General features: G+C 30.3%; 8 protein-coding genes and 1 non-coding gene across 10 annotated transcripts in view; 5 read left to right on the forward strand and 4 right to left on the reverse strand.

The window, feature by feature from the left end:
• Window positions 1-322, forward strand: part of LOC106761395 — a 1,668-nt gene extending 1,346 nt beyond the window's left edge. The window contains exon 4 of the mRNA XM_014644947.2: window positions 1-322. This exon is cut by the window's left edge and continues 304 nt beyond it. Within this exon, the coding sequence (XP_014500433.1) occupies window positions 1-50 (50 nt within the window). The 3' untranslated portion in view covers window positions 51-322.
• A 2,453-nt stretch (window positions 323-2,775) lies between these two features.
• Window positions 2,776-6,094, reverse strand: LOC106761971 (tubulin beta chain). Its single transcript, XM_014645612.2, has 3 exons — window positions 5,551-6,094; window positions 3,790-4,059; window positions 2,776-3,702 (listed from the first exon to the last, which is right to left on the reverse strand). Exons 1-3 carry the CDS (start codon window positions 5,948-5,950, stop codon window positions 3,020-3,022), a joined length of 1,353 nt encoding a protein of 450 aa, XP_014501098.1. The 5' UTR covers window positions 5,951-6,094; the 3' UTR covers window positions 2,776-3,019.
• An 11,017-nt stretch (window positions 6,095-17,111) lies between these two features.
• LOC106759861 lies at window positions 17,112-21,707 on the forward strand. Its single transcript, XM_014643223.2, has 13 exons — window positions 17,112-17,282; window positions 17,407-17,639; window positions 17,962-18,275; window positions 18,370-18,462; window positions 18,580-18,670; window positions 18,908-19,001; window positions 19,192-19,289; window positions 19,442-19,511; window positions 20,233-20,330; window positions 20,410-20,526; window positions 20,676-20,752; window positions 20,899-20,943; window positions 21,042-21,707. The coding sequence occupies exons 2-13, from the start codon at window positions 17,412-17,414 to the stop codon at window positions 21,532-21,534; spliced, it is 1,818 nt and encodes a 605-aa protein (XP_014498709.1). The 5' UTR covers window positions 17,112-17,282; window positions 17,407-17,411; the 3' UTR covers window positions 21,535-21,707.
• An 8,439-nt stretch (window positions 21,708-30,146) lies between these two features.
• On the forward strand, window positions 30,147-33,193 carry LOC106762850 (thaumatin-like protein 1b). The gene is made up of 3 exons (XM_014646940.2): window positions 30,147-30,288; window positions 30,368-31,073; window positions 32,455-33,193. The coding sequence occupies exons 1-3, from the start codon at window positions 30,231-30,233 to the stop codon at window positions 32,705-32,707; spliced, it is 1,017 nt and encodes a 338-aa protein (XP_014502426.1). The 5' UTR covers window positions 30,147-30,230; the 3' UTR covers window positions 32,708-33,193.
• Window positions 33,194-36,289: 3,096 nt separating this feature from the next.
• On the reverse strand, window positions 36,290-36,373 carry TRNAL-CAA. The gene has a single exon. It is a non-coding gene; the product is annotated as a tRNA-Leu (tRNA).
• Window positions 36,374-41,726: 5,353 nt separating this feature from the next.
• LOC106761716 lies at window positions 41,727-42,053 on the forward strand. The gene has a single exon (XM_014645285.2). It carries the CDS (start codon window positions 41,727-41,729, stop codon window positions 42,051-42,053), a length of 327 nt encoding a protein of 108 aa, XP_014500771.1.
• A 3,959-nt stretch (window positions 42,054-46,012) lies between these two features.
• LOC106762277 lies at window positions 46,013-51,432 on the reverse strand. Its single transcript, XM_014646091.2, has 3 exons — window positions 51,023-51,432; window positions 50,542-50,625; window positions 46,013-49,647 (listed from the first exon to the last, which is right to left on the reverse strand). The coding sequence occupies exon 3, from the start codon at window positions 49,528-49,530 to the stop codon at window positions 46,570-46,572; it is 2,961 nt and encodes a 986-aa protein (XP_014501577.1). The 5' UTR covers window positions 49,531-49,647; window positions 50,542-50,625; window positions 51,023-51,432; the 3' UTR covers window positions 46,013-46,569.
• A 6,866-nt stretch (window positions 51,433-58,298) lies between these two features.
• LOC106761039 (kinesin-like protein KIN-6) lies at window positions 58,299-68,179 on the reverse strand. 2 transcript variants are annotated; one of them, XM_022781029.1, is made up of 23 exons: window positions 67,615-68,179; window positions 67,318-67,517; window positions 66,490-66,613; window positions 66,308-66,402; window positions 65,349-65,484; window positions 64,711-64,776; window positions 64,482-64,544; window positions 64,265-64,315; window positions 64,010-64,092; window positions 63,781-63,919; window positions 62,930-62,972; window positions 62,489-62,643; window positions 62,170-62,358; window positions 61,434-61,543; window positions 61,245-61,317; window positions 60,662-60,759; window positions 60,483-60,558; window positions 60,264-60,370; window positions 60,100-60,175; window positions 59,065-59,216; window positions 58,866-58,944; window positions 58,629-58,709; window positions 58,299-58,531 (listed from the first exon to the last, which is right to left on the reverse strand). In XM_022781029.1, exons 1-23 carry the CDS (start codon window positions 68,080-68,082, stop codon window positions 58,427-58,429), a joined length of 2,769 nt encoding a protein of 922 aa, XP_022636750.1. In that variant the 5' UTR covers window positions 68,083-68,179; the 3' UTR covers window positions 58,299-58,426. The 2 variants fall into 2 exon arrangements, with proteins under 2 accessions (XP_022636750.1, XP_022636749.1); XM_022781028.1 differs by having other exon boundaries at window positions 60,653-60,759; window positions 67,615-68,178.
• Window positions 68,180-70,978: 2,799 nt separating this feature from the next.
• LOC106760956 overlaps window positions 70,979-72,089 on the forward strand; it is a 1,272-nt gene continuing 161 nt past the window's right edge. The window contains exon 1 of the mRNA XM_014644409.2: window positions 70,979-72,089. This exon is cut by the window's right edge and continues 161 nt beyond it. Coding sequence (XP_014499895.1) covers window positions 71,245-71,847 — 603 coding nt within the window. The 5' untranslated portion in view covers window positions 70,979-71,244 and the 3' untranslated portion in view covers window positions 71,848-72,089.

Below are 72,089 nucleotides of genomic sequence, written 5' to 3' on the forward strand. Positions count from 1 at the left end.
GGTTCAAGAATTCAATAGGAATTAGTAAACCCCGTTACTCTTGTAGATGATGATATAATTATTATAATATTAATGATAATAATAATAATAATATTACTATCATTATATTAGCCAAATCCTATATTTTCATACACACGGAATTTTTCTTTCACTCTTCCTTTTAAGTTCTTACCTTAAATAATATTCAGCATTAGTGTTGCTATTATTCGTAAGGATGGTACTGTTCACAGACCAGAATGTATATATCACGGAAACTCTTACACAGATTTTGTCGGATTTTTGTTTCTTGAATCATGATAATGATAATAACGTTTCTGATTCAGAGTTTAAGGCAATGGTGTATTAGCATTACCTTCTCACTGCTCACTCTGTCTTATAATTATTTTTTCAAACTATCTACTTTTAAATGTAAATAATTTTAAACCTTTTATTTACTTGTCATAAATGAATGCATGACAATGCCGTGTTTTTAAATTTATTTTGCTTTTGATTGGCTTCAATCTCTCGTAAATGGGACTTGTAAAAAATGAACTAAATATTAGCTTGAGCAGAAAGAAATTGGTGTATGTTTAACTATATTTTTTTATTCAAAGACTATGAGTATCAATGCACGTGGGATAAGGTTGATGCACTTTAGTAACTCTCTAGCCTCTTGAGTAAAATAAGATTCAATTCAAATTTTTTAAAAAATAAATAAAAATCTAAGTCACGCGCCGCCTTGTTGTGTTTTGAGTTAGGGTTTGTTTCAGCCTTCTACCTGTTCTAGATTGGGCCTGTGTTGGGCTTATGCATTGATCCCATTGTTTTTTTTTTTCCTTTTTAAACCAAAAACGCCCAAATCTATTTGTAGATTTTGTTGTTTTCTTTTTTAAGGCTATGCACCTTATTTTTGGTGACTCACATTTCAAATAACCCAGAATCCTCTAGGAAATAGAAAACAGAATAAGAAAATGTTTGGAATTATTTACGATAAAATTGTTCTTTGGGTAATTTTATTAGAATAAATTAAGATGTTAAAAATTCATCAGATTAATTCAATTATTTAGAAATGCTGAAATTCTCTTCAACGAACTAACATTTTTAATTTTCCAATTCTGAAAATGTTTCAAATATTATTTAAAACACACTGAATTTTGACTATTGTGAAAGGAAAACCTCAGATTGAGGAGGGGATTGTTAGATGTCATTTGTAAATTTAGATGATCTTATTAATGTATATCTTTATTGATGTATATCCTTTTTTTATGTTATATGACTTGTATGATTACAGTAAAATTAATTTATATTATTAAATTCATTTAAATAAAAATAGATTAAATTAAAATTCAATGTTATAAAGTGTATATCATTTAAAATGAATTAATAATAGCTATTAGTATAGTGGTTTAGCATGTTTTTAATATTTAAGGAGTTGTGGATTTAAATCTTAATAAAAGCTTACCATATGTTACTTTTGACACGATTTTTTTTTTAACTAATATTCACAGACCATTAGCTTTAGGCTATTCCTTAATATTTTGTGATGGTAAATGAATTAATATGATATTTTATGTTGACTTTTTATTGTTCTGTAATTAGTATTATTTTTGTAGACCAGTAGATAAATTTTGAATGAAAAGTGGACAAATGACTGAGTGTTTTTTTGGTATAAAAACTTGGTACGTGAGCTGTTATGTTTACCTTTGTACTCACATGACATGATTCTGATGCACAAACATAATTAAAACTATGCCAATCTAAATTGATTTGGGATTGAAAATATTTTATTCTTGTGATGATAGTCTCAATCCAACAACTTTCATTTTTTTCAAAATCAAATTTTCAAAAGCAAATTGTACGTAGGGAGTTTATCAATAGAAGGGGTTTAGTTTAAATAAAACCTGATTTAAAAGAATATTTGTTTATAATTTTTTATTTAGTTTAAATATTATAAAAGTAGAAAAACCTATATTCTTTAATATTTACAAGATGATATAAATTTGTCATAATTTCTTTTGTTGTAAAACATCATTTATTCCTGTATAAATTTTATGTCTTACTTTTATATAATTTTAAACTTATATTATTTTATTACTTTCTATTTTTTTAAGTATTTTTTTCTTATAATAGAAATTATTTCTATTTAATGATTAACAAAATTATTATAATTTATATTTTTATACCTTTTGTTGTTAAAAGTCAAATATAATAATCTTACAGAGTCCAAAAAACAAACCCATTAGTATGCCACATTGCTCACTTGTATGTGTGAAAGCATTCAAATATAGAGTGAATGACAACAGTTGGCTTTATCATAGTTTAAATTGAGTTCCACTCATGTTTAAAGTCATTCTCTCAAGTCAACACTTTTTTGATGAATACAGTACCGACTTAGAAGTCTAAAAGGAAGAGGTTACTTTCTAAACAATAATAACTGATGATGATTGAAAAATGATTAATGAAGTAAATGATAGACTAGAATATTACCCCTTTTCTGCACCAAATACTTTTGGGAAGAACAAAAAGACAAAAATACAATTGATAGAAGAAAAGTTAACTTGGGATTTTGCTACTCTTTAGAGCTAAAACAGACAAAATAATTATTTCACCACCATGGCTAAAATTTAATCAACTAATCAAATTAATATTCTACTTCAAATTAAAAATTTATATTAGTTATGATTAGACTGTTCTAAATATTTTTTTAAAAAAAAATCAAACATGTACTGTTTTTCAAAATAAGTTGTTAAAATATCATGATACTTCTAGTAAATTAAGTAGAAATACACTGAAATAAAAATAATAATAATAATTAATAGTGACTTGAAGCTTTTGGATAAACAGATAGAATAATCGACTATTGTCCCACCGCGCACATTCCAAACAATTCAAAAGCAGTACATTTAACAACGAAATTGGCAAAATGTAACAGATAAATGGGAATGAAAGTGAAAGTTCATAGGTTGTAGATACACGAATAGCAGCAAAGGTAGATCATGCATTGGTAGTTACCATTAGGCATAGCCTAAGTTTGATCCAGCTAATGCTCAGCATACTGGTCATCCTCATGTTCTTCATCAAAATCTTCTTCCTCATCTGCAGTTGCATCTTGGTACTGCTGGTACTCTGCCACCAAATCATTCATATTGCTCTCTGCCTCTGTGAACTCCATCTCGTCCATTCCTTCCCCAGTGTACCAGTGCAAAAAGGCCTTGCGCCTGTACATAGCAGTGAACTGCTCACTCACCCTCCTAAACATCTCCTGAATTGATGTTGAGTTCCCAATAAAAGTAGATGACATCTTTAAATTCTTGGGAGGAATATCACACACACTCGACTTCACATTGTTGGGAATCCATTCAACAAAGTACGATGAGTTCTTGTTCTGAACATTGATCATCTGTTCATCAACCTCTTTGGTGCTCATCTTTCCCCTGAACATAGCAGATGCAGTCAAGTATCGGCCATGCCTAGGATCAGCAGCACACATCATATTTTTGGCATCCCACATCTGCTGAGTCAGCTCTGGGACCGTAAGGGAGACATATTGCTGAGACCCACGAGAAGTGAGAGGTGCAAACCCCACCATAAAGAAGTGAAGACGGGGAAATGGAATCAGATTGACAGCCAGCTTCCTGAGGTCAGAGTTCAGTTGTCCAGGAAACCTCAGACAACATGTAACCCCACTCATGGTTGCAGAAATAAGATGGTTGAGATCGCCAACTGCAATACACCATGGGGAGATAAATAAGAAAAATTATTTGTATGCCTAATCTTAGAAGAAATGTGTCACTACAAGACAATACTTACAGCTAGGTGTGCTGAGTTTCAATGTCCTAAAGCAAATGTCATAAAGAGCTTCATTATCAAGAACCATGCACTCGTCTGCATTTTCAACCAGTTGGTGTACAGATAAAGTGGCATTGTACGGCTCCACAACTGTGTCAGAAACCTTGGGAGATGGGAAAACAGAGAAAGTGAGCATCATTCGGTCTGGGTATTCCTCCCTAATCTTTGATATCAACAGTGTTCCCATGCCGGAACCTGTGCCTCCTCCAAGAGAGTGGCACACTTGAAAACCTGAGGAAATTAAATTAGCCTTATAGCATTAGTGGAACGAACTCTGATTCCCGGCAGCAGATACCAAGTATGAGACAAATGACATTCGACATTTAATCATTTTGATCCCCGTTACAGACAATGAAAACATACCAACCACATTCTGTTGTGGGTCATGCTCATGAAAACAGTTGCATCATTGGCACAACCCTATCCAAGACTATTGTGTGTGTGTGTTTTTTTTTTTTTTTTCTGAAAACAACTTCAAGATTCTTGCCTCCTAGATTAAGATTATGAGTTGGCTATGTAATAACTCATAGCTGAACATAAATAAACAAAACTTTTCCAATTGAATCTATGAATTCAGATGCAAGGGTTAATATACTGCAGTAACTTGCTCTCAGATTTAAAGATCCAATTTGAATACATAGTTTCATGTAGTCCATGCAGTGTCTGAGCAGCAAAAGAAAATGAGAAAAAATACATTTATACACCAAAATAACAATTTAGACAGTTGCTTAATTGAGAGAAGGTACAGATAGAGAGTATTAATGTTGGATTATCATCAATGTTACTATTATTATTAAGAAATAGTCAAATATCATCACACCTAGAATGTAAGTAGAAATATAACCAGATTTCAAAAAGTTCTATCTGATTAATTATTAAAAAAAAATAAAAAGTTAAGATGGTCCCACCTGTCATCATTGTAGACGACAGGGGTCACATTTAACAGCTCAGCCCAAGTCATATTCTCCCAAAAACAAGCAATACAATTGCATAATGTCAGCAAGAAAGATAAAATAAAATAAATAATTAAGATTTGAGAAAACAATTATTGCAGTAGAAATATGGCATAAAAAAATCCTGATTCCTGATACAACTCCAGATCTACTATATTAATCTTTGATTACGATATATTCAAAAAACAATTGAACATTATGCAAGGAGAGTGAATGAAGTACTATTATTTCCCTTTCCCTCGCATCCAAGTAACAGGGGAGGGGAAGAAATGAAGCGAAAACTAACAGCAGCTTTTTATGCAGGTTGAGTCCTACTTGTACATTGGATCTCAGAGAACCAAATAGATAATCAATTTCGGTAAATTCATTATTCCATTAGGATTTAACAGGAACATGCTGGATCTTATGCTCCAGTTACCATTAAGTTCAAAATTGGTTATCATTCAGATCTAAATCTTCAACATCCATAAGACAGAGAGAGACACACAGATCCGGTCCATAACAGTCTACTCTGAATGGAAAACAAATAACCAAACAATACAGTTTTTGAAAACAGGAATCAAGGAAGTTGAAAACAATTGCAATACACGATATTAAAAGACAGAGAGAAGCCTAATAGTCAACACAAAAACTATACAGATCTGAAGATCTATCCTTGTTCGGTATTAAGGCATTCTAAAATAGAGAGACATAAAATGACAAATGCGGGTGGACATTACATGTGAAGGTTTGAAATGGAAAGTGAATAAATATGTGCATAAAAGCATACCTTGCAAGCAATCACAGTTCTCAGCCTCTTTACGAACAACATCGAGAACGGAGTCTATCAATTCAGCGCCTTCGGTATAATGACCTTTCGCCCAATTGTTACCGGCACCGGACTGTCCGAAGACAAAGTTATCGGGACGGAAGATCTTGCCGTAGGGGCCAGATCTGATGCTGTCCATGGTTCCAGGTTCAAGATCCATAAGCACAGCTCTAGGAACGTACCTTCCTCCAGAGGCCTCGTTGTAATAGACATTGATCCTCTCGAGTTGGATGTCAGAGTTTCCAAGACCGTTGTACTTTCCGGTTGGATCTATGCCGTGCTCGTCACATATAACCTCCCAGAATTTGGAACCGATTTGGTTGCCGCATTGGCCTCCCTGAACGTGCAAGATCTCTCTCATGGTTCCGATGAAGGAAGGGAGGAAGAGAGAAATTTAGGGTTTGGAGTTTTGTTTGACAATGGGAGGGAAAGGGAACCAAATGCAGTGCTATGCGTTCAGGAGAGTGCAGTCATTTATGGAATTGGGGAGAGAGGAGAGAGGGATATTCGGAGGTTAAGATGGTAATAATGGAGGGCGGGATATTTTGTTTTCGAGTGAGGTATCCTGTGCCGTTCATTCTTCAAGGGTGACAGCCATGTTACCGCTACCAACCATACCAGCGCATAACTTCGTTCACGTTATCCCTCAGACCCCACTTCTTCATTCCTCATTTACATTCTTACCCATCCATCATTGCCTATATTCGGTGCATTTTCTATTCAGATCAAATCCATTGCAGCACCCAATCATAATTTTCTGTCTATTTTTTTTTTCTTTAAAACAATACAAACTTAAATTCATCCTTACCCATAATTCTATTCTAATGTTAACTTTTGTGGATAAAAAAATTAATTTTACTCTTTTAGGTCCAATTAGGTTTTATGTAAGAACTTGGTTATTTTTATATTTTGTGTTTTGACATTATCTAACTTAACTGATTCACTGTTCTTACCTTTTAAAAGATAACTCTTTTCTAAAATTTCAAAATTAAGATGTGATTTAAGATTTATAATGGATTATAGGAAGTATCCAAACATACACTTAGCTACTTATTAACATATTGTTTAATAATAAATTATAACACGTGTAAATTAATGTACAATTCATATCTTTTTATACTTACATTTAACACCTGTTTTTATACATACATAATATATTAAAAATACAATATTTATGTAAGTATTATTAAGGGTATTGTTCAAATAAATCTGTAATTATTATATTTGAATAAATAAAATACAGTTAATTTATAAATTATGAAAAAAGCTAAACAAAATCTAAAGTAAAATAATGATACTATATTAATCTCAGAGCAAAATAAATTGGTTTTAAAAATGTGATAATAAATTGTTATAAGAATTACAATTGAAGATATGTTATACTCTGATGTGAGTATAATTTTATTATATATTTCTGAGTATCTAAATTTTTATTATAATAAATAAATATTTTATCATAGTTATTAAAAGAAAGGAGGTATAAAATAAATTACATTTACAATTTTACTATAACTTATAAGTTAAATTTAAAAATATAAAAAAAAATTAAAAAAAAAATATATATAATAATTTTAATTATCACACAAAATATACAAATAAATTAATACACTTAAATAGATATAAAAACATATACATCAATATATCAACCTAAGATTTATTTACATCACAATTTCTTTCAATATTATTTTTACTTCTCATCATTACATATGAGATCTTTTATTCAAGTATAACATATAATCATTCTAGATGATATCATAATACCACAAAAATAAATGATAAATGAAAATTTAACAATACTCATCTACTCATCTAAAATAATATAACTAGCATTTCAAAACATCAATTCACATCTAAAATAAAACATGTATCATACAACACAAACATCTTGACTTAAATAAAACATGGACATTTGAATATAGTTTTGCAAAATTAGTATATTGAACAAACACAAAAGATTTACATCCATCATGATTCATTATGCATTTCAAGAAATATAACTAAATATATAGGATGTAAGATTCGTATTGAGTATGACAAGATTAAATTTCTTATATCTGTGAGGTCTAATCATTTTTCAAACTTCATTTAGTTTGTAAAAACTTATTTTGACTCTTACAACTATATATCTTCCTCTAGACAAGTCTGATATTAACATAGTCATGATAACCTAATTACAATTTATTTTTTCAATGTACTACCAACATCATCTTAATGCAGTACCCCTTATAAGTCATTAAATTTACAATATTTACACACACATCAAAACATAACACATCCCAAGACACAATAAAAGTAATTTGGAATATACAATATTTTTTCAAACAATTGTTCAGATGTTTATATATGCATTCAAAAGTAACAAAAACATTTTTTAAATTTTTGAAACATTATTTGGCTCAACCAAAGATCATGTTTGCTAAGCTAAAGGTTTTGTTTGCCTAACAAACATTTTCTCAAACACAACTCGCATACAAAAATAAAGTGAAAGCTCCCTTGAATTTAAGTCATAGTTTATGCTTAACGACAGAAAGTTCACACTCAACATCTAATTCACATCCAACTTTCTCAACATCTAATTCACATCCAACGACAGAAAGTTTATTATTATTTGACACCCAATGACAGGTCCCTTCAGAAGAATGAACTTTCACTTCTACAAGGTTTCACCCAACAATGTTGCAAAACTTTAGAGTTTTATATGCATATTAGATTAGCCTGTTAGACCGTAGTCCTCGTTTTACATTTTTCTTATACAAAAATGAGTATAAATTAGTTAATGATATACTTTACAGTATCAAGTAATCAATTTCATACTGTATACTCAAATTAAGACTTTTAGTCTCATTTTTATAAGAAAACAATTCAATATTATTATAAACAAGCACTGCATTAACATGATTTAATATTACATGTATCATCGACGTCATAAATTTGAAACAACAATATTTTATATTTTTTAGTCTCTATTACCTTAAAATACTCCTAAAGTTAAATTCAAAAATTTAATAAATCAAATCACTCTCAATTAGAAATTTGATTCAAAATAATTAACAAGACAAAAATTTAATATAAGATATATTAAGTTAAGATCATATTTTCTCTCAATTGTCTTTATTAATATTAGTTTCTTAAAGAAAATTATAAAATAAACAAAAACTTGTTGTATTTTGAATTCAAAATAAGAATCGGAGGGTGTAAGGAAGAGGAGAGTATTGGAGAAGGAAGACGAGATGTTTCACTTTTTCTTCTTACATGTTTTTTTCTTTATTATTATAATAACTACTTCACACAATCTCATTTTATAAATATACTAAATCATTTAAAGTTAATAGTTGGTAAAAGAATAATATATGTAATGTAAACTCTTTCAAAAAGTAAAATAAAACAAAACAAATGCATGTGGGGGAAAACTAATTTAAGCTCTCATGTCATAAATTAGCTTGAATTATAAGTGTTTGATAAAGCTAAATGTTAAAAGGTAAAATGTTAAAAATAATATAGTTGCAAAGTTTTGATTATGTAAATAAAATTTACAAATTTAGACCAAAACAATGTATTATTATGTAATTATGATATATATTTAATTGTTTTGATTGTTGAAGTTTTTAACTAAAAAATCGCATATAGAATATAATTGTAATTTTTAAATTAATGGTAAATGCTCAATCTAATAATTAATATAAAACTTTCAAAGTCAACACAACTTTTCACGATTAAGGAGAAAAATATTATTATAGGTGACAATAAATATCTCATCATTAGAGGTGTTATTTGAGTTTCTAATTCATGAGTTAATTTTGATCCTTTTAAAATTAAGTTTCATTTTTCTAGGGTATTTTTAAAAGTCTTAATCCAAAACCCTACATAATGTGGATTGCAATAAGGTTAGGATGAGCTAGTCCCTAAACTAACTTAAATCATTTTTAATGCATTTTTAGTTATTTTTTTATTTACTTTGCAAGTTTAATAGCTTTCAAAATTTCATGATATTTTACTAATATTTTTTTTAATTAAATACAAATATACAAATATTGATTTTATAAAAAAATATTTAAAATAATATTTTAATTATAATTATATTTTAAATATATAATTTCATTATTTTGAAAATTTTAACGAGGAAATATTTATTACCTTTTCATTTAAAAAAAGGAAAAAAATCAAAAAAGAAATTATAAAAATAACACAGTTCAAAATTAAATTCTTCAACGATCGAATTCTGATATGAAAAAAATGTTATTTGTGTAAATATTTGTCATGCTAACTATGGATAGACTTTAAATTCAGGTCTACCGCCTGGGTGAATAAATCATGTCATTTGATGATAGAGGGTTAGAGTGTAAATGTGAGTGTGAATTCCCGTATTAAAAAGAAATCAGCAAATTCGACAAGTGAAAAAGATTCATAAATATAATATTTTAAAGTTTTTGAAATCGAGTATGGTGTGTTCTATTTTTGTAATTTGATTGTTGTATATGAATGAAAATAATTGTTTTTTAGGTTGATTAATGATTCATTCAGAGATTAAAATTTAAATTTTGTATGGTGTCTTAGCCACCGGAAATCAAACTCTAAAATAAATCAAATAAATAAAATAATTTAATGTCTTAATACATGTTCTAATTTAAGATGTTTAATGTAATTATTAATGATGTAAGTATAATTATATTTGACAATTCTATAAAGGAAAACCTATGAGTTGACTCTGATGTATAGGATTTTCGAAATATTTGACCATCGAAGTTTTCTTAAATTTATTTTTTATTTTTTTGTAAATTCTTTTGGACACAACTCACAAGGATTAGAGTCAAATCCTATGATATAAACTTATTTGAGAAATTTGTCCAATATCAAAGCAAATTACAATATTTGTACTTTACATTTTTAAATAAAAGTAATTATAATTTTTATTATTAATTATAATTTATAATTTAATAATTTTTTAATTTTAATAGTAACCGACCGAAACATTGATTAGAAAAAGTAGTTTTTCACCTGAAAAGGTGAAAAGAGATTGGATGAAGAAGGGATGAGATTAAATTAACTTCTTAAATTTAAATATAACTTGTAAACCAATATGCATATAAATGTCTTGTGTATAAATCGAAATTTTGAGTGATATATAAACACTAATTTAGTTTATTTATTAAATTGAGTAGTTAAATCGCCTGATCTAAACTTTATTTTAGCTAGAGAACTAATTTTGAATTAAAGTAGATTAGAAATGGATTATAAATGATAAAGGTGTAGTTAATGATAGAAATAAATAAAATATTGAATACACCGACAAACCGAGAAACAGGAGAGATATAGTTCCAAGAAAGAGGGAAAAAAATGACCCCCCACCCTCCACAGACATTTATCCATGCCAAAAATATTATTGTTTTCTTATTTTACTAAGGGTATTTTGTAGTTATGAAATTATAGACTAATTTGGTTTCTTGATGTTACGTGTATTGTAACGTGATACGGGATATTTTTAATGTAAACTCAATATGTCATGTTTTGGGTGTTTATTTTATGGGATCTTATTTTTATGATTAACAGAGTTTTCTTTTTTTTTGTAATAATATGAATTAAAACCTACACAATTTCTCCTTCTTGATCAATCTGCTGTCAAACTTCACCCGCGTGCTCCTATGTTCTAAACGTCCGAAGGGTACCTGCCAAAGGTGTTCCAATGCTTAAGTTAGTTTTATTATCCGATGAGGTATTTTAGCTCAAAATTAAATGCGTAATCAATGAACTTCTCTACCTGGGACATTTGACTTGTATTTACAGTGGTGGACATGGGCCTGGTATTAAGGTTACCTTAATTAAGGCCCAATTATGGCCCAATCACCTAAAACATGTGATTATACAAATCATTCTGAACTTACCTTAATCCTAACGACTGTGACCGTCTGGCCTCGCTACCTACCGACCGCCTTACCCCTTAATTGTAACCTACAGGCGAATCCTGTAACCGACCGTCCGGCTATAGTGTCACCGGACAGCGGTTCTTATTTGTCAGTAGTGGCGAAAAGTGGAATGATGTGAAAGCTGAGCTGTGCTATTAAATACTGGATCTGTTTCGGATTGAAACCGAGCCATGTTGTCCTTTTTCTACTGCCGACTCTCCCTTACCGAATGGCGATGCCCGCTCGGTCCTCGCGTTTGTTGTTCTCATCACGCCTGGACCTCTAATGCACTGCCCGTCCGGTGATACCTGGTACCTGCGACCGGACGGTGGTCCCTAGTACAGTTATATATATATATATATATATATATATATATATATATATATATATATATATATATATATATATATATGTATGTATGCATTTTGCAGATAGTTATAATGATTTAGTTTTACTAATAAAAAGTCTACTTTTTTTTCTTTTTTTCTTATTGTTTTCTTTGAGATTTTGAAGCAATTCATAAAATTTTCTTTTATTAAAATTTGCAATCTAAAGGATAATCATTTTTATAAGTTTAAGTCTAGTTGTTCAAGAATTTGAAACATCTAAAACAAATTTAAGAACATTTTTATTTACTAATAAAATAATTTATATTATATATATATATATATATATATATATATATATATATATATATATCATAATTTTATTTAAAATTTATTTTTTTGAGTTTTTTGAGGCTCCATTGTCGTTTATCCTACAATGTTGCCAATTCTGTAGAAGTCATAAATCGAGACCTTAAATCGCGAGACGCCACTGTTGCCACCTCCACGAAAAGGACCGTCACACTGTAGAGACGAAATCACGCCGACCGCCCCTCCCTAGGTGAATCCGCGTCTGAACCCGAAAAGAAAGAAGGGAAGAAGAGAGTCTTCCCTCTCTTGCCAAAGATGAACCCAAAAACGGAAAAGAAGAAGAAGAAGGACCTATGCACCACCAGAAGAGCAATGGAGGCAGAGGCACCAACACGCTACGGACCTTGGACAACCAGCGAGAGAAAAGCTTCGCCGTTGTAGATAAGGTTGCGCAAGGGAAGAAGCGCTGTAGAGAAGGTTGCGCTAGAAAGATGCAAGAATGCGAGGAAGAAGAACACAAACGTAAAATTTTTAACCCTGGGACAAAGTGATACTACCTCGGTTCTGTCATTACCCGAGACAGTGGACTACTATATGCCTCGGCTAACAAGGCAATTCATGCCTATATGCCTAAAAAAAATTTTGAAATGCCTATACGCCTCGGTTCTACCAAGACTTGAGGCATACATTGGTTCTGAATGAACCGAAGTCGTAGGGTTTGAACATATCACAGAAATGTTACTGTATTCATATAGGTTCCGGTTTCTCTTAAATTAATGTCTATTGTGTGAGTTTAAATACTGTTTTTTTACTGGTGCATGAATGAAACGAATGCACTGGAAGACTGCAAGTGAGAGAGATTGCGAGAGAAGGAGAGTTCTTTAAGTGAGTTTATTGTTTAATAAAAAATATTCAAAGACGGTATAATGTATTATTTTTATGTTTTTAAAATCTTAAATAATTTTTTTTTCATTTATCCATTGATGTTACATATGAATCTATCTTTGACAAATTCTTACTCTAACCCACGAATATTACGTAAGAATATTACATATAAAAGATCCGTAGATAAATTTTGTTGATATTATATAAAAAAAGTCAGTGTGTAATGTTATTTTTAAAATCTGTATATAACATATTATTTACTTACATATCAGAATCCATGTAATAATCAATAAATAATTAACATTTTTATTGTAATGCTTATAAATTAATATTACGGGAAAAACAAAATTTAAACCATATTTTGATATAATAGAAATGTACCATTTTGAAATAAAATAGTTGAAAAGTTAATTTATAATATTTTTAATAAGTTAAGTGTTAATTTTAGTATAACATAAATAATAGGGTTAAATATGTTTTTAGTCCCCTACTTTAGGGCGATTTTGGTTTTAGTTCCTTTTTTAAATTAAGGTATAATTTAGTCCTTCAACTTTAGAAAAATCTGGTTTTAGTATTTTTTATCAATTTTTTTTAACTTTATTTGTTGTTTCAAGCACGTTTCATTATAGCATTTGGATTGTTTATACTGCTTGACACATTTTTGCTTCAATGTTAACATAGAAATTAAAAAAATTTGGTGAAAATGACTAAAACCAGAGTTTTCTAAAATTGAAGGACTAAATTGTATCTTAGTTTGAAAGAGAGACTAAAACCAAAATTGTCCCAAAATATAAGAAATAAAAACATATTTAACCCTACATAATATAAATGTTCTATAACATTGAATGTAAGAAAAAATATGAATGAGTAAATAATGAATATATTTGTGGATTAAATTATATATATATTGAGATGTTGAATCTTATAACATTAGTGTCTTTGATATAAATGTGTATTATTTCTTTAATTTTTAAAATAAATTATTTATTTATTAAATTACAATTATGCTATAAGTTGTAGAATCTCCTGCGTTCCACATATATTACAAGGATGTATTGACAAAGTAAAAAAAAACTCTTATATTGGTATTTTTAGTTTTATGTGTTTTTATATTATTTGAAAACTTTAATTCAAATATTTTGTAAATCTTTCGACTATTGGTTGGGCACACAAATTGATCATGAACTCTTTTTCATTATCATTTATAGTTCAATGTAATTTTGTTACATATTATTTTAGAAACTTTAGTTCAATATTAATATAAACTTGTACAAATTAAGTTGCTACCGTGATACATGTACATCAAAGTGTGGAAACTTTTTACCATGCATGCGTAATCTTACATTTATTGTAAAGAGCATAACACATTTATTAAAATTAATGATACATTAATGCCTTCCTTGTTCATTGAGGTAATGTCAGTAGACTCAACACAAGCAACAACCTTATTTATATTTTAATTACCATCTTGTTGTTAATTTTTACCAATTATGTTATTGGTTTTAAAATTTGGGATAAATTTATTTTTTATTTTAGCATCTCTTACTAAAAAAACAAAAAAGAAACAATTTATAGATATTTAAAAATATTGTCTCATATTAATTAGCTTTGACTGAAACAGATATTTTATTCCACAAAGAAGGATACGACATGGGTCCACATGGTCACATTATTGTTTTTTTTTTATTATTCATTTTAGCTAATACCATGTGAGTCTATAAATTAAAGTTTTAGAAAAATGGAGATTCATTTCCTGTTTTTATTTATTTTGTAGATCAAGATCATGTGCATGGTTGCCTCCATGAATGGCATTTAGTGTGACTTTACCTATTATTCTAAAAAAAGACAATGCAAGACTGAATTCACCAGAACCATATCCAGTTAAGGTTAAAAGAAGATGATAGATTCTTTCTGCATTTCTTGACATCTTAATCCCAACTCTTGTAAATGCGTGAAATTATCTATTTATTGTTATTTTTTCACCATCTCTTTTTTCTACAGGGATTTTTTATTTTTTTTATGTTTCATTTTTTTCTTCTTATACAAATGTACATTTTAGACTATACAATTCAAATTATAAAACTTTGGTTTTAAAATTATATTTTAAATTGTGTACTATAGAAATTTCTAAAGTTACGAAATTTTGAATTGAGCTAAATAAATTTCAGTTTGAATTGTTTAATGTATAATTTTTATAAATTTAAGTTAATCTATACACTAATGGGTCCAACCCTTTTTAAAATAATAAGTATTTTTACAAAAAACTAAAAGATATTATGATTTTATTAGTATATTTTAATTTTAATTACAAACTATATATATCTATCAAAATCTCGCATGTTCTCTCCAAAAATTATTTGACTTATAGAGCTAAATACTACCAGTTAACATGTTTTTTTTTTTTTTTTTTTAAATATACAAGATCTTAATTCTGAGAAAGGGTGAAAAGTTTGATTCACTGCTTAACTTTTTTGTCGGTGGAAAACTAAGTTCCAATTTTCATGAAAAATAGATGTCTTCTTCTGATTGTTTTGTTTATATGTCGACACATTATTAATCATCATATATTTATTTGAAAAAAAAAATATTTTTTTCTTGTCAAATTTCAAAGATTTGTCTTTTGGAGAAAGGTGGAAAATTCTATTTGTTATTTTATCTCATAAGATTTATTTTTTCTTATCTGGATATATATTAATGAATAACATATTTAAAAATGAAAAATAAAAAAATTATTTTTGTTGTGCAAATTAAAGAAAATGTATTTGATTTAAGAAAAAAAAAAGGGTAATAAAATGAGATCGATTATTTCATTAGATTAAGAGATTAGAGCATATACTCTCTGGATTTATTTTGATTATTTGAATATATATGATCAATAAACACGTGTTTATTTTTGAAAAGTAAAAAGAAACCCAGTGTTCAAATTTCTCAAATTTGTCTTGTTTTGAGAAAGGCGAGAAATTTCGTTTTTTATGTCATTAAATTTCTGCTTATTTAATATGATGTTTTTTTTTCATCAATAAAGATAATTTGATTTTAAAATTACAAAATGGTGCAATTGTTTTAAAAAAAAAAATCGAAATTTGATATATATATATATATATATATATATATATATATATATATATATATATATATATATATATATATATATATATATATCAACTTCAAAATAAAGAAATCGTTAGTTTAAAATTATTTTATTAGATTTAACTTTAAGTCGTAACATTGATCTGTTTTCATAATTTTTTTGTTGTTGTGAATTATATGATGTTAGAATGAGGGAGATTAAATTTTATTTGGGTGAATGAGAACATGATTAAATTTAAACTATTTTTTCATCTTAAAAATCTTTTAATTGAAGGAAAAAAAATAATTTTTAACTTAAGTAAACAAGTTATGTATTGAAAATTTAAAATGAGTCAGAAAGTTTTACATTTAATAAACGTGAGTAAAATAAATAAATATAAAAAAAATTATAAGTTTGTTATATATAAATATCTTGATATTTTATATTAGACGCAAATAATGATTTGTAGTTGATGTCAGTATATCTACACTTATTCATTGCTATTATATGTAATGTAAATAGTAGGGAAATCAAAGACTTCATAGAACAAGTATTGTTTGTGAATATGAAAATCGTTAGTTTAATTAATATTTAAAAATAAAAAGTTTAAAAATTTGTTAAGATAAATGGTAAGATAAGTATGATGTATTCACGTATGTGGAGAGTCTCAAATTTAAATATCCTTAAAAATTCCGACGTTAGTGAGTAAATATAAGAAAGTTGAGTAATATATAAGAAAAATATAATTGAGTAATTGATAGTGTATTTTGAATTAATCTAAAAATAAAGTGTTGTTGAGACACGGGAGTGTAAATTTAGCACCGTGGTGGGCGCGACTTGGATTTGCTGTGTTTTCACGTTTAAGTGTTTGATGGGAAGAAACGTGGCTGGCATTGATTGTGGGAGTGCCACGTCGCCTCCTTTTCCCTAGAGTCAAACACTTCATTCCATTTGCGCGTTTCCTCTTTTCATTAATTGCTTACTTTTACTATTTTATTTATTATTCATTCAAATATTTCAACCATATGAATAAATGAATGAATGACACCAACAAGAACGTAATGTCTTCATTCATCTCTATCTTTCGAGGTTTTAGTCAAACTCCAGAGTCGTAAATTCGCAGCCACTTTCCCCTTTTTACACCTTCTCGCCATTCCCAATCCCAATCTTCTTCTCCATTCTCAGCACTCTCTCTGTAAATAGGTACGCTCCCCCTTCTAAAGCTACCAATCCAACAATCCTCCTTTCTTTAACTTCACTTACGCTCTTTATTTTTCATTTCCTCTGTTCTGTTTCATTTTTTTTTCTTGGTCATTGTGGAGGACAGCAATAATGGGAGCAGTTTGTTCGGCTGGCATGGTGGAGAGAAATGCTGAACTTGGAGGGAAGAGTTTCGGCTTTTCTGGGAAGCTTAAGAAGGAAAATAGCTTTGTGAATCGTGGAGATGCTATTTCAGATTCCATGTCTGATAGTGGTCAAGGTAGAAAGCAAAAGAGACACGACTCTGGGTTTTCCTTTGAACTTGGGTTATCGACTCCTACGTCAACTGGAGGAAAACAGGTCTGCTTTTGCTCCGCTTGCATCTTTTTTCTATGTTCTTATTGAGAAGCTTTGAAAATATGCGTATCATTAGGGATGTTTCTGTGGAAATTCATTGGTTGGAATGAGGGCTTTCGTGTTATTCTAGAATTGGATGTTGAGGGGTGTTACATTAGTGCCTGCAATCTCTGATTGGCCGCCAGTTGTGAATAGTTTAATATATTAGTGGTACGCCTCTATAGTTAGTGTGTGAAATAGTGTTTCGGGATGCATTTCATGGTATGTTAGGGATCTTCTAAATTGGAATCTTAATGGTTCATGATTGACGTCATTTTTTTGATAGGTGAGCCAAAGGGGTTCTTTCCTGGGAAAAGCTGGCGAGAGGGCAGTGGGAGTTTTGGACACAATTGGAAGTGGCATGCCAAAGTTAAATACTAATAGTGGGTTTGTCTCTGGCGTGTCTTCCAGAGGGAAAACAATATCAATACTAGCATTTGAAGTAGCTAATACAATAACTAAAGGAGCAATTTTGTTTCAATCACTTTCTGAAGAAAATATCCAGATTCTTAAAAAGGATGTTTTACAATCGGAGGGGGTTCAACTCTTAGTCTCTACTGACATGAAGGAGTTAATAACTCTTGCTGAGACTGACAAAAGGTTCTAGCTTGTTCAAATAATAGAATTTTTGTTTCTCATTGCTGGGAATTTTCTTTATGTTCTTTGTTTATGATTTTTCTGGGGAAACTTGTAGGGGAGAACTCAATGTCTTCTCACGGGAAGTAGCTAGATTTGGAAATATGTGTAAAGATCCGCAGTGGCACAACCTAGACAGATATTTTTCACGGTGAGTTTGCATGTACATTGTTATTGACAATGTTAAGCTAACATGTCATGATTGAATTCCTAGCTGATTACAATCACAAAAATTTCACGTTCAAACCTTTGACTAAAAAATTATCAGACTAGACTTAGAAGTTCTGGATGACAAACAATATCAGGCAGAGGCAGAAAAGACAATGCAGGAGTTTACCACTCTAGTTCGGAATACCGCTGTAAGCTCATTGTCATTTTAAATAAAGTTCTGCATATTTTTTAGTTTTCTCAGTGAATTGGTAACTGAGTAAAGCTGTTGTCATCATTTTGGTTTCTTGGTGTTTATTTATATTGGTTCACACTATTTGTTTCCTAATTCTGATGTGCTTTCTAAGCTGTTTATTGGTTATAGTTAGAGTTTCAATTGAATTTTTTTTAGCAGTTTCTTCCTTACGGATTTTCTCCTTGTTGTGTAGGAATTATACCATGAATTGAATGCTTATGAGCGTTTTGAACAAGATTATCTGCAAAAGATCAAGGAAATGGAGTCCTTAAATCTTCCTCTAAAAGGTTAGAAATTTCATAATATAGTTTTCCTCAAATCTTTTCAAATAAATAAATAATATTTCTAGCGGACTTAGTTTCGGATGACCAGTTTGGATTTTCAGTTTGACGTAAGTACTATCTGCAGCACGCTTCAAAATGTAATTCTGCTGTAGATAACCAATCATTGACAGCTACACTCTCTTTAAAATCGCAGGGGAGAGTATCACAATGTTTCAAAGTGAGCTAAAGCACCAAAGAAAGCTTGTGAGGAGCTTGAAGAAGAAGTCTCTTTGGTCTAGAACTTTGGAAGAGGTATATTTCCACTCAACGAACTGTTCCTAATTTGCTTTTACTATTGTTGAATTTCGTATTTCTACATGTTTACTTCTTTGAAGTGAATGTTTTATAGCCGCGGATTCATAACAAGGGACTTATTTTGTTGGAACTCAATTTGATTATTGCAGATAGTTGAGAAGCTCGTTGATATTGTGACCTATATAAATCAAGCAATTTATGAGCTCCTGGGAAACCATGGTATGAGATTGTATCTCTTAAGGATAAAAACCAATGTTGTACCAAATGTAGCTAGAAAATATGCCTCGCTTTTTGCACTAGGAGCCTAGGAGTTAACTAGGGTTTGAAGTCTGAACTTTTCATTCAATCCTGTTATCGAGAAAAAAAAATCAAATCGAAGGCGTTCTAATTTTTGACATGATTATTTTTAGACTAAGCAGATCGTAGATGAAATTTTCCAATTTTTTCTATGCTCTTGTTTTTTATTCAGATGTAACTGGAAATAACCAGCGGCCTTTTTCTTTGTGGTTGAGCTACTTGAAATTAAAGACAATTTGTTTTTTGATAGGCCGATATTAAATGCATATTTGCATTAGAAAGAAAATAAACGCTTGAAATGAAACACTTCATACAGTCTAGGCTATATTCTTATTGCTGAAGATCAATATGGAATCATGTTATGCATCCCTTACAGCAAACGTTATGTGACTCTAATAAACTAATGACATTACAATTGTTCTCCTCCTAAATCATCTGTTCCGCTTGGATTGACTTTCTGAGAAAAAGCACTTGGGAGAACTACAATACAATCAAGTGAATTTCTTCATCATTTTTAATGTTTGTGTTTCAGTCATGTATTGACTTGTGGAATCTACCTTTTTTTGTGTTTTCTATTGTGTAGATCTATATCTTGTTGCCTGGTCATAATAATAAGAAACGTGAAATCGTGGATTCGTGGCAGGTACAATCACAACCAGTTACTGTAGGGGTCATGAAAGACTAGGAGAAGCTGGTCTTGCGCTGCACTATGCTAACATCATCAATCAAATAAATATGATTGTAAGTATCATGCTGAACAAGATTGTAATGACCTTACAAATAGAAATATTTTTGATAAAATAACAATTGTTTATATCAGGCATCTCGTCCGACAGCACTTCCTCCAAACATGAGAGACACATTGTATCATGGTTTGCCGAACAATATTAAGACCGCTCTTCCATCCCAGTTGCAAACAGTTGCTGACTTGAAAGAGGTATACTCTCCCTACGCCGAATATCCATGACCTTCCATTTTCTAGTCTATTTTATGGTGCCATTTTTTTCTTGCGAGTAATCACATTGACTTGATGGGAACAATTTTATTTTGTTTTGGATTATGTTAAATGACATGACTTTTCTGTAGCTCTCCATCACTCAGATCAAAGCAGAAATGGAGAAGATTCTTAAGTGGCTTGTGCCGGCTGCCACAAATACTGTCAAGTAAGATGTGTAATATATTTGTTGGGATTTGCTTATACTTCTATTTTTCTCTTCTCCGTGTTGTTCTTATTTCCTTTTGTGAAAATAGGCCAAAAACTCCCGGCAATTGTTTATGTATTTATTTTATCTATTGATATTCATGACAGAGCACATCAAGGTTTCGGATGGGTTGGTGAATGGGCAAACACAAGGTTTGTTGTAAACTTGGATATCTTAATATTTGTTGGCAATTACTGTTGTGTTTACATATGCAGTTAAAAGAAAAGTTCACAACACTCTGATATTGCAGTAATGACTTCGATGATAACACCTCCAGAGAAAGTAACCTGATTCGTCTGCAGACGCTTTATTATGCCGACAAGAGGAAGATAGATGTTTACATAATTGAATTGTTGGCATGGCTTCACCACTTGATTAGCTTTGTAAAATCTAAACAAAACACCTTGAGATCCATACCTACGCGGTCTCCTCCCAAGGTACTTGAACTTCAGTCCAAGATGCGACAATTTTTAATTCTTTCCGTGGACAGTGGAAACAAGCCATTAGGAACTCAAATTTCTCAAGAGGATAGGAAATTATTGGAGGAAGTTATTGCTAGGAGAAACAACTCAGGACTCAGCAAAAGCGAGGATCTGGGTTTGGCCAAGAAAAGACAAGTGAAGGATTTGCATGGGACCAAAAGTGCTGGGAGTTCACCTGCCAAGGAAATCTTCGGTACAAGAGTTGTCATAAATCACCAAAACTATAACGTTTTGGATATTATGGATGGGTTGAGTCACTGATCACTCTATTTTTCTGCTGAAATTCTTGCTTATAGATAATACTCATCATTCATTTCTATATAGTTCTAGTTATGTAAATATCTATACAAACAACTAACACCAGATCTTTATTTTTTACTCATTAATTTTGTACAGCGGGTGAGAGAAGTAGTTGAGTTCCTTCTACTGTTCAATTTATTATTTTTGTGCGAATACACCGTTTTCAAAGTTCGTTGGAAAATAATTTGAATTCCTTTTTAAAAATTTTTTGTCTGTAAATTTGTGTCACTTGCTGCAGTTTCACTGTTTGGTGCTTATAGAATCTTATCTCTGACAAAAGTATTAAGAATGCAGCCATAATAAATGAACAAAAATATTTCACATTATTTTGGATTTGCACAACAATCAGATTGGTAAAAAGGAAATTGTCCAAGGTTTTCCTAACCACTTGCTGGTATAAGATGAGAACCACCACCCACTCTTCATATCCTCTACACCGCCTGATGGATCATCAATCAAATCGTATGGAAATCGAATCAGTTTTCTCTAACAATTTCGCATGTGTGGGACATAACATAACATGAGTTGTACGCAATTACAAGAGTTAAGATTAACTTGCTTCAGTTGCTTGGTGACACATCTCAATCTAACACCTATTATTTTTACAAAAGTTATTTTTTATTTAAAAACGAATAGAATGGAATTTTAAATTTTTAAAATAAAAATATTATCTTGAAAATTTTATATTTTAAAAAATTAAAGTTTAGAAAACTACTTATATTGAAGCATAATATTTTAGAAAAATAAATTCATTAATAATATAATAATTTAGAAAACTAATTATAGTAACAAAAAATTATTTAAAAAGTATTATAACTTAAAAAATAATTATTGAAAATTAATCGTTTTAAACACTAATAAACTAAAAAATTAAAGAATATGAAAATTTAATCTGTTAGAAAATGGACTATTTAGAGAGGTGATTATTTAGTTTTGTATTGAACTAAAAAATGTAATATTAAGTAAATTTTAAAATTAAAAAAATAAAATTATATATTAAAAATATTCTAAACTAATTTCCAATTTTTTATTTATAAAATTTAAAATTTATTAAATAACTATGATGATGATAATAATATGAATAAAAAATAGTGAGTAGGAAGTTTTACCAAAAAAATATTTTTATAAATTATTAATTTATTTATTTTCATAGGGCTTAAGTCTCAAAAACTCTTTAAAAGAATTATTTAACTTTATGACCTAACCTAATGCTCAACGCATCAAATTAGTTGTAGTAGAATTAAATGAGAGTTTTTTTACGTAAATTTAGCAAGTGTATTATAATTTATATTTTTGAATTTTTGTATGAAAATATTGATAGAAATATATATTATATAGACTGAGTGGATGAAGGTTAAGATTGAATTGTCTTTAACTTAAATTAAAAGTTTTTTATGAAATAAATAAATAAATTATATTTAAGTTAAAGATAATTTATTAATAAAATAAATTATTTTTAACTTAAATTAAGGGTTTTTAATAAAAAATTATATTTAACTTATTTTTGAGTTGAAGATACGATAATAGTTCTTGTATATAAAATTCATATTAAGTAAACATTTATTTAAGGGTGTTACTCCCTACACTTATCCAAGTGGGACCTGTACCTCCCCATTAATTTAATTTATTTCAAAAATATTCTATACCTCCCCATTATTTACTTTTATTCCAAAAATACCCTACACCTCTCCACTATAAATAACAATCTTTCCCTTTTTTCTCTCTCTACATTAATGGAGTATTTACATGGCTCATTAATGGAGCATTTACATCACTTAAATTTGAAGTTAGATATATTTTCTTAAATAAGTTTGATTCAATGTTATTTTCGTTGTTGAATATNTGTTCTAAATTTCTAGAAAAATGTTTATATACATGTATCTTTTTTTTACATATAATATCTATAATTTTTAACATTATATTATGTTTTAACTCACCGACATGTTTGACTCAAATAACTTGAATAAAATATTTAACTTATTATATAAATAATGTAAAAATATTATTAAATACTTAAAATATAAAAAAAAGTTATTTGCTAAATATTTAGAATTTATTTAGTTCTTTCGTGGTTATAAAGTTAGTATATAATAATAATAATAATAATAATAATAATATATCATTATTTACTATTAATATTATTATGTTTATTATTTTGTATTTGCACCTAACTTTTATTTTTATAAAATGGAAATGGTAGAAGTACTAATATTGAAGTTTCCTTTAAATTTTATATTTTGTAGTATGTTATAAATTCAAGTCTGAACCACATGAATGCTCCATTAATGTAGAGAGAGAAAGAGAAATATTGTTAATGATAGTGGGGAGGTGTAGGGTATTTTTGGAATAAAGAAAATAATGGGGAGGTGTAGAATATTTTTTAAATAAATTAAATTAATGGGGAGATACAGGTCCCACTTGAGGAGGTGTAGGGAGCAACACCCTTTATTTAAATACTATATGATAATGGACTTTGGAAGACTTTCTATATTTTTGAACAAGTGTATTATAACTTATATTTTTATATGAAAATATTGATAATAATATATATTATATAGACTGAGTGGATGAAGGTTAAGATTGAATTGTCTTTAACTTAAATTAAAAGTTTTTTATGAAATAATCTATTTAAGTTAAAGATAATTTATTAATAAAATAAATTATTTTTAACTTAAATTAGGGGTTTTTAATAAAAAATTATATTTAACTTATTTTTTAGTTGAAGATACGATAATAGTTCTTGTATATAAAATTCGTATTAAGTAAACATTTATTTAAATACTATATGATAATGTTTACTTAATACGAATTTTATATACAAAAATATAAATGTTTACTTAATACGAATTTGGGCCCAAATCGGCCGTTGTCCATTTTGTCTCTAAAATGGGTTACAAAAAATGGACTTTGGAAGACTTTCTATTAATGACATAGAGTAACCCATTTTAGAGACAAAATGGACAACGGTCGATTTGGGCCTAAGAGCTTCTCCCATGCATTTTGCATTTTTTTTTAACCGATAAAAAATTTCCTTACAAAGAAACTCTAAATTATGAAAATAAAATTGTATAAAAAATTTGGAAATAAATCTATGAATAAAAAAACACTAAAATTACAGAGATTGTAAAAGTTAGGATAAAAATTACATTGAAAATTATTTATAATTATATATGAGTGCAAATTAGTTTACATTATCATTGTTAGGAGTAACAAGTCGCAGAAGGCGTAGGAGTGAAATAGAAAACGAGTCTACATGAAAATTAAATTTCAACCAACAGTGTCCACGTATTAGTTGCAAGTTGGTAATCTACGATATTAAATTGCATGACATTTTTCAATTAAATTAAGAAAAAATCATTTACTAATAATGATGGAAGATTTGTTTATCATATGGGCATTAGCATGAGGCATGCTTGCAGGAAATCTCAATCTTGGTATAAATTATTATTAGTATAAATTACCAACTTCAAATTCACCCACTTTCTTTATGCATCATCTTCATGTCATCCACAGCGTTGGAAGCATGCCAGAAAAATGGGAGTTGCTTAAACATTCTTATCACTTCGATTCGTCTTCAATCAATTTATGGTATTTTACGACCAAACATGTCCATTCCATTTGGATTATGTGAATAAGCACAAGAAAAGTATGAGAATTCGTGACGAAAGCTTCGGCCAATTTTAATTAAATAATATTTTTTAATATATCTAAATTTTTTACATTTATTTATTATTATTCTTATTTATTTTTTACTCTCTTTTTTCTTAAATAAATAAAAAAATTATATTTTTACGAACATTTTACCCTTATAGTTTATGTCAAATAAATGTAAAACACTGGTACATAATCGAGCTTTAACGTCACCCCTTAGATGTGGAGTGGATCGACGTATATTAATTACTGGTGACATTTTTGTAAATAAGTGACCATTTTAGAATGACACCGACGTCTATAATGTTATAGACGTCGGTTTACTTGGCAACATACGTCTAATTTCTTGTTAAATCACCCTTCTCGAACTAGTTTTGCGCACTCATCGTTTTCCTTCGCCTTTTCTCTCCTTTGTATCGCCTTTCAGGTGCGTTCGAACACTTTTCAACCGTTTAAACTTCGCTTCTATTCCGATTAAACTTGCTTTTGATCCGTTTGATCTCATTTGAACCGATTAAAATCAGCTTTTCGTTATGTTTTGGTGCAATTTTTCTTGTGTCTTTGTGTCAACGAATTCTTTTTCTGTGGCGAAAATAAAGAATACAATGTCACCGTATTCTTTTTTATTGGCGGTTGAAATGGAACCGGGCAGTGACCCGGGTTCGGTTTTGGGTTGAAATGTCATGAAAGATTTAAAAGATGCAATTTTTTCTTACGAAGAAACTAACAAATGAAAGAGGTGCTACAACGCTACCTAAAGACACGAGATACTGCACCAAAACACAACGAACACCATTTAGATGTCGATTAATGTCATGCCCGACGTCTATAGTGCCCTTAGACGTCGGTTAATATTATGTCTGACGTCTATATAGTGTCGTAGACGTCCGTTTGGGTCACGTCCGACGTCTATAGATTACCCTTAGATGTCAGCTTGTGCCATGTTGAACGTTTATATAGACATCGGTTGGCACACTAACGAATGTCTATAATGTCGTCTAAATTGCAGTACTCGATCGACGTCCAATTGACGTCACTCTTATAGACGTCGGTTCCGGATCTGACGTTAAAAAGTCAAAATAACATACGTCTAAAACCCTTTCTCCAGTGGTAAAAGTATTTTATTATACAATTATTCATATTTTTTCACATCACTCTTGGCTTATGTTTTCAGCTCATTCCGATAATGGTCCTTCCAAGTCTTCTATTTTTCAAGCATACATCAATAATTACATAGAAATAGATCTTATTTGATATTGATGTTGATTAGATATAAGATGAGTTTATAATATAAGAAAAATGTAAATTTTATTTTATAAGTTGATTTTATAGAGTTTAGTTAAGTTTAAAATTTATTCTTTAACCATTTTTTTATCACATTTCAGAGTTTAATAATTATTTAAAACTAAAGATTTGTTAATGCTCACTAAAATAAAATATAGTTGTATTTTTTATGCTGAAAAAACAAATACGTAATTACAGAAATCAGAAAAATGAAGGGCACGAAAGCTGCTATTTTGATGTAAATGAAATTTCATCAGTATCACTAACGGTTTTCCTTAAAAGTTAATAATGTTACAAGAAATAATAAATGAATCCATTCTGGTTAGGATATCTGAATTGATTTGATATAAATATGAGTAATATTTTATTTTTTAAATTAAGTATGCAGGTAAATATGAGTATTTATATGGATAATGATATTTAGACATCATTTTTTTTTTACAACATTTGAATATTGATTATGTGTCAATATGTGATTGATAAAAAATTGTTCCACAATCAATAATAATAATTATAAACATTGTTGTGGAGTAATTTTTAACCAATCACATATTGACACGTAATCAATGTTCAAATATTGTCAAAAAAATGTTGTCTAAATATCATTATCCTATATATATATATATATATATATATATATATATATATATATATATATATATATATATATATATATATATATATATATACTGATTCATCTTTATAAGTTCATATATATTCTTATATATGTTTTAAATTACTAAAAGAAATTATATTAACATTTTTTAAACTTTAATTTTTTAACTTAGGATTAGGACATCCATTTAACAATTTTATTCCTTATACAATTAGTCAATGTTGAAAATTCGTATGAGAATGTTCTCTTCAAAAGATTATAAAAAGTCTTATACCTATGATTATTCACAAGTATTATCAAAGTTAGTGATTTGTTTCAGTGACTAATTCAGATAAATACAATATAAATGAAAAAAATTAAATGTGAGGATTTTTCATATTATAAGTTTTTATAAAAAAGATTTGAGATAAAAGTGTTTTTGGTTGTGATAAAACAGGAGTATAAGAATATTATTATCAAGTACTCATAGTTGAAAATATTTATGCTTAAAAAAATATACTAATATGAAAAAACTCACTCTTTAGAGATGACATAGGAGATGAAAGTCGAGTTAGAAATATAAATGTGAATATAAGTTTCACATTATATAAAATTAAAAAAATTGAAAAAATATAAGATATAAAACCTATAATCTTCTTTTGAATTTGAGATGATGTTAATTATTATGTTATTTGAGTTAGACTCAACCTTTTTAATTTGCATTTGATCCAATTGAAGGTGGATGATATATGAAACAAAATCAAATGAACTAATTTGTTAAAGTGATATATTACTTCTTCTAATATTTCTTTAAATTAAAAAGAAAAGTTTTAGCCGAAACATATTTCCATGGTATATATTAATTCGTACTTTTAAAATCTAAATTAACCAAAAATAATTATAACGTATTTCATGAGAAGATAGATAAAACAAATTATTAATTAACTATTTGAAAAATTAGGACTGAATTGAGACAAAATAAAAATACAATGATCAAATTGGAACAAAATAAAAATACAGGGACCAAATTAAAATAAATGCAATAACACGTGGCATTGTCAGTGCCACCTCACATTGTCATTGCTAGGTGGCACAATGTCAACTTGACACGTGGCAAATTTTATTTTTGAAAGAAAAAAAATATAAAATATAAATAAAAATAATTAAATAAATATTTAAAAAATTCAAAAAAATCACGAGCTGACACGTCTCATTCTTTTTAACTGTGTTAATACGAAACTAACGACAGTGGCCTAATTGCTTACATTTTTCAAAAATAGGGACCCAATTGAGAAAAAGAAAAAATGAGGATCCTAATTGAAAAAAGTCACCGAAAATAGGGACTATCAGAATGATTAAACCTAGATGTTAATGTCAAGTGACAATATGAGGCCATTTTTGTTTGTGTACCTCTTCTTTTTGTTCGTTTTTAAGGCTTTGTTCACTTGAGTGAATTTGAGGGAGAGTAATTGAGTAGATTTGAGAGGATTTGAAGGTAATTTTTGTTGTTGTTTATTTGAGTGAATTTGGAGATAAACGAAAGTAGATTTGGAAGTAAAGTTTGTGAGAATTAGTGTAGGATTTAATTTATGTGACTGATTAAAAAAATTTACTTTCAAATCTACTCTCACTTATCTCCAAATCTATTCAAATAAACAACAAAAAAATTTATCTTCAAATCCTCTCCAATTTTCTCAATTACTTTTTTCTAAATCCATTCAAGTGAACAAGACCTAAGTCTAAGGAATAAAGTTGAAGAGTTGCATTATCAGGAAATGGCAATTTTGTTACTAGTTAGTAGGAGATGTTTCATAATTTCACAATAAACTTTAATCGTTTTGGTAATTTTTGTTGAATATTTGCTACTATATTTTAAATTAACTAGATATTTGTAATTAAGTAATCTTACACTTGAAATTTATCTATATTTTACAAAAATATAAATTACAATTTGACTTATACTTATTTAAATGAAAACTATGGAAAGTAAATTTTTCTTCTAAATTTAATTTAATATAAGAAATTAATTTAGTTGTTAAATGGTCATAATTTAGTGTATAAAGACATATTAAAGGTAACAATGAATTAATTGTTACAACTATTTAGATATTTTTGAAGTAGCTTAATATATTAAAGCTAGGGTGATAGATTTCTTTTTTTGTCTTAGCTCGTTTTTTATTCGATATTTCAATATTATATAAAATAATAGTCCTATACCAAATTATTGTTTTAAAAAAAACTTATATACCACACACTGGGCAAACACATGACGAAACAAGTGTAATCTTCTGGATTTTGAATTTTTGGTAGTTTGAATTGGATGAGATGTTAAAATTTTTGTTAGTACTCTTAATATTTTCATTCACAATATTAAAATTTTAAAAATAAACTTCCTATTTCAAAGACCAGCACGGTTGGTATATATTTCGTTTCTTTTGGTGAACAATTTAAAATGAATTTACAACGTTATTCTGATATTTTTCTTCTCATGGCAGTCAACAACTAATAAGCTGGGCGTGTTTTAGTATTGCGCGTGGTAAATATTTTTTTGTTAAACAATATTATTTTTCATACAGTTATCCAATAATAGACTTTTATAGATATACATTTATTGACTTTCACTATAATAATGTCGAAATTAAACGAATAAAAACTCTTTATTAATTGGTAATATAAATTTATACTCAATTTTCTAGTCAACCATAATTGAAATGTGTGTTGCACACGTCTTACCTGAAGAAATAAAAACTAAGAAAAAACACCACAACTTACCTGAAGATTCACGTAAAAAAAAATGTATGTAACTTTGTTCTAAAACTGAACTGAAAATTCACGCGTTTTTGTAAGGGGGAGATGTTCTTAATGTAATTAAAAGGAAACATTTTCTGTAGTTTGGAGGGAAAGAGAGACATTTTCTATAGTTTTTTGTCTTTTAATAATCAGAATTTGTTTTTATAATTTTACAAAATAAATTCTATAAACATAGTCATATTCCCCTATAAATATCCCTATCCTCGTCCTGGTTCCGACTTTCATTTCAGAAACACCGGAGTAGAAGCATTTTCGTAACTTGTTACATTTTATTATTTCGTTCTTTAATTTTTAGAGAAGATTCAATTCTTTTAACATGGAACAGCTTAAACTATCACTTCAATTTTTACTAACACTTCATCTATTAGCATCAGGTAAATAATTCCCTAACAAATTCACAAGTAACTAGATCACTGAAACTATGAAATTAAACTGTAACAAATTTTGGTGCAGGTGCAGTATCAACAACAACGTTCACCGTCGTTAACAAATGCGACTACTCCGTGTGGCCAGGCATTCTCTCAAACGCAGGAATCGCGGCGCTTCCAACAACCGGTTTCCTTCTCCAAACCGGTGAGTCCAAAACCGTAACCGCTCCAACCTCTTGGGGTGGCCGTTTATGGGGCCGTACTCTCTGCTCGCAAGACTCCGCCGGAAAATTCTTCTGCCTCACAGGCGATTGTGGCTCCGGCACAATCGAATGTGAGGGCAAAGGCGCCGTGCCGCCCGCGACCTTGGCCGAGTTCACTCTCGACGGCGACGGAGGCCTCGATTTCTTCGACGTAAGCCTCGTGGACGGCTACAACGTGCCGATGCTGGTGACTCCCCGGGGTGGCTCTGGCGATAACTGCACCAGCACTGGGTGCGTTGGGGACCTCAACGGCGCGTGCCCTTCGGAGCTTAGGGTCACAAGCGAGGATGGAAAACAGAGCGTGGCGTGTAAGAGCGCGTGCGAGGCGTTCGGGTCCCCGCAGTATTGCTGCAAAGGCGCGTATGGGTCTCCCAACACTTGCAAGCCTACGGCATATTCGCGGATTTTCAAGAACGCTTGCCCACGCGCCTACAGCTACGCGTATGATGACAGGACTAGCACTTTTACATGTGGACACTCTGCGGATTACACCATCACCTTCTGCCCTTCCCCTAAAGATAACCCCAGGTAATTTTAATTTTGCTTTCACTTGAACAGTTAAAAGGGTAATTTCGTCTTTCACATAAATATGAACGTTGGGTTGGGTGGTAAACTGGGATTACGTTTCGCCCATTTTCTGCTGTGTTTTTTTTTATATTTTCATTCTGCATTACAACTTTTCATGAAGAGAAGGTAAACTAATAATGAACGACAAACTATTTAAAAAATACATATAAATTAATTAATTAATTAATAAGTTCTTTTATGTTGAATTCAAATTAAAATATATAAGTTATGTCATTTAAAAATATGTTTGGGTTAACTGTGTGACATTGAAAGAGCTAGTACAGAGTATATATAATTAGTTTAACTCAGGAAACTCTAAATTAAAAGACAATGAAATCTTACTCTTGTTGTCCACTTGAAGGTAACATTTTGTTGAAATATCACTTCGTTTGTCGGAAGTCAGAAGTTGAGTTTTATAATTGAGTAGAAAATTACTCTCAAACTATAACCATATTTCAGACAATCTACTCAGCACTAAGCAGGCAATATAACATTTGTTAGAGAGAATTGCTGATATATTTATCAAAATATTCAATTAGCATAATCAATCATTTTTTCTGTTGAAACTTAAAACAGGAGAGTTTATCTCCGAAAAGAAAAATCAATGATTAACCTTTAGAGAAATTAAAATGCATTTAAGAATGTACTTTCTCCTAATCCTTTTTTCTATATTCCTTCACTATAATTTTTTTCTCAAGGTTTTTATGTAAGAACCTTTGATGTGTTATAAACTATATTAGTTCTATTAAAACATGAGTGTTGTGTTCTATTTTATAGTGTATATACTGATTAAAAATTACTTAAATAAAAAGGAATGGAGTGAGTAATGGATAATAGATCTTTAGATTTGATACTAAATGGTGGTACACACATAGATGCCAGGTTCTTAAATAAATCTTAGTACTATTAGTCTTTGGTTTCATTCAATGAATATTTTGTGTTGTGGAAAAAAAATAATTCTTTTGAGATAAATGTTAACCATTACGAACTCTTCTAACTCTGTTTAATTTTTTAATGAATATCACTTGTCTTGATTTTTAATAAATAATTGTGAGGTACCTTTTAGTCTTTAAAATAATTAAACATTGAGAGGCAGGGACGATACTTTGATGAAAGTCGAATCTCAATGAGTTGAATTTAGCATGATATCATATAATTTAATACACATGATGATCACTCATCTTTTGGCAAGGCAGCTCTGGTAGTTCACAATTAAATAAACGACTACTGGTACTCAATTACGTTGGAATCACATGTTAATGAGAGTCTCGTTATCATTTTTTATCTTCGAAATAGTGTTCACAAATTTATTTATCTTATAATCATTATTCTGGATTTGCAGTCAGAAATCGTGGCAGGGGCAAAACCCGAAATCAGATAGCAGTAATGAGGGGCAAAACCCAAAATCAGATAGCAGCAGTAATTGTTCTTCTTCTTCTTCTGAGTCGCCGCCAGTTAACAATGGCACAATGGTGTATATGGACGAAAGTGAATTTTCATGGTCAGTAGGTACCCATGTGACTGTGAAGGAATCTCAAGCCATTGCTGGTTTTGTCAGTATCACCATTGCTCTTTGGCTCTTGTGCAACTTATAGTAACTACTTCCTCCTTCACCTTTTTTCTAAATATTATTCCCATCATCAACCCATGTTTCTATGCCTAGGAAACTGGTCGGATCCTATCCATCACTTGTCTGGTTTAATATGTCCTCGTGGCCCACGTGAGTTGAGCAGGGCCCACAAGCAGCAACCATGATCAAAGCTTACAAGCATGCGGGTCATTTTAAATGCACCCCTCGATGGAACTCCACCACCTTCCAAGTTGTTTTTTTGTGCCAAAAAGAAGAATCCGATGTTGTAGCTATGGTTATTGTTGCTCAATGGTGAAGATAGATAAATAGGGAGTGGGCATTTGAATGATCTTTTTCCCTTGTAGTTTTCTTGTTTAGTTAAATAGGTATACTGCATAATTCTTTGCATTCATTTACTGCCATCTCTACTTTCACCATGCTACTAGCGTCACAGAATTGGTGATGTTTTTTGAAGCCTATCACCCTAACACATTCAAAACTTTGCTCATCACTTTCAAGTACACCTTTCATTTTCCTCGTTCTTCCTCTCTCTTTCCTTATCAGATAATTTGACGTTTCATACCAAGTGTATGTTAAAGAAGTATATAAAACAAAAATAATACAAATGGTACCACCAGTTTAATTAAATTGTCTGGCCTCAAATTATTCAAAGAAAAATAAGTGTGAGGAATCTACCCTATTAAATATAATATACTATCATATTAAAATCTATTAAACATATCACAAAATTATACATTTTAAAATATTAGAAGCTTTTAAATTTTTATAGTTGATAGTTTTACATCGAATAAAGATAAGATCAATTTATAATATATAAATGAATACAAATTTCATTTTAAAAAGTTAGTTTTGTGAGATGAAGTTAAATTTAAACTTCACTCTTTAACATGGTATTAAAGTTATGGTTAAAGTCTATCCTAATAAAATCTATGTATGACATTCTGTTCCATCTACCGATTTTGTGCAGTTGAGTTTAAACTCCAATCCTTAACACTTATTTAAAATGTTTTGGTATTAGGTATATATACAAATATTCTTGAATCCATTAAGAGGAAAGTGGTGTGGTGGTGGCCAGAGTTTGGTTTGGCATTGAGTGATGTAATCTAGCAATCGTCTATAACCAAACGTTTATCAATCTGATATCTCAAACAAAAATTCATTCTGTCATCGGATTTTTAGATCACCAATTCACTGCTATGTGGTTGGTGCTTCTGCTATGTCTTATCCCTTTTTATATCTCAACTTCACAGGGACTACCAAATGTTTTGTTTATTGTTCATAATTTACACCTACCATCAGTTGTGAGCATTGGGGGTTCACAACAAGGACATATAGCAAGCAAGCATTGCATACTTTATATTATCCTTTATCGTTTTAGTAAATTATATAATTTGTTTCTGCCGTCTGCAGAATATACAAAAAAGAAAATATAATAATATAAAGTAAGATACCTTTTATATTTATTAATATAAAAAAACTAATATTTTCTCAAATCATACAAACTTCTCATTATTATTAGTTTGAGTATATCTTTTGAAACTGAAATTAAATTTTTCGTTAGTTTTTTTAGTTAAATATATTTTTGTCCTTAAATGTTAAAATTAAATGAAAACCGAAGTTCAAAATTTTGGATCAATTTATTCATCCATTTTTAGAATTACGTAGGTTTAGTCCTTTTAATTAAATTTTTTTGTTAATTTTATTTGATGTAAATGTGTTTTTCAGTTAATATTGAAGCAAAAGTGTATCAAATTGGATAAATATATAATTCACATACTATTATGAAATGCGTTTGAAATGTCAAATAAATCTAACAAAATTTTGTTAAAATAATTAAATTTATACATTTCTAAAATTCAGACTAAATTATACCAAAATTTTGAAGAAAAATTAATTTCGATTTTTACTTCAGGTTAAGAGACTAAAAACGTATTTAACTATGACTATTTTATGTATGAAAAAATATATTTAGACATCTTTTATTGAATAAACACCCACCCCTGACAAATTTATTTTAATGACATAATCAAACAAGTATCAATTAAAAAAACACTTAACAAATGGTTGCTTTTTTGTTATGAATTGTTAAAATATGAAGGTTATTTATTTACATAACTCTAATCAAAATTTTAAGTAATGGATGGTTTGACTTTTGGCACACTCAATTGATTTAGCAGTTGAAATTGGCATATCATCCATCCAAAAAAGGGGTTATACAAATGGCCATAATTGGGTTTTCTTGTTAAAATGGTCCATCTTATTGTTGGGGAGCACTTCCCAACAACCCTGCAGATAAAAAGTGCCCTGAATTTTCCTACGAGACAATAAATGTTCAATATTCGTAACCCACCCTATTCTTAATGAAACTCGGATTTTGATTAAGGAATTAAGTTTAATTCAACTTAACTAAAATTAAAAAAAAAATATTATAATTCTAAAAAATCAACTTGAATTTAAGATAAATTTTACTTTTAATTACGTGTTTTTTTTTCAAAAAATTGCTAAACATATTACCACGTTTATGTCACTACTCCGAAGTTTGTTTTGACTTTTAAATTACACAATGTAAAAATCGCAAATTGGAACGTTTCTTTTATATGAGTGTACGAGAAGAAACATACGGAGGTTTATGGAGGGCACAATATCTCATTTAGTGAAATTGGGCCAGGCCCATTTTTAGTACTTTTGGTTCAGTTTCAACACGGGCCTAAATTATTGGGAGTTACTCCCTGTACCTCCCCAATTCCAACCCCCACCCCCCAATTTTTTTGGATTTTTTTTTAAATACAAAATTAATTTTTATGTTTTTTTTATTTTTACCGTTTTACACCTATTTACTAAAGTTAACCTACTCTTTTACAGTCTGCCTCAGTCAAAACACACAAACTCAAATTCCTCTCCTTCGTATTCCCACCCCCACCCCCACCAAAGCTTTTGAAACACTCCTCCTCCAAACGCTCTCTGCAACTCTCACTCTCCCATTTATACNTTAAAAATATATTTAAAAATAATACATCAAAACATATAAATTCCATTATTAAAATATCTGAAAATTAATATAAAAAGTAAACTAATAAAACAAATTTTAAAAATGGAATGGGGGGGTGGGGGTTAGAATTGGGGAGATACAGGGAGTAACCCCCTAAATTATTGTACGGAACACACCTTACAAATACATGGGCCTAATTTCAAATCTACAACGGTGGAATCCTACTCATACCTACAAAAGGAAAAACTAAATGTAAGTGTACTAACAGGAATTGGGTTTTGGACATCAGCGAAAAAAAAAAAAGCTTGGGTTTATGTCAATTACAAAAATCAGATTTAAAAAACTATGATTTTAGATCAATTCACGCATTTTAAATTTTTTAATGAAAAAATTATTATAAATTCAAAGATGAGTTTTAGTAAAAAAAATAAAAATAAATGTTGAACCAATAAAAGCATAAAGTTCAGAAAATAAAATAAAATAGAACTTATAGAACCCAAAAAATATTAAATAAACGTTGAATTAATAAAAGCATAAAGTTCAGAAAAGAAAACAAAACATAGAACTTATGGAAAGAAAAAAAAAAAACAAAATCAGTGTCAGAAGTGGGATTTGAACCCACGCCCTCGTTAGAGGACCAGAACTTGAGTCTGGCGCCTTAGACCACTCGGCCATCCTGACTTGCTTGTTAAATTTCGTTTCCTTTATTTTATGACCAACGATATCTCAATATTTTATTCATAGTATTATAAAAACCATTCTGCCTCTTATTTCTTTTATTTCGTATATAATAGATATTTTAAATATGTTAACAATGAGTATTGTTTGGAATTAATTTTAGATCACGTGCAAAATATTTTATGAAAAAGTGAAAAAAAAAAACTATTGCTTCGTCCTTGTAGGATATAAAAAGAAGAAAAAGATAAATATGATGTGTTTAATTATATAATCCGATGAAAAGAGATATAAAAAAGAAAAAAGAAGAAATAAATATCTGTTAAATGGATGTAGCATATTTAAGCAAATTAACAATTATATATTGTAAGTCTACATATACATATTGATTAATAATAATTCTGCAGTTTTCTATTTTACCATTTTCTCCCTCCATCCCACAAAATAAACATACATATTATTATTATTTAAGAGCTAAATAAATTTGCAAGTGCTTTTTAATTGATCCCTATAACAATTGGTAATCCTATTTTGTTTTTAGTTTTAACCGAGCCACATGATAGCATGCCTGCAGATGTTTGATTAAGATGATTACGATTAATTATTAATCTAACTGTAATAAAGCCACTATGAGAACCAAATTTATATGTTTATTAAATGTTAAGTATAAAGAATAGAGATATAAATTCCAATATCAATAATCAATTAAAGGTATTGAAACCTATTCAACTAATTATTTAAAGATTAATAAACACATGTAATTAAAAGTCTAACTGATGCGATGTTAAATAAAACAACAATTTCAATTCTTCAACCACTCTGACACGCGAAAAAAAAAAATGGAGTGATATAATTAATTAGATGGTTAGGTATTTTTCCATATGTTGATTTTTAACAAAAAAAAATATTAAAATTAATTGGTAAATTAGATAACATTTATGTTTTGTGTTAGCTGGTTTCTTGACATATATTTATTGATTTCAGTATAAGTAATAGAACAACACTGAATTAATTCGATTTCAGTGACTTGATTTGTTATGGGAAGCAGTCAGTCAGATACGTATTTTGTTAATTAATTACTTCATATCAATACGAGTACAATACAACATATATTTATTGATTTTAGTGAACTTAAATTCAATACGATTTTTTTCACTTTCTTCTTGGGCTTCAAAGTTACGGGCTTCCACTCTGCGAGCCTGCTATGCTGTATCTAGAATAAGCCAGCTACTTGCTGCACCTCTATAAATTTCTTTTAGCACCACCATATAGAAAACTCCCTATTTTGTTTTTCAATTGTATAATCTGAAAATATAAAAAAACAACTTTCAATGTAATTATGTAATTGAAAATTAAAAAATGACTTATAAACTGTACAATTCAATTTTTTAAAAAAGGAAAGGCTTATAGATCACACCATAAAAAAATAAAAAATAAAACTAACTCTCACATCGTGTAGGATGTTGTTCTCTTCACCTCCTCAAGTGTTCCTTCACCTTTCCATTATTTTTATTTATTTTAAAAATATTCTACTATTTTCTTTTATCCCAAAAATACTCTACACCTCCTCACTATCCTCAACAATTTTTCACTCTCTCTCTATATTAATAGAGTATTTACATGGTTCAGATTTGAATTTATGATATATTACAAAATATAAAATTTAGAGGAAACTTCAATATTAGTACTTCCACCATTTCCATTTTATAAAATTAAAAGTTAGATACAAATGCAAAATAATAAACACGATAATATTAATAGTAAATAATGATATATTATTATTTTTATATACTAACTTTATAATGACAAAAGAACTAAATAAATTCTAAATCTTTAACAGATAACTTTTTTTTATATTTTAAGTATTTAATAATATTTTTATATTATTTATCTAATAAATTAAATATTTTATTCAAGTTATTTGAGTCAAACATGTCGATGAGTTAAAACATAATATAAGGTTAAAAATTATAGATATTATATGTAAGAAAAACACACACATATATAAAAAAATTTCTAGAAATTTAGAACAAAATTTTACCATTTATTGAGTAATTTGAAAAGAAAAAAATATATTCAGCAACGAAAATAAGATTGAATCTAACTTACTTAAAAAAAATATCACAAGTTCAAATTTGAGTCGTGTGAATGCTCCATTAATGAATCATGTAAATGTTCCACTAATGCAGAGAGGGAAAAAGAAAGATGGTTAAGGATAGTGAGAAGATGTAGGATATTTTTTGAATAAAAGAAAATAGTAGGAGGTGTATAATATTTTTGAAATAAATTAAAATAGTAGAGAAGTGCATGACGATTTAGGAAGGTGGAGAAAGCAACACCCTATCGTGTAATATAGAAGCCAGATTTTGGATTCTACTATTAGAAAAATAACTTCAAATTATACACTTATTTTTTATTTCTAAATTCTATTACTTAAAGTTTTCTTTTGAGAGAAAAAATAGCTTTCGTATTCTAAAAAAATAAAATAAAAATAAGTTATAAGAGTACATAAAAAAAAAGTTAGAAGCAGAAAAAAAACTTTCTTAGAACAAACAGCAGTCTGCCTTTGAACCCAAAATTGAATTTCCGAGATACTATTAAATACCACCTTAGTTAATTACGACGTTTAAAAACCATATCCTTTGACGAAACAACCAATAAAAGTTTAACAACGTTAAAACGTATACACATCAAGTTATTAGTTATTATAGAATGAGTTTAGCGTAAATAATTGTGTAAAACTTATGTTGTGGACCCGTTGACGAAATAATCAATACCAAAAATAGTTCACTACCACATTAGTCATACGACCCTTATTTCTTTAATTAACATTTAATTTTAGTTGTAATTTGTAGTTTTAGATGTTCTCATGACACAAACGTTTTATTTTATAGTTCAATTTTTTTTTTTCATGTAAAATGTAAAGTTTTAATATAATCATACCAACATAACATAAGCGTTAATTTATTAGAAAAAAAATTATTGTTGATTCTTTTAAGAAAAAATAGTTATTTTGGCGCAATAAAGAATAGTTTTCTAAAATAAAATTAAAATGTTATTAGATTAAAATAAAACTGGTTAGTTGTTTCACTAAAGAAGAAAATAATAATGTAATGATATTATGTTACATTCTTACATTTATTTGACATATAATATAAAGATAAAATAATTATAAAAATGTAAATTTTTATATTTTAAAAAAAAAAAGTAAAAAATGAAAAAAAATAATATTAAATGAATGTAAAATTTTAAATGTATCAAAATAATAATTTTTCGGAAAAAAAATATTAAGTTAAACAGTGGTAAAAAGATTGATAGAAAAAGTTGAAGTCGAACGTACTCTGTGAAAGATTGGTGAGATTGATAGTGTGGTGTTGAGTGTCTCTAAAAAAGCCTTTAGCAGCGGTCAAATGCTCTGAATTATGAATTCCCGTCTAAAAAAGTAAAAACAAAGTGTCCAAAACTTTTTAGGTGGCTTATCAAGATGTCACAGATGCATGCCCCCTTATAGGGAAGTGAGAATTCTGATAAAGTATATCAATAATAATAATAATAATAATAATAATAATAATAATAATAATAATAATAATAATATTATTATTATTATTATTATTATTATTATTAATATTATGGTTTAATGGACTTTTTTTTTTCAACACGTGTAAAACTTATTTAACGTAATTTTTAATTTTTGTTCTTTCATTTTAATTTCAATTTTATATAAAAGGAGTCATCGTGATTTCTTTTCATTACATTTGTGTTGATGTACTTGAGAGAGTATTATAAAATAAGTTCAAAAAAATAAATAAGAATTCATTTTAAATGTTTAAAATGTCATATTACAATCTATGTTCTCACGTTGTGTCATCTTAAAAAACAACTAACATAATATAAAAGATTATGTGAACTACTTTTAAATAAAATAGAGATTAAACTCTGAACAATCAAATTTGAAAGATCACGGTGCAAAACATTTTCAAATATTGAGAAAAAACTTATTAAAGTTAGAATTTTTTAAGTTATTTTATTGAAATCAAACAAATTTAATGTATTTCTTGATTTCATTAAAACAACATTAAATGATATTAAAGAAAGGAACAATGAGAATATCGTGCAAAATATGTAATAAATAAATATGTATATTGATTTGGTTTTAGGAAATCCATTATTCAATACTAAAAAAATATAAACTCATTCTTATTGAGTTTTACCAATTGTATCATAGTTTTAAAATTCTTTCGTTAAAAAATATAATTTTAAAAATTTGTTGACAGAATTTTAGGTTAATTTTTTAAAACATAAATATTAGTTAATATATACATTTAATTAATAGAAAAATTAAAAGTGTATATTTTACATATTATTTAATGTATACAACAAATAATAGAAAACTTTAATTTGTATACAATTAAAATGGTATAATTTTTATTAAATGTATATATTTTATGTTAAATTATTAATGGTATAATTTTAATAATTTTTTACGTAATAGATTTTCAATTTCAATATATTTTAAGTTAAATTTCATCCCGTCACAAAGAAAGTTAAATTAAAATGGTAAGATTAAATAAAGAGACTTAATATCAAGGCACTCTTAAGAAATAAACAAACGCATGACAATCCCAAATATTAATATATACTAATTATTTTTTAGTTTTTTAATTTAAAATACTGGCTATAGTTATATTATTAAAACAGGTGTAAGGTGAGTGTAATTTTAGTGGATAAGTGTCAAATTACCTTTTTTCCTTAAATAAATATGTTATTTATGAGCGCTTACGTAGCTAGTTTAACCCATTACCTGATGATGGTGTGTACCTGATTCGTTTGTATTAAAGCCAATACACACATGCCCAATTTATACTTACTTCTCAATAAATTCCCGATATCAAGTAACTGCTTTTTATTCATTTTCTATTATTTTAATTATGTAATTTTCATAATGTTAACAGTAATATACATAACATTTATTTAATATATACGTAAAATAATTATTAAAAAATGAATTTCTGTACTTGTAAAAATATAATGAATTTTAGTATCATTTAATAAATATTGTAAGAAAAAAAAGAAAGAAATAAAAATAATAAATGCTATGCAAATGTAAAAAATTTTAGTATGCAAATATTATTACTTAAAAAGAAATTGAGAAGAAAACACGTGGAGGGTTATGATTGGACCCGTAGGCGTTTCATTGGGCATTCACAACGCTGCAAAAGAGAGAGAGAAAAAGAGAGCGACTGAGGGACCCGTTTCGGCAATTAAAAGAGAGTAAGAGAGGTTTCAACGTTGGCACCACACCACCATTCAGGCTTCTTCCCATTAAAGCCTGCACTGACACTCTTCAACTCTTCTCTACATGGCCATATCTGATGTGGTGGCGCGTAACCTCACCACTATCTTCCTTGCGCTAATGGCCTCTTTTCAGGCCTGCGGATTTATCTGCGGCCGCAGCTTCAACGGCGGTTTTCTCCTCGTCGTCTCCACCGCTGCTGTCATTCTCATCCTCCTCACCACGCTCACGTGGGACGTATCGCGCAAAGCAACCTGCGCCTTTCACCGCGACCACCGTGACAGCCGGGAGGTGTGCAAGGGAGGTATCTGCTGGCACGGCGTTGCGCCCCGATCGCCAGCTTCTCAGGTCCGTTTCAGACTTCCTCGCCAGCTTCCCTTAGCCCCTTTGTGATTGTAATCATGCTAATAACACCTCCTTTATTATTTTTTACTTAATAAATATATAATCCTCCTCCTCCTAATAATAATAATAATAATTTGGTAAAGATATGAAAAAGGACTCTCTTAATTGATCCTCTTCTTCCTTTTCTCTCTGTTTGTATTGTACAGAGTGTGTGCTTTTGTTCTAATTGGGACTCATTTTGTATATAACCTATATGCCTGTTATTCCTTGTAATGATAGTTTATATATATATATAAGAATTATTGAAGTTAGTTTTGTGTTTGCAGTTGAAATGAAAGAGTATATAGGGATCTGGGATAATTTGTTTTTGGGTTAGTTAATATTAAATAGAGTGTGGACAACAAAGTTGAGTGTGTCAGCTAAGTTAGGTGTGGAGAATTCATGATACTCAGAAATCATGCTTTGATGTGAGATACCAACATCATTCTTATCAACTAAGCTATATATATAGCATAGCCCCTTCACTGTCCCACCCATCTACATGCATACATCATTAAATTTATTTTAAACAGATCCAAACACAAAATGTGAATACAAAACAAGAATCAGTAAGTCCACAAATAAGATACATCTATATGATTTTAATTTTTAAATAAACTATATACTTAATTTCATGGTTTAAACCATTTTTGTCTCTAAGTTAAGTTCTGATGATCAGTTTAGTTCTCGCTTTTAAAAATGTCAACTTTTAGTCTCTATGATATGAAAAATGTATCAAATCAGTCCTCATGACAGTAATTAATGAACAACAAATCACAAGTTTTCATACCTAGGTATCCAATATTTTGTGATTTGTTAACGGAAGGTGTTATGAACAACAAATCACTCAATGAAAAACTTGTAATTTGTTAACGGATAGGACCGATTTAATACATTTTTCATATCACAAAGGTTAACATTTTTAAAAATGAAGACTAAACTGAACATCATAACTTATATTAGGGACAAAAAAGGGTTTAAACCTAATTTCATTTATATATGTTCCACTTTTTTCTATTCTTTCTTTCTCTTTTCTCTTATTTTTCAAGATATATATCATTTAGTGTTACCCGGTCCGCCAAATTTCTCCTTCAATTCTTATTTTGATTTACGTTAAATTCATCTAACGTGAATTAAGTTAATATTTTTCATTATTAAATTACTTTTGGATTCTTTGTATTCTTGTTTTTTATAAATTCGTCTAAATATATTTTTATAAAGTTAAAAATAAATAACCATATTACTGGCGTAAATAAGAACAACCATTTGGTAATAATATAAAAAAAAGGAAAAAGTGATGTAATTGTTTGGAAGATCTCCATGAGGTAACTAAGGAAATTAGTAATGGATGAAGAGGCACTAAAGCTTATTGTTTACAAAATAAAAAGTAAAAGAAAGAAGGGAGACAAGTTGGTATGATGCAGGGAAAAAAAAGCAGAAAATCAGGTCATTGAAGATTCTGAGCAGGGCAAAGATATGAAGAAGAGACGCATTAATTATCTTTGTAACATGTTTCACTATTGGTTATTTTTTAATATTATGTATTTTAATAATAATAGTAATAATAAGTAATTAAAAAAGATTATATTATTAATAAACAAAACATTTTCCCTTTATTTTTCAACTAAATAATTTTGTTATGAGTTTCTCTAATTAGTAATATAGATTTAAATTTAGATTTTTTAATATTTTTATTTTTATATGTTTTTATTCAATTGAGTTCATAATATTTTTTTTAAATATTTAATCGAGTCTTAAAATAAATGTAATGTTCATCCATGAATGAACAAGCTTACAAGCTCTCATCTTATCACTCAAGAGTCATGCTTAATGAAATTTGAGTCACTCACAAAAATAAGTTAACAAAGCCTGTGACAAAGTTAATTTCCACAATCTAACTTTTTGTAATTGAAAACATAAAAATCAACTTAATTTATAAAAGAAAAACATGCTTTGGACCAATTTAAAAAAAAAACAAAAAAGCCCAATTAGAAATTAGGTATGAAAAATCAGTTTTAGAAATAGTCATAATAATCTATCATTATAAGCTATAATGGATTATTCTAAAAATATTATGGAAAACAAATATTTATCTGAAATAATTGATTATTGTTATGAATAATTAATTATTGACTGAAATAATAATTAATTATCAAGTGAGAATAACAAAAATAAAACTCTCTACAAAATTTATTAATTATGTGTTGCTTGCATTCTATCTTTTTATTCTCGAGCTTTTATTTTTACAATCTTAAACAAAATATACAGAGTACCATAATTCAATAACTTAAAATCGTAAGTCTTTAATTTAACTCTTCAAACCAAATATTAAGTCTTTAACAATTCTCTATAAATCATCATCTAAGTCCTCAATTTTTCTTTATTTATCATCCTCATCCAAATTCTACTTATATTTTTGATTAAAAATAAGATATCATCTTTTTCTTTCCATCAAAATCCTCATCTGTTTCCTTTTTATCAAATGTAGCCTTAGGTCAATGGAGTTGTAAGCTTGAGTTTAATGAAACTTTTGAATACAATCATGAAATGATTCTCTTTTAAAGTCTTGTGAAAGGTTAGGATTGGTAGTCCCCAGCTGTGATTAGGTTGGTTACCACATTGTTCCAAATCAAAGGAATAAATTATACCTCTAACTATTTTCTTTTAAATCAACAAATTATATATAACTTAAACATTGGCTTTTTTAATTAATAATAGGAATTATTATTTAATATTTGATTATTTTTCATTTTAAAAGAGTAAAATTCAATCACTTTGTAATTGTAACTTTTTATAGCTTCAAGCTTGTTTTTCTTTTCTTTTTTCTAAATGAATTTAATGGATTACTTAGAAGAAGAATTTATGGGTATTTTGAATGCAAGGTCTTATAGAATTGTTTTGTAAAATATTAATTTAACTTAAGTAAGCTTCATTAGTTATAAACAAATAAATTTGTCTCTTTTAACTATTAGTTTTCTTTTACCTGCTGCTTTATTATTGTAATAATCATCATCATGATTATTATTAATTAATTATAAGAGAATACTGATGGAGGACATAAAGGTGAAACAAGTGATTTGCATCATGAACGTAATCCTAAAAAAATGTTCTCTCGTGCACTTTTGCTATAACCATTTTTCTGGAGCTCAGTGACATAAACTGAACCAAGCTATTTCTTCCACCCTGTGTTCCAAATTACGATGGCTCTAGATAGAATATAGAAAAAAATAAATAAATAAAAACAAGAGAGCTGGATAATACACAAAAAAGGTTAATCATTTAGGATGTGATAAATCAAAATTGGAATTCCTGTTTAGAAAAGTGTCCATATTTAATGCTGGGTTGTTTCAAACATAGGTTGAGTCAAAGACAACTTAAATAAAGTATAAATATATCACTCACTAACCTACCAGTGAACCACTTGAGAAGGACAACATTTTAAATGCTAATTGTATATAATTTGAAAAATTTTAAAAATAAAAATAAAAATATTTTTCTTCTCTCAAAAATTCAAGCTGTTCTCTTACAAATTTTTAAATTTAAAGGATATATTTATTTTAATCGGTTTCATTCTGTTAAAAAATTTCACCTGTTCCACAGTATAAAGTTTTATTTGAATAAAGAGATTATAACTATTTCTCTTCAAATTAAAGAAGCTACAGAATTTGAAGAACCAAAATCAAACCTATTTCAAATTTAAGAAAGCAAAATACCTGTTTAAAAGTCATTTTAAAGATTTATTTATTTATTTAAATTTGGTGAGACCGGTATCGAAATTTGAAAATGCAAGAATAGGCTCACAATAACTGAAGATGGATCAATTAACAGACACCAGCATCAGTTGCCATTACCAACGTTGTGAATGGATTCGGTCAAAACTCTAAAAGACTAAGCTAATCATCTGTAACAAAAAATGCCATTGTAGATCAGCGTAGACTTAAAAGTGAATCAATAAACCTGACTTGTCCTGTAGAAGAGGACTCACCATGAATCCTCGTATAATAAATTAGAAAATTCAACAGAGCTAATAAAGTGTTATATGTAAACAGAAATATTGAACTGAGGCCATCTAGGTCAGCGACGTCTACCTTCTTTTTGCAGTTATTAACTTCATAATGAAAACTAACCAAATAGTGGTAACATAAGAAAGCACCACCCAAAAAATGAGACATGATACTATGCCTATAAATTTCTTTGACATACGAAAAAAAAATACAGCTAAACGCGCCAAGACTTTCTGTGCTTTGTAATGCTTTTCTATGAAGCTATAGTAAATGATAAACTAGTAAATGATAAACAACGGAAGAGAAAATTTTAAAAAAAAATAACAATATGAAAACCCAATTTCTGCCCCCCTTTAACCATTAATAGTTTGAATCATACTACATCCATCTTCCCCCAGCATTTATTGAATTTGAGATCTTCAGTCGCTAAAGGTTGCCAGTGCTCTTGAGGATAATTCGGGTAATAAAACATTAATCGGAAAGGTGTGTGTTTATGAACAATTCAGAAGAGGTGTAATAGGCTACTTCCATGGAGGTTGCGAATGTTTGTAGCTATATGGGTAGGGTTCCCAACTGCTATCTGGTTCCTTTCGTTTCCCACCAACCACCGAACTTGACGGCTGCGGCATGGTTCTTACTTGCTCCTCCACAGCCCTTCCCTGACCAGGAAAGGAAAACTGCCTGGCTGCAAATGTCTCTCTATTCCCACCCTCAATCATGAACCCAGAGTTCAGGTCAAAATTAGGACGTGAAGGCCCAAATCCATTCAGACCGAGTTGTGTACCCGTCATGTTCATAAAGAACGGTGGTGGCTGAGAGTAAGATGATGAAAGTATATTTAATGAAGGTCCACCCACTTGTGGGACAGCTGGAGCTCCTCTTGAGTCAACCATATAAGGAACTGTGCCACCTGACCCGTACATGGCTGATGAAAAAGGCATTGTGGGTGCTGCTGATGCTGATGTCACTCCATTATACCCAAAAACAGATGATTGATTGAAGGAGGCAGCGGGAGCCATCCCTATAGTACCACCGGTCCTTGACATCGTAAGATCTATTGCAGGTTCAACAGCATTTCCATTCGGCAAAAAGGATTGGGGAACACGTTCTTTTTTACCAACTTCTACCTTGGCGCCCAAAAGAGAGATAACAGGAGCATCTGATGATTTAGAACAATCATATCCATTGATTATATGAGAAGACTTACAGGACCCCAGGTCTACCAAATCAGTTTGAAGGCATGGCCTGTCATTTAAATCAATGTTTCTAACATAAGGCTGCATTGATGATGATGACGATGTAGGTGATGGGCTCAAATAGCCATTTCTTCCAAGAAAGAGTTGTCCCTCCATCCTGTGATCTGAAGGTTGGACGTGGCCATCATCACCAGTACTGTTCAAATCAAATCCAAGCATGCTTGAACTTTTAGAACTAAATTCAACAGTTGATTGCTCAGAACGCCTGCCTGAAGATTCGGCAATAGGTTTTGCATTTCCTTCTTCACCCTCAGCAACATTTAGATCAAAATCAAGCCAGTCCTGCCTCGGCCTTGAAGTGTCAATGTTCGTATCCGAAAGATTCCTCTCATTATCACAATATTTACGAGGAGATGCAGGGCGAAAGGCACTGGTGGCAGCTGATCCTTTCCAACCAAGTGTTCCCTCAAACTGCAAAGGGACACCAGGCAACCCAGGAGTTGGCGTGGGCCTTGAAGCAGAGACAACAGGTATGGGGGTCGATGTAGTATTTACACAAACATCCATATCGTCAGAACCAACTTCGTTGAGATCAAAGCCCCAAGGTTGTTTCTCTGAATTACCTCCTGAATCTTGAGCTGCTTCAGTCACCTCCAAGCACACCACATCAGGTCTGCATTCAGGCTCCGCCTTAGTATTGTCAAGAATACTTGCACGCCCCTCCATTGAACATTCCTCAGTAGCAAAGCTGTGTCTGGAGGAAACCTCCTCAGGTGGGACAGGAGTGAGCTCATCCTCTTTTCTTACAGAATCTGGACTGCCTGGTTGCCTGATTCTGCCATATGAGAATTTTTCGGAAGAACTGCTGACTTCTCTATTAACTTCCTGAGCAACTTGTCGAGCAAATTCTAAAGGATCGACAATGCCACAGTCAAGTTCGTTGCCAGAACCTCTCTTGTCAACTATGTTAGACCTTCTGAAATCTATTTCAGGTTTACAAAAATCAGAACCAATAGATGTCAATTCTTTGTTGTTATCAACATGACCCTTGCCTTCCTTTGATGGTGTGACATATCCCGCTCCACAGACAGACATATCTGACACCTCAGTCTTTCCCAATTTACTGTCACTGACTGATGTATCTTGTAATGCACTAGAGCAGTCATTGTCATTCTCTGCAGCTCTGGAAACTTGTGAAAAGCTAGTTACAGTTCTAACATCATCTTCCCCACTCTTCCTATCAGATGCAGGCGTCTTCATACTAGTAGAAATAGGCAAGTTATGACAAACATCATCCTCATTGTGTTCAACATTTTGCTCCAAAGCTGGTTCTTTAACAGATTCTGGTGCTTTTGCTTCACAGGAAACAACGGAAACAGACTCGGGCTCTGGCTCAGAGGACACAGAACAGATCTCCGGTGCTCCAAGTTTTTCTGGAGGGACATTAACGTTTTGCTCCTGCTTTTCCAGTTTAGCCAACTCAATTAACTGAACCATATCTGACTGTCCTTCAACCGAAGTGATCACATCTGCAGGGCATAAAGGCAGTGCTACTTGAGCAGAAGATGGAACACCAGCACCATGGTTTACTGATCCCTCTTTGATACCATCACATTCCAAACTGGAGGATGAGTGACACACATTATCAGAACTATGTACAAGCAAATTATCTGAGCTTTTCGATAGACAATTTACAGTTCCATTTAGTCCTGATGCATTATCATTATCATTGCCAGCTTCATCCACAGCAGATGGCTGGCTTTCCTCCTTGACAATCTCATTGGTTGCACAGTCAACCTTAGCAAGCTCCACATCATGAGATTCAGTATCAACATTTTCAGCTCTCTTCCAGCTGTCAAACAATGTTCTTGCTCTATCCTGAACCTTAGCGCTATGATGGCCAAGAAGATTACTTACAGTGATGCGAATTCCAGATGAAATTGACATCTCACAGTCTAGATGAAGCTTTTCAACTGCACGTAACATTGCAGTAATTGATTCTTCAACAAAACTGTCTTTTGCATCAACCTCAAAATTTTGGGCATCCTTTAACCATCCGTTGATGAAACAAAGTCCATCCAATTGAATAAAAAGATCAAGGCAATCTTTATTCTCTGTAGCGGTAATAGTGCTTGCAACAGCAGCCCACTGCCTAGTCGCATCAGCAGAATTTTTAACATCGCAACTTTTTTCTTTCTGCATCACAGAGACCAGCTCCTGCACCCGAGAAGGTGCTGTGAGCCCATCTTTCATCTCGGTCAAGGTAAAGAAATCTTCAAGAGTCATACTGCTTCACAAAATCTTCCTCAGAGCACCAAGGTCATCCTTTTGGGGTGCCAAAACTGTTCCTCCCATTAAGAATTCCCAATAGAATTTGTAGAAAAAAAAGTTCACAAGCATCCACTGCAAAAACAGTAACAAAAAAAATATTCATTTTGAGGACTTATAGATTCCTACCAAGAAACAGATCACACATAAATTAAGCCCCAAGTTTACCACAACAGTTGGTAAAATAATAAATACACCCGACATTTTCAGTCTTGAGACTAATTTTGCGACTGACTCTATTCATAGTGCCGGTCATAGATTTTATATCACTGTTGCCATAAATAATAGCAACAACGGTTCCATAGAAGGTAGGATATATCATAACTGATTTGTTTATGAAAAGACACTTAAATAAAATATCCAAATCATGTCACAGGAATATCAAGTTACAGGTAAAATAACCGCTTCATATACCATTGCACAAATCATTATAGATTTTAATTTTCTCAAGAAACACATAAGCAGCATTTTTTCAATCTAGGGACCGACTTGACAGGCTTGACAGGCACAAGCTTGTCCTATAACAAAATGAAAGCTGCAGTACGCTAACATACACACGGGAAGAAATTGAATGTAACTTTTTACAGCTCTTCTGAACCCAGGGTTGTCTTCACAAAGCCCAGGCATTAAAAAAATAAGAGTTCATAACCCCACTGATGACTTCCTAAATACACGTACAAAACATCAACTTCGAGAATTTTTATTGTAGTAAAACATAAAATATGAATTGCACTGTAATCAAATTTTTTGAACAAATTTCGTTTAAGTTGATATTTTTTAAAATCTGCCGAGGGTTGAGTAGACCCGCTGGTTTTCTGAGAAATATTTTAAACACATCAAGCAAACCTGATAGCAATTACTATCAAACAGGGGACAGATAAAGGTATTGGAATTGAATACATTAAGTGCTATGTTGAGGATTCAAAATTAAAAAAAGAAATAGCAAAATGTAAACGAAAATAAGATTACCGGTCGCTCTGACGGCTGGTTGCAACTGTCAAAAAAGAATTATAAACTTCCAATCACGATCAGTGAACAGATTTTACTCAATCCCTGAAACGCCGAATTAAGAAATAAAATTAGAATCCCACACACACAATGCAAGCAAATTAAATACCAAAGGTATAAATTAATGATTATGCATGAATCCAACAAGCACATAAAAGAACACCAATCCTTAATTTCCAACAGCAGTAGCTTTTATAAAATTAAAAAAAAAAAAAAAAACAGTATCCAAAACCCTAAAAATTGATGTAAGATATAGAAAAACCCCTAAAAAAAAAAAAAAAACTAATACAAGCTTCGACTCCCAAACTCAGTTGTATCAAAAGAGATGAATCCAAGAGTAACACGGTAAAAACGCGAACACACCTTACAAGGGAAAAGGAATAAGAGAAAGAAGGGGAAAAGAAGTGAGAGGAAAAAAAAGGGAGGGGAAGAGAATGAGAACCTGAGAGAGTGAAATTAAAACCCTAGCTGTGGCTAAGGTGAAAAGAAGTGGCAGCGTTCAGCAATTCATGAATGTTGCGCGAGAAAGGAAGAGAGAGAGGTTGGCGTTGTGTGTTTCGGTTTTATGGTGGTGCCTGCTCTGCGTTGTGCCGTTAACAAACTAAAAAGTGAGGGTCTGTGTTTGTTTGTATGCGTTTTTGTCATTGAAAGCACACAAGCACAGCTGAGAAGAGAATAAGAGAAAACGTTTTCGGTTCTTGGGATTTTTAATTGGTTTTTCACAGATTTCTGAAATTTCTGGTCGATTTTAGTTCGTAGGTTGGGCATCAACACGTGCGACGCCAGAGGCTGTTCCGGGTTAATGGGGCCACTCCCCACCACAACACAACACTCATGCCATTCTCTTCAATTTCAATCTTTTCTGTTCTGGCTTCCCACCCGACCCGTATACCTTTATCTCCTTTTTACCCGACCCGTATATTATCATTCCGCTCCGAACCGTGTTAATAACCCATCTAATTTTAAAATGTTATTGACATGCCAAAATTTTCGGAAATTACGGATTCGAAAAACAAAATAAATTTGGTTTTAAATTTAGAATATTATTTTGATTTCAAAAATATTTCATTTATTTAGTTCAACAGTATAATTTTAGGATGTTGAAAATAGTTAAAACATTATTTTATTTCGTCAAATTTTTATTTTTTAGAGATTAAGAATTTTGTTTTCAAATCTAGAAAATTAAATTTCAATCGAATCTTAAACTGAAATGAAGAGTATGAAATAGAAATTTAAAATAATTGTCAATTACTAACAAGAAAAAAATGAACTTGATGAAAAAATTGAAAAGAAAAACGAATCATACGTAATATGCATAATAATTAACCTGACATATTACTTGACGAATTTAGGATAGTACCATAATTTTTTTTAATTTAAGTATGGTTAAATTTAATTATCTTTTAGTTATAAAACTATCTACAAAATAAATAGAAACGATTTCAGTAAAATTATAAAAATTACTTCTATTTAATTTCATAATTAAAATCATAATAATAATAATTTATTATTATCATAAAAAGATGATAGATATGTTTTCATAGTATATTAGATATGATTATTTATTTATTTATTGATTTTATGTATTTAAAGCGAATAATGTTGTTTTTTCAAAATATGTATCTTTGAATGCTTCCACGTTCACGTATAATTAAATTAAATCCGATCTTTCCTTAAATATTTGTTCAAAATAAATAAGGTAAGTTTACTCCATCAAAATCAGTTTTTAATCTGTATAAAACTAATGAGGCGGTAATTATTATACTTGAATTCTGTTAATATTTCCTCATATCTTGATTTTTCTCTTAGTTTAAGAAATTTAATTAATGAGTCGTTGATCTTAAAACAGAAAATATTTATACTAACTGGGTATTTTTAATTAAAAAAAAAAAACTCATACAAATTTGGAAATTACTTATTTTAAAATCGAAAAATTGACATTAAATACGTAAAAGAAATTATAGAATCTTGATGTAATGAGTTAAATATTAAATCACGTAATATAATATTATTATAACAATTATGAATACCAAATTTAAAATAAATAGATAATTAATAGATATATAGTTTGACTCTATTATGCTTTAAGTAGATAATTGATAAATATATAGCTTGACTTTATTATGTTATAATAATAATTAATCAATTGGAAATATAATTTATTAATGAAATAAATTAGTTTTGGATTAAATATTTTGTATTCGTAAATTTGGAAGTAAAATTAAATCCAAAACAATTTACCATAACTGAAATAAATTTTAATTTTATTTCCAAATTGATTGATTGGGAATATAATTTATCTTCTCTCTTCCCTTTTTTTTTCTTCTTTTTCGTATGTTTTAGTATTTGATTAGTAGTTGAGAATGTAAAGATAAATTTCAGTCAATCAATTACTAAAAGATTATATTGATTTCATGTATTAGTTGTACTCTCTCTTGTAATTTTGTTATCAACCTTTATATTTTCATAAAAATGATGTCTCAACTTGTTATGACACATACTAAAGTTTAATAAGATTTGAATATCTCGCTTTAGGTCCTAATTTTGTTTGAGTAAATTCATGTTTGAATTACATGTAAGAGAAACAATTTATGTTTTTGCAAAAAAAAAAAAGTCTAGGATAAATGATTTAGACGTTTGATTGTTTAGGCTTGAGTGTCACTAGATTTTTTTTAATGAGTGATTATTCTAAAGTTTTTGAATTAGATAGTCTAATTGATATTTGATTTACATATATTAGATTATGCATGTGAATTAATATTTTCTTTTAAATTGAGTTTTGAACATGATTTAAATAAAAAGATTAAATTTTCATAACTTTCTTTATAAAAGTTTATAAAATTGATACAAAGAACCAATATTGATTTTGAAGGAGCAAATATTGATATTTGACAAAATTATGATATCGATTCAATCATTTTAATTGTTTAAAAGTTGTATTATTGAGATGTTTTTAGAATTATTTTTAAAATTTGGCTATTAAGACTAATTTATGATATTTTCACTCAAGCTAATGACTTTCGCTTGAATGAAAATATAACATAGAACCAGACCTTGCTTTTGGTTCTACTTTTATACACACGAAAGATTTTTCACTTATGTAAAGTTAGAGTTAAAATCACTTTATTTTCAACTTAAATGAAAATAACATTACAATTTAACCTAGATTTTGTTCAAGTTCAAGTAAACGTATGTTATCTCATACTAGAAAAAAATACTAGTTTCTTTTAACATGTTGAATGTAAATGTTTTTATTAACAAAAATGAAATATTAATTTATATATTGATTTGTGATTTTATTTAAATGAGCTAATATTATATAACAATGTTTATTAGGATTGATGAAGTTTGCATGTTATATGAATATGGTTATCAAGATTATGGAGAATTATGTGAATCTATGGTCACGTATATATATTTTTGTTTGATTTAAGTATATTATAATATTGATTTATATTAAATTTGTTTGTGAATATACGTAGAGCATTGGGACTTACTCGTGTCTTTTTGGAATTGACACGTAGAACCATGGTTGGTTTATATAGTTTTTGAATGTTGAACTTTGGATGGAAGTGAATTGATGTAATTAGAGGTGTCAATTTGGTTAATGGCCATGGACGAGTCCTAACCCACCTTTCATCAAGCCTTTTCTTAAGGGTTTTCCTAGGAATAACAACGGATTAAGTCAGTACAAACAATGTTTATATGTTACCTAATCCACAACAACAAAATTCATCTATTATCCATTATGTTATTGGTCGGATACTCATTTAAAAAGTACTTGTGAATATTTAAAAAAGTATAATTTATAAAATTTTAAAATAAAATCTAATAAAATTACAAAAAAATATATAATGTAAATTAATTAAATATATAAATTTTAATTTTAATTAAATTTAACCTAATAAAATATAAATTAAATTTTCAGGTCAATTTATTTGCTGATAATGGATACTCGTAAGTATAAGCAGTATGATACTCACATCTCAACCTCTTTAGAAACCAGTATTAAAATACTTGCTACTCAAAGGCTTTGTCATTTCTAGGTCCCCGAATGAGGAGGGAGGAAAAAAAAAGTCTCAAGGCCCATTATCAAGTGGGTTGGGGTCAAGATTAAGATAGATTATGACTAAAATACTTTAATTAACTCCTAAAAATAATACTTTGAGTGTAAGTCAAAGAACAAGTAGAGTCATCTCAGACTAACCTAAGTCGAAGGTAAAAAAGAATCGGTCCAGATTAAAGGTCAAGACGGATCAATCCAGGTAGAATGCAGAGATGGATCAACTCAGATCAAAGATCATGGATTTGCCTAAGTCGAAGACCAAGGATGGATCAGTCTGGACTAAAGCGGAGACATCTCCATCAAAACTAAAGACCAAAATAAACCAACTAAAATCAAAAATTGAAATGGACTGACTACATCTAAAGATCAACATTTGTCTATTTAGACATTAAAAAAAGTCAAGAATATTTATAATTTAGTGATGTTTGAATCAGGTTAGTTTTTTTTTTTAAAATGTTGATTAAATTGAATATATCACCTTTAACAATCCGTGAGTGAAAAAAATTTAAAATAAATTTACATGCTATTCTATCAACAACAAAAATTTACACTAAACCGAATCAGTTTACAAAATTTCAAATTGATGGAAGAGTAAGTCGGATTGAGCTTATTCGTATTGAACTAAGCCCATATAAATCGGATTGATCCACTTTGTAAAAAAGAAAAGAACAAAAAGAGTGATTAAAATAAAATAAAATAAAAGATAAAAAAACAAAAAATGATGGTATGTCTGGGTTCATTTGTCTTTTATTTGAAGGATGATATGAAGCAACGAGTTTTGGAAGAGATGAAGACATTGTCCAACCTCAGAAGGAAACGTCACCTTCACGTCTCTCTCACCATTCTATGCATCGCATCTTCCTTTCTTCACTCACTTCATACCATTTTCTCGACCAAAACCAATCATCTCACCAACCTTTTATTAACTAATCAAATTATCTCCATCAAAACTATCTACCTTATTTCCTTCACAAACATTAATTTACTTTTTTTCTTTTTTTTCTTTTTTAATGAATAATTTAAAGAATGCATTTCAGAATTATATTATATAAAAACGACAATGATATTTTAACAATTTTTTTCAATAATTTGTTTGAATTCATGTTTAAAAAAATATTTAAAACGGACCAATCATAAACTGTCAAATATGCATTGTAAAAAATTTGTAAAAAAAAGTTGTTAAAAGATATTTTTTTCTATATAAATAATATTATTTGGTTAAAGTGGTGTGATGTCGTAATGTTGACCTATTCTCTCAATTTTCTTGGTAAAACCAACAACAGTGACATATTACCAATAAGACATAAATAAGGAGAAAACAAATCCCCCGAAATTAATAGAATAGAGGCAACAAAAAATAAATAAAATACTGACAAAAGCACTGGATTAATTTTTGAAGAACTTGTAAAATATATTTTTTTAAAATTATGATATTTGTATTTTTTTATCATATAAGTGTTTTAAAACTTGAAAAAAAAAAATACACAAAACTTTCTAAAGTGATTCTTTAAAGTATAAATTCAGTTTTTTCTTATCATGGTTTTGTGAATATACAAGTTTGAATAATAAAATTTAAATTCACTGACTTTTTACTTTTATTTAGTTAAAATAGTCTAATCATCATCAAATGAAAACATATTATTTAAACGTTAAATATGTTGGTAATTATTTTAGCCCATTTTAATCGATATTAATTTTCTATTAAATTTTATAAAAAAAATTAAGGACTTTGATAATTTTTACTGTTACATTATAAAAAAATAAAAAATTATTGAGAAAGAATAAAATTACTTTAATTGATAAAAAAAATTAATCATTACAGACATTGATAAAAAACAACTACAGAGTTTAACTGGCATAGACAAAAAAAAAAAAAAGTTTTTATCATATGATTCCTGACGATAACATCAATAGAAAAAATCATACTCAACATTAAAACTAAAAACATCTTAAATAATATGGATTAAAAGTAACTCTAACTTTGTCAAAAATAAATCGATTTGGTATTAATTAAAAGAAGTATAATTATCTGAAAATAAACCTAGTGAAGATAAATTTAAAAATAATGAATTTGACATTAATAAAATAATATTATCAATATTAGTTGAAAAATAACTTTGTCTAATATTTTGATTTGGGTTAAGATGAGGACAAAAAACTGTGTGTTTTATGAATGTCTCATTCAGTGATCATAGAAACACTGTTTATCTGCTTGTATTTCACTCACAGACATAGAAAAACTCTATTATCAATTCTGTAACCTATTTCCAGAAAACTGTGGGTACAACTTCTGTGCTTAAATAAATATTTGAAAAAGACAAACACTCACATTATTAGATTAGGATAAAATATATTCTGAATCTTTCTAAAATATTTATTTTCTTAGCTCTTCGAAACTTAAAATATATCATATATCATTATTAACATTTGTTAATCATGATTAGTATTTAATTGATTATTCGCTTACAACCATAGAGAAGGCATTAAAGTTTCACGAGGATCCAAAACTGGTATCACTCAGCATAAAATGTATAGCTACTGATCTTTCTTTTACATTCAAACTAAGAATTTTTCATAAAGAAAAATAAATTTGAAAACTTTTGAACGTGATGGCTCATACATTGACCTATAGTTACGAACACTTAAATATTATTGTATATATTTTAGATTATACGATCTAAAATGTATATTTTATTTTTCATTTTAAATTATGTTCTTTTCAAAGAAGAAGGTGACGAGTATAGAGAAAAAGTAGATGGAAAAAGAAGGTAATGAGTGGGGCCATTGAAAATGGAGGAAGGATTTCGATGAGGTGGAGAAATAAGAAGGGAAAAAAGAATGCTTTGATGGAGAGGAAAAAGAAGATAAGGACAAGAATATCTTTTCACATGGTCAATGGAGGTGCAAGGATAAATGTATGGAGGTGCAAGAAAAAGTATTCATCATTGTACTCTTTGTTTCCACAAACAAAATAATACCCTCTTCTTACTGTCTCCTTAGAAGAAAAACCTTTATTTAATAATACATGTGAAAATATATAAGTGCATTTACATCTTTATTACTATTATATATATAATATTAAACAATTATATAATCACTATTTTCAAAAGAAAATTTATTTAGTTATTTGAAAATAAAAAATAAGTTATTTTATTAAATAAATAAATAAACTTTCCTTGAATAAGCTTTATGTGAAAATTGTTAAGTTTTGGTTTATACTTTATACGAGGAACATATTGAATTGAAAATAAAAATTAATGTTAACCGTTTATAAACAGTCTTTTATCTCAACTCGTGATTAGGTAATGTAACTTTTCTAAGTAGAAAATTAAATATTGTGTCAGGAGAAATAATGAAAGAAAAAAAAAATTTAATCATAGAAAGTTAGATATGGTTCGAAATATATTTTTCCAAACCTCTTCCATAATTATTACATTTGAACAGTTTTCACACATAACATACAGAGCAAATATATATATATTTTAAGATTTAAAATTAATCAATATGTTCATAGTAGCATTACATTCTATAATATAGCTATAGGTAAAATAAAAGTTGGTATTCCTCATATCTTCGTTCTCAGACAACTGCTGAAAAGTAAATAAACATTTCTTGAAGACAACGAAAGTGAATGCAGCAGCATGAACTATGCTTGAATGACAAACCAACGAGACCTCGTATATACACAGGATATACAGTTTACCATGTGCAGTGTAACTTAAAAGTGAAGGTTGTGATGGATACACGAGGATTTTGGTTTGTTCCTCGTTATCATCACTGTCAAAGAAAAACATGATTTACTAGCAAAAAACTAACTTTGTAGCGGTAATTGGCTAACTGCAACTGCAAGGCAGAAGATACATTCCAGAGAGGCAAGTCGGCACACTGCACAACAAGAAGTTGACATATCTATCCCTTACTTTTTTTCTTAGAAAAAAAGGGTTAAATGGCTAAGCTAGCGATGAAGATTGCTTTTTCTAACTTGCAGCAAGTGTAGCAGAGAGAGGCTTCCATTTGATCTTTGAGGTTCATGTGCAGATAACTTCCTTGTGCCCCGATTCCCCTGCAAATGCACGACAGTGTTGTGTGTTTACTCCTAATTCAATGTCCTTTCTAGGACTCTTACATAACAGTGTTGGATAAAGGTTTGTAATTTCGTGCATGTGCGCTTTAGTTGAAACTGAATTGACAAATGCAAATATTAAATTGTATATGGTACCTTTAATTTCTCAGATTCGTCATAGAGATCAAAGGTACTCAAGTCCCTTGATAGCATGGAAGAGGAAGGCATAAGTGTCCTGATTTTGACAACCACAAAAAGAAAAATGAAAACTTCGTTAATGCCGAGGAAAAACAAAATTTACAAGGTTAGAATGTTACACACCATTCCATACTCTTCTACCAGAAACACCACTGACCTTTTTGGCTTAGGAGGTTTGCGAGAGATATCGACACCAATCTTATCACGTGGATCCACAAGGTTGTCTGTTTTAGTAGATGAAACATCTTTGGGTGATGGCAAAGGATCCAACTTGTCATCTTCTGTCGATGATGACGAAACGAACAATTCCTAAAAGGTGAAAAAAACAGGGAAACAAATGTCATATAAGATTTTCATGTTCAATTAATATGAACAATGGTTGTTTAAGGATTAACGGTAGAACCTCAATTTATAAACATAGGGTTTTTCACCAGTCTAGGTCAATTCTGCGGTGACCTTTTTTTTTTTCATGAATTTCCATTCAAAAAAGAATAGTAGGTGAAATTAGTTCATAAAATTATTTGCACCATTTAATTTAATTTTATAATTACCAAGCGTCCATTACTTTAGTCTTTATCTTTGTAATTTCATGGAGTAAAATGATTCATTATTTGATAAGTTCAGGAACAAATGCGATTTTTTTTGTAATTTCTGACACCAAATTGACTGACAGCTATCATTTCAAAGGTTGATTTATCAGTCAATTAGAAAGCCATAATTGGATGAACAATAGAAACATATCTAATCCCGCCATCCCCATCCAATTTTAATTTCCCTTATAATCATATTTAGATTCCAGATAAAAAAGTATCACTTATTAAAGTCTAGGTTCTTTTGCAAATATATAGAAATATTCATGAAACTTTAATTAGCATTTAAACTATGATAGCCACACCTTTGTGACAAACTAATTCGTTGTTTGATCCTTGTTGAATTAACCTAGTGCGTTTCCAATCCATCAAATAACCGAGTAGTTAGTTATTAACAATATATTAAGAGATCAAGCTAACCTAGCTTTCTCACTAGCTGAGTTTATTTCACGTCAACCTAATTTCCTGAACTATGCATACACATTCTGAATCGTTCACCATTGAACTGAAAAATGAGAAGTCGGCTAAGGCACAATTCATCCTTCCATGAAGCAACGTATAAAATTTTGACTCACAATTAACATAAAAGAATTTCAACTTACACTTGGTATCTTGCGCACAGCCTCAATCTCCGAAGCATTATGGTCCTCTGCTTTTGACAAGGAGATTGAAACTTCCCTGTAACGTCACAACAAGCAAGAAATAATAAGTATATTAGTTCACAGCCAAGAAAAAAAATGAACCAATCATTCTTCATAATACTAACCTATCCGACTTTTCACAATCTAACTGTCTACAGGAAGCACCAAGTGTAAGCTCTTCATCTGACAGGTCAAGTGAAACCTCAGACAATGACCGCGCATCAAATGACTCCTAGAAAGAATGGACAAGCAAATATTTTTAAGAAAGAACTAATGGGTGATCCTCTAAGTAAATTGTAAACTTAAGAGAATTGACTCATTTAACATATAGAATGTCAACTTACACTTGATCTCTTGCGCACAGCCTCAACCTCCAAAGTATTATGGTCCTCAGCTTTTAACAAGGAGGTTGAAAGTTTCCTATAACATTTCAACAAGCAAGAATGAAGGAATCAGTGTATTAGCTCAAAGCCAAGAAAGCATGCATGGGCTCATCATTCTCCATAATATGAACCTATCTGACATGTTGGCATCTGGCTGTGTACAGGAAGTGCCAAGGGTAGGCCGTTCATCGGAGTGGTCAAGTCTACCATCAGAAGATGACTGTGCATCAGATGATTCCTAGAAAGAATGATCAATCAAACCAAATGCACACATTACTTCGCAATAAAAATACAGCTCAAGAAAGAACTGCGGATGAACCTCCTCCCCAAATAAATACACAAAGTATGATAGCTAAGTTAATGCAAACACGAGATGAGGAACCCCAAGCAGTATAACAGTCTTCTTCTGATCTGCTGAGGCCTAATTTAACTAAAAACAAGACATTAAACCGAAAACCAAAAACTATATTTAATAAATCATTAAAGCCTAATTTAGCTCCTAATAGCAACAAATATATGATTGAGGAAAGTAGGATTTGGGAAACATGTTAGTTTATCAATTCAAGCTAACTTAGCTTGCCGCTAATATGATTTATTTTATGTCAATCTCAATTCCTTAACAATATGAAGGATCATTCTCAAGCTAAAGCACAGTTCATCATTTAACTATCGAACCTGACTTATGGAGACAATAATTCAAGCAAAATGGAAAAGTCAACTCACACTAAGTATCTTGCTCCCATCATCAACCTCCGAAGCACTATGATTCTCAGGCTTTGTCAAGGAAAAAGCCTCCCTGTATTATTATTCCAGGTAGAAATTAGGAATAAGAATATTTGTCGAAACTCCAAAGCCAAGAAAGATAACCGGGAGTTACATTTGAACGATTACACTGTTCACAGCAATACTAACCTATCTGAGTTTTCAGAACATAACTGCGTACAGGAAGTACTGAGCACGAGCTCATCTTCATCAGACTGGTCAACTCTAGCCAAAAATGAGGACTCTGAATGAAATGTTTCCTGAAAAGAATGGAAACCAATTACATATAACATTGTAATCTGACTAAAGTTTGTACATATTTTTGGTGAAGAAAAAAGCTAGCGGGTGATTCATTTCATCTAATATGCACAAAATATTCACATATTAGATGGGATGATTTTAGTAGTATAATTGTGTTAATCTAATCAAGCGAAGCCTAAATTAGCCCGCTAACAAAACATTAAACCAGGTTAGCCAATTATTAGGTTCAAGGTAACACAGGTTTCCACTACATGAAATCATTTCATGTCAAACCAACTTCCTCAACTACATGAACAACACCAATTCTCAGACTAAATTTATTATTGAAAGAGCAAAATCAGGAATAAATCAACAAATATAGTTCAAGCAGATTGGCACTTGCACTACGTAGTTACCAAATACTAACAAAAAATAGTCATTGCATAAAGTTAAGCCAAAACATAACTAATTTCAGAGCTGACAGCCTAGTTTCCCCTTATGCTCAGTAAGTTATTCGATACAGTGACCTTGCACCCCATCCAAAATATCAGCTCTTGACGAACATATTTAAGGTGAACGAGCAATGAAGTTGCACCTCACTAATCTTCATACAAGGAAGCAGGAATTCAGGAAAACTGTACTCAACCTGTTGCTCTGAAATATGTGGTTGAACCAGACTGACTGACGAACAATATTCAGCATCATTTTTTATATTTCCTACTTTGCAGCAAGTACAATTTGCCTTAAAATCGTTCAACTGTGTTTCTATCTCCCAGTATTTTGTCTTTTCATTCACAATGCTTTCTTTGAGACTTTCTATTTCCATTTCTGCAACCTGATTATGAATAAATAAATACATTATGTGCAGATACATGGATTGCCAACAAACACCACAGTCACATGTAATGAACGAGAAAATAAATTAATGATCACTTTAAGCAAACATACTTCCTTTTTCTTATTACCTTTAGCTTCGAATTATATTGCTTCAAAACATTCCAAATAACTTTTGCAAAATTCTGCATTATAATGTGGCTCCTCTCACTCGGGACTTGGCTATCAAACTCCGACTTTAAAGAGACAGAACTATTAGCATCTAATTTGCCGAGTGCTGAAGAGGCTGCACAAAGTCAAAGTTAGGACCAAGACAATAATTACCAGACCAAAGGATCGAAAGTTTCTAAATTAGAACATTGTAAGAACTGCCTAGTTTTAGAATGCAAAAAATTAAATCTCACACCAATGTTTGAACATTGGGTCCTCCTTCTTGAAGGTCCAATGTTCAAATTGATATGTATAAGGAAAGGCATTGGGTTATGCTATCCTTGACCTTGTTGTGCAGCCTCCCGTTAAGGGAAAAAACAGAACAGATAAATTTAACACAGTCTTTAGATGTCCTGTACTACCTTCTGCAATGTTCTCCCTTTCTTCGGCACTGTTTTTATCATTCTGAGGGAAAGAAAAAAAACTTATACTGAATTAGTAAGTAAAAGTCCAATAAAAAAAGAATTATTCAGTCCATAATCTACAATTAAGATTTTTCCACAAATGGAACATCCTAACAACAAACACGTGTTCATACAAGTGAGAAGACGATGATCATTAACAAATTTCAAAATTGGTGAAAGTGAAGGACACAAAGTATACAGGGTATATCAACAGTCAAGAGCAAAGTTTATCATAATTAGTCATGAGCACACCATGCTAAGACCTATTTACTTTCACACAAACACAGTGTACTTAACACAAAGATGGAGTTCTCTGACCTTTGTATAATCTATTTAAGCCTCTCTATGCACAATGTTAATTTATTCATGTTAGTTAAACCACAAAGTATATCTAAATGATAAGCAATGACCCTCCACCATATGTTCCCATATCCCAAGTCCGAATGCTCCTTTTCTTGAATTAACATCTGATTCCCTTTCTTTTTTGTCTTCACTACATAGACGTTCTTAATTTAAATATTCACGTTGACAAAATCCTGAATATTTTTCATGCAGATTTCTGACAATTTATAGATGTAAATTGTCTTGTAATACCCGAGTTATAAAACCTCACTACCTATTCAAATAGAAAAATTGCTTATGCTAAGAGGTCAATGTCAATGTCATCCACTATAAAAGAATGTTTATGCTACCTATTCATATACCATTTCTTATATGTATGAACAACATATTCAAAAACAATTTTTGTGACAATCTCAACAAGCTTTTCTATTTTTAACAAGGATTCAAGCTAGGATGTAGAAGAAAACCTGCTTGGTATGTTCACTAACAAGTCTCATTCTCTTCAAATTTTCTGATAAAGGTGACAGTTTTGAATCATCCATTATTGACGAACCTTGGTAATGCCTTTTTTTTGGAACTATATTTGATGGTTCAACTTCATTGTACCTAACAAAAACAAATATAGATACTTAGAAATCAATCAGAGGCAAACATGAAATCCAAGTAAGATCATGCAATGAAAATGAAGAGTTTCACTTGATCTGCATGTAAGGAGAAGCTTGTCGCAGTAGATAAGAAGTATCAAGATAATCTTCTTCTCCAGGTTTTGCAGTTAAAATCTATGGACAAAAGATGTAAAAGTTAACAAAAGAAACTAGTAAAATTGATGATTTTGAAAAAAAAAAAGTTATACCAGAAATGCATAGGATTCTCATGAAAGGAAAACACCATATCGGTAAGTATAACTTTGATAAGCTTGGAGAATGAAGTTTGAAAGCAGTATATACATACCAAGGACATGCGCTTCTTGCCCTCCAAATAATCTCGCAGGTACCTGGTTAACTGCAGTAGCGTTAGACAAAGTCAAATTTGTTAAGTAGTAACTCATCCCCATTTCATTATCTAAAAGACATTCCTGAGCAGATAAAATGAATAAGCTTTTAGCCTATTTTTGTTGATATAGAATTTGCAAATGACAAACAAAGTACATAAAAAATAAAAAAATTACCATGGAGCTCTGGAAGTGCTTCTGCAATGGTTTCTTGCGATTTTTTTGGTGCTCCAATAATGACTTAAAACAGCACAAAAAATTCATAAGTAAGAAGAATGTAAACGCAGAAGAGAAAATATATTCAAAATTTTCTAAATTTGTTGATAGCAGTATAATAATAAATATAATTTATATATACTAAAAGCACAATAAATTGGATCCATGGTTTGAAGTATAGGCTACATACTCTTAAGCATAACCCAAACACCATTAATGTGTTGTTGATAAAATTGCTTTCATGCAATCTTGCCCCCTACAACATCACAGAAAAAGGTTGGGATGGAGTAAAAAAAATATATACAATACCAACCAACCCATATTATTCCAGGCCATATATAGATTCACTGCAAGGATCAACTAGCCCCACAAAAAAAATCGTAGTAAACCGTGCAAATTGGATTCAAGAAATGATGACATACTTCTTATTTAAAATTGCACACAAATAAATTATAATTAAGAGGCTTTGCCTTTCTATTAGATATTAAATTGTTAAAGTTTATCCAGACACCGAAGAATTTCCCTCTAGTAATTATTAAAGGCTTATACTTTTAAAAAATTATGAAAGCTCCAAAGTAAAATTGATAGAAATCAAGAGCAATTTCTTATTGGAGCACAAAAATCATGATTCGTAGAATATGAAGGCTCGGTAATTTCTCTAAGCTAACGGCTACAAAAGATAATAAATCTGTTATACAAGAGACAACAAAGAGGGTAGTGATATGACATGTAAGAGATCATTCATATTACATTCCAGAAATGAAAACAGCACAGTACCCCCAAATAAAGCCTATTTACTCATAACAGTAAGGAAAAAACGAAAAGAACCTGATTCCCTGTTCTTTTTTCTCTTTCAGCCCCAGCAAGGTCAATGATAGTCAAAACAGCACCGTTTGACTTAGGATTGACAACCCCTTTATATTTTGGGGGAGCATCACAAATGTTAATAATGCATTGTGACCGGCTGCAAGTACAAAAGAGAAGAAAAATAAAAACCTTAAGATTACATTATTGGTTGCATAATCTCAAGCTACTAGCAAGTCATTATCTTGTAACCCATCCTACAAAAATTTAACTGGACTACCACCTACTTCCAGCTCATTTATTCGGAATAAATACTCAGTTGCACTTCATGGTCAATCCTATTCTTTTCTTCCAATTTCTGGATGAAATCAACTATGGTTTAGCATCCTAAAAGGTCAATGATAGGAACTAGTTGAATTCAAGTAAAACTTCAGGGATCATCAACCCCTGAATGTTGACATCTCTATCATAGCATTGCACATGAAAGTTGACATCTCGCAGCTTTCACTCTATCAAACTAACCCAATGGTAATTCTTATCTCTTTTTGATGGCTTCACTCATGTACAATTATCTATTTTACACCTTAATTCAGCCTATAATAACCCTTTTCGTAGTCCAAACCTAAATAACGCACCCATTATTAGGACTTAGGCACAGGAGAGGAGTTCAATCCAAGAAGATTAGTTCACTAGATAAGAAAATTTCAAGATTTAAGTACCACACTAAGCAACATTGTCACACCCCTAATACCCAAGTCCCTATAATATAATTTGAAACACTCCACTATCATTTGAAACGACAAAAAACTTATAGGTCTAACTTTTTATTTAATGAGTTTCACTTGTGATGTTGTAGTTTTTAATACATTTTAACTTGTGATACAAAGAACATTAGAAGAGGTGTTATTAGCATTCCTTTCTTTTATTTTTATATTATTTTAGAGAAAGATGAGACATTCATACATCCCTATGTAACATCATACCTCGACTGACTGTTAGTGTTTGTCATTGAAGTAGCACGTTTAAGCGTTGCTTGTGCAATCAAGGACTCTGCCTGTTCCTTATTAGAGATGGGAACCTGTTCAAACAATCACAACAAACATAAAATCAACACCAATCATATTACACAGCAGGCAAAAGCAAATACACAGATTTAGCTTTATACCTCTTTCAATCCCTTCACAGAAGATTGCTGCATGCTTATTTCACCTCCATCTGATAACAAATCGAACAGTTTCTCTGCTTTACCCCGTTCAGAACATATCTCAAATATTGACATGTAAAAGGTTCTGCAAATTACGCAATGGCAAAAAATTGACATTTAATTCAATCAAACAAAAAATTGAACCAAAGTTGCATAGTCTTTTTCAAACTCTAAATCTTGACACTGTACTACCATGTTTATGTTGACAGCGATAAGAATGTTGTGCTATCAATTTTTCCCATTACATAAGTTTAGTGTGTGTGGGTCAGTACTTCAAATTTGATTTTGAAGTGAAGCAATTTATGCATGAGTAAAACCAAACTCAGAAAAACGAATTATAAAATCTTTTTATCCAATACAAAGTCAGTTAAAGTTTCTGCTACTCAAATATTTCTGGACACAAAACCAAACATGTGATCATTTGCATTATATCTCATTAGCTAGCATTTCAATGTAATTTGGATAACTCGATATAAAACCAAACAGGAACTTATTGCGTGTTTGATCTGGTGTTCATAGCTTTGGATCTAAGTTTAGAAAAGGAAAGAATAAAAGTTATTCAAAGTAACTTCAGTTGATATGTGGATCGCGAATCTGCGTTCGATTATCCTACAGCAATTAGGTATCTATTGCATTCAAATATCACGTTTGATATTAAATACAGTGAAAATTATATTGTAATCAAATATATAAGGCATGCTATGTCCTAAGTCATAATCGAACATTGATACTTGTGCTGCTTAATTTAAGTTTATACATAACAAATAAATCGGAATTAATGCACAGTACCTAGATGGTTGTTTGAAATGTGGCTCAGCGTCCTCAAAGATATGGCGTAGGGCAAGAGGTACCATTCCAGGATCTCTAGGGGTTCCAAACACGGTGTGAGTCTTCCCAGACCCACTAGGTCCCAATGCAGCAAGCATTCCACTTTTACCCCCAAGAAACTCCTCCACCAAAGGTTTCATCATTCTCTCATACACTTGAAACTAAATTCTCCATCACACCGCTACTGTTATCTAAGGGAAAGAAGAAGAAGAAAAAACGCCAATGACGAAAAACTGAAAATGGAGAGAACATCACTACCTGAGATGAATCCGAAGAGAAAACGTGCGAGAAGCCTCCGTAAGTCTCCGATTTGATTCGCTTCGATTCATGCCAGCTAACGGGAGTTGATAACGTCACTGACTGCGAGTCGTTGACCGTTACACACGTGCCAGAGTTCTTGCTCTTCGAAATTTTAGCCCCCGCCGCGGGCACGTTCTTTTTCACGGGATTCTGAGGCCACGCACTCTTACCTCTCATGCGGGGTGCCTGAATGGGCGAAGAGGAAAGGGGTCGAATTCGGAGGAAAATCTTTAGATTTTCGTTCTCCGGTGACGTTAAGGGCTTTTGTGGCGTTTGTGGCGGCAACACGTCGTCGTTTGGAAATACCGATATTTCGGGTAAGACGAAGCTTTTCGGCGTCATTTGGGGAGTGGCGCGAGCTTTTCGGGGAGGATTCCGACGAACCGTGATGATGTCGGGGCACGGTGGCGAAGTGTTCGAATCCATGGTATTGGTCCGTTGAACTCGAAAGAGCGGAAGTTTGAGGTTTAAATTAGGTACTTTTTAAACTTATGTTTTAGTTCATACTGAAAATTCAAAATTCAAAACTTTAATTGTCACGCCATTTTTTAAATTTTATTATAATTTATTTGAATACAAAAACTTTTATAAACTTTCAATTTAGTATTTTTTTAAAGAAAAAACTTCTTAAATGAATAGTTATATTTGATATAAAAGTAGCTTTTATTCTTAAAAAGTAAATGTTAAATCTTATATAATATCAGCGTATTTCATTACGGAAAAAAATTAAAAAACTCGAATGTTAAAGTTTTAATTTAGATATGACTTTACAGAAAGTGTTTTTGTTTGAAATATAATGGAATGCGAAAAATTAACTAATCCTAACTATAAATACTAATTTTGTATATAAACAAATACTTTTTTTCATTGGAGTAATAGAAATGCTTATATAAAAATTAATTGTGAATATTTTTCTTTACAATAATTTTATAGCTTAAATTCGAAATTTTTTTCAGTGGAACACATTGAATTTATTTAAAAAAATGTTAGGTCATGAATATAAGAAGAATTGGTATTTTTTTATTCACTGAAAATCTATTTTCCAGAAAAATAAAATAAAATATATAGAAAAGCATGTTTATTAGTTGAATGACTTAACCTAAACTCAAAGTGCGTATCGGATGACAACGATGCCACGAGTCAAGTAACCGACCAAGAAGAAAATGAAGATTCCTCATTAAGAACAAGTTAGTCTTTTATTAAAACTATGTATTATATCATTGTTTATATTTCAAGAAACAGTCACACATGTTTTTCATTGACCCGTTTTTCCTCTTTTCAGTGTTTTTTTTTCTCTCCTTAGATCTAATTCAGGTTAAACAAAAAACTTTATCCCAAATATTTTATAAATAAAAGTAGTGACTAATTGTCTCTTATTGGTATGTTTAGGGGAAATAGTCAATACTCAATCGGTCGCTTTGGACCAATTATAAAATTGTGAGATTAACATTGCATTCGGTATAAATAAGTAAAACTATTTAAAATTTACAATTTATTTACATAAAAAAAATAGATTGGACGTGACACTCTAATGTTTAAGTTAGATATATTGTATAAAGAGGTCTTTATTTTATTTAGGATATCTCAAGATATTTGTACCTAGATACCAATTGTATATTTATAGGACTGTAACAACCAAGTCCATCGATTAAATATTATAGTGCAATATATCTTTTAGACAATCAAATAAAATAACATTTGTTAATATACCTGCTAACTGTCCATTAAATTTATTAAAATTTTAAAGAATATTTTTAATTATATATAAAAAAAATTGGCGAGTGAAGACTCCTTGGCCACCAGAATGATTTGCCACTTTTGATGGTTCAAGTATAACATGTTTAATGATTTTTATTACAACTATTTTCACAACTTTTGTAACTATTTACATTATTCCATTTTATATAATCTTATTAGTACACAAAACAAGTTAATCGATGTGAATTATGTAAGAGACCCATTATATAATAAAAATATCAGCATACTTTGTAATAATAAAGGTGGTATATTCTTTATTTTAGAAAAAAAAACATCATTTTAATTAAAGAATAAGAGAAAATATGTATGAGAGTAGTTCACAACACAGGCTTATAGAATAAGCAAAAATATGTACTTGACTTGTTGCATGATGACTAAATCAAATCATAAATATAATTTTGAATAAAAAATTAAATACATTATATTATTTTTTGTATTTTAATTTTAAGTGACATTTATGCATTTTATTAAAGGTTGGGGTTGTAGGTTTCTGAAGTTGCCTCAGGAAATTATTAACGATCAAGGTAGCTGAAATTTTCAAAGATATTGATTCTTTCTCTGGACCAATTGAATTGCAACAGGTGTTCAAAACAAATTGTTAAGGTTTCGACATGCAATCTGTTTTCTAAAGCTCTGTCTCCACATAGCATGGCTGACTACGAATTATAACATATTTTTAGATATAATGTAACATAAAAGAGGAACAGTGATGATGTTGTTGTTGTGCTGCCGTTGGGTCCCAAAATGATTTGCGATGTTTAGACGCCTTAAGTTTTTCCAGTTTCTTTTATTTATTTTTAATTAATGTAATTAATTAATGCTTTATTTTATTCAATGAGTTTTCCACACATATAGCGTTTATTTGTTTCCGTTGTTTACTGTGTGTATGTAGCAGAAATGAGCAAGATGTTTGTTTCAATAGTTTTAAATGGAAATGAATGAACAAATTTACTATTCATGCAGAAATTTGCATCATCGGAAAACGAAGATGTATGCACTGAATTACTATTCATACAACATGATTTTACCAATTTTTCTCAATTATTAGAGATCTAAAGCCAAAATATCTCACAATAATTAGAACTAAAATTTTTATTTTTAATAATATATATAATAAGATAGCGATAGCCAACTCAAAGTCCCGAAGCAGAATGGGAAGCACAGAGTTATTCCCGGCACATGAGATCACGGGACAATAAACAAATATCCAAAGGGCAGGCCCACCATATTAGCCACGTGTATGGCTATGATTTCTTCCCTTTTGAGGACCCCGATGAAGTTATCGACATCGCTTTCTTCACCCAACGGATATATATATTTACAAAGACAGCATCCAACGGTCCTCAACGCCCCGGCGGTTGCCGCCCTTCAAACCATTCCACTGTATTCGATTACCGCAACGGTTCTCACTAATATAAGAGAAATCGTCACCAAACAAAATAACAATTATTAAAATAATTACAAATATCCTATCACCAACGTTCACTACAAAAATAAAAAAATTAATAAAAAAAAAAAGCATTGAGCTGTTGCTGTTGCCATATATTAAAGGCATAGGAGCGTGTTTACAATCGTTTAGTGGCTCAGACCCATATCTTCTCAGGGTCTCTACTCTTATTATGTTCATATCTTGTTTTATGGTCTATGATAACTATATCATAAAGTTGTTCTTCTAATACGATTTTAAGAAATCAAGTTCTAGTAAACTAATTCAAAGGCTACTGATCGGTTTGTTTTGACGAAGATCAACGCCTGTTTAACTTCTTTTCTTTTCTTTATTAACTGTTTGATCCGAATTCGGTGTCGTTTTGTTTGATCCGTTAAATCTGAATGGACGCCGTTCTGACGCCTCAGCCTCCCAACAAGAATAACAGAATCAAAACCCCGAAGAAAAACGGAGGAGGTAATTTCAATTCTTATAAACGCTCTGAGAATTTTGATGCCTATGCAGGTCTCTTGAACCCTCCGCCTACACGCGCCATGTCATTCTCATACTCTCAACCGCTTTCCGCTTCTTCTCTCTTCAATCACCACCGCCACGCGCAACAACCGCAACAACAACCACCTCTGCTTCCTCTTCCTCACGCTTCCGGAGGCATTCGAAGCAGAGACAAGTTTCTCACGCCGAAGAAATCGAAGCCAACGAAGCGAGAGGAAGCGAAGAAGAGATCGGGGACGCAGTTTCTTATTGTGGCCTCTCAAAACCCCTGGGGTCCGGATCCTAAGGACCTTCCCAGACTAGTCCCGGGGATGGGAAACGTCAACGACGTCGTCTCGGCCGCCGTTTTTAATTTGGCTCCGCCGCCCAGTAGTTTGCCGTTGCCCAACTTTTCTCTCAGATCGAAACTCGGTTGCAAAGCGGAAGCCGCTGCCGGTACTGGCGTCGACGACGGAGCAACCAACAATCTCCGGCGACTTCTACGCCTCCGGTGACGGTGTAACCTCTCTTTCTGTCTCTCTACCTCTCTCCCGGTTTCGTATTCGATCGTGTGTAACATGATCGAATATGCTTAGTTTGTTGGGTCACGTTACTCGATGCTTGCACCTACTATTATCTTACTACAGTGTTATTATGCGTAAATAAAAACATCGGCGAGGGTAAATTGCTGATTCCGGGGTCTTGGTGAATATGCTTTGTTTTGCTTTGTTGTGGGGTGATAGTTGAAGTTGTGCAC

This window comes from Vigna radiata, chromosome 5 (genome assembly GCF_000741045.1).
Source record: "Vigna radiata var. radiata cultivar VC1973A chromosome 5, Vradiata_ver6, whole genome shotgun sequence".
Lineage (NCBI taxonomy): Eukaryota > Viridiplantae > Streptophyta > Magnoliopsida > Fabales > Fabaceae > Vigna > Vigna radiata.

Excerpts from the sequence above, each read along its gene's own strand:
- LOC106761971 (XM_014645612.2), bottom strand. The coding sequence starts at position 5,950 with ATGAGAGAGATCTTGCACGTTCAGGGAGGCCAATGCGGCAACCAAATC. Across the intron at positions 4,060-5,550 it reads GAACTGTGATTGCTTGCAAG|GTTTTCAAGTGTGCCACTCT; the intron begins GTATGCTTTTAT and ends TAATTTCCTCAG. Across the intron at positions 3,703-3,789 it reads GAAACTCAGCACACCTAGCT|TTGGCGATCTCAACCATCTT; the intron begins GTAAGTATTGTC and ends GGTGTATTGCAG.
- LOC106759861 (XM_014643223.2), top strand. The coding sequence starts at position 17,412 with ATGGGAGCAGTTTGTTCGGCTGGCATGGTGGAGAGAAATGCTGAACTT. Across the intron at positions 19,290-19,441 it reads GGTCTAGAACTTTGGAAGAG|ATAGTTGAGAAGCTCGTTGA; the intron begins GTATATTTCCAC and ends TGATTATTGCAG. Across the intron at positions 20,944-21,041 it reads GGTGAATGGGCAAACACAAG|TAATGACTTCGATGATAACA; the intron begins GTTTGTTGTAAA and ends CTGATATTGCAG.
- LOC106762850 (XM_014646940.2), top strand. The coding sequence starts at position 30,231 with ATGGAACAGCTTAAACTATCACTTCAATTTTTACTAACACTTCATCTA. Across the intron at positions 30,289-30,367 it reads ACTTCATCTATTAGCATCAG|GTGCAGTATCAACAACAACG; the intron begins GTAAATAATTCC and ends ATTTTGGTGCAG. Across the intron at positions 31,074-32,454 it reads TCCCCTAAAGATAACCCCAG|TCAGAAATCGTGGCAGGGGC; the intron begins GTAATTTTAATT and ends CTGGATTTGCAG.
- LOC106761716 (XM_014645285.2), top strand. The coding sequence starts at position 41,727 with ATGGCCATATCTGATGTGGTGGCGCGTAACCTCACCACTATCTTCCTT.
- LOC106762277 (XM_014646091.2), bottom strand. The coding sequence starts at position 49,530 with ATGACTCTTGAAGATTTCTTTACCTTGACCGAGATGAAAGATGGGCTC.
- LOC106761039 (XM_022781028.1), bottom strand. The coding sequence starts at position 68,082 with ATGGATTCGAACACTTCGCCACCGTGCCCCGACATCATCACGGTTCGT. Across the intron at positions 64,316-64,481 it reads AGCACTTCCAGAGCTCCATG|TTAACCAGGTACCTGCGAGA; the intron begins GTAATTTTTTTA and ends ACGCTACTGCAG. Across the intron at positions 60,176-60,263 it reads GATTGTGAAAAGTCGGATAG|GGAAGTTTCAATCTCCTTGT; the intron begins GTTAGTATTATG and ends GTGACGTTACAG.